We start from the raw sequence: 72089 nt of genomic DNA on the forward strand, positions 1-72089 counted from the left end.
TTGACCTTGCATAGAGAAGTAGTTCGCGTTGAGCAAAGTTGATTGACATAAGGTCAAGATTGGTGTTTTTCACTGGGCAAGTTTTGTGTAAGTTTGGCAAAATATCCAAAGTACTTAGTCATGCGCTTGCTGCCTATTTATGAAAAAATGGCAACGGCGTGCTCTTTTTGCATTCAAGTTTCGTGCCATCAGGGGCAGATAATTGTCTGTACCAATTTGTGGCCGAAGGTGCAACTCGTCGTGCGAAGTGGGAAGGAGTGCTCTGAAATAATCAGTTGGTGGGGTAGAGTGCGGGTGTTCGTGTCGGTGCTTTTATAAACGTAGCGTTCCACTTGCTTTTGTGAAACCAACATCACCGCGGGGCCAAGTCTCCTATTGGGTTGGGGTACAGCTAGCTTCCTCTAAGTCCCAGTACATTAATTTTAGTCCAATAACACATATTAAAAATAAAATAATATTGATAAAAAAAATGATTATTTGTTCCATCCATTATATTACATATCATATTGATATTTAACTAATTGAAATATTTTGGAAACTTGTAAAATTTAAGTCTAGAGAATTAATTTACAGTTTTAAATAAAATTTAAAATCTGCCTTGCAAAAGGAAAAAAATAGAACCCCGATCTTGCTGACTTTAGCGCGGGGATGATGCAGCATGTCAGTACCAATGCTAATATTTTAAAAAATGAGTAACTTAGTAATCGAATATAAATTTATTTTCTGAAAAAGAGGACAAATATATAATAATAATTAAAAAGAAACAAGAAGATAAAACATAAAAAAGACAAAAGAAAAAAAAAGAAAGGGACCTATCAACTATGTGGTCCACATATGTTCAGCTCTAAGACTCAAATAATTAGCAAAAGTAAATTTTTTTCGAATATAACTCCACAAATGAATCATGTAAAATAAAATAAAAAAAAGCACTTCATGTCAAAGTTTAAAAGATTTTTACACTCACAAAATAGATAATTGAAAATTATTAAGTCATAGTTGTCAATAAATGTTCGGTGAATAAAAAAATCAGTGCATCTATTCACTTTTTTAAATACATGGTCAAATATAATTATCCATTCACCCATGACAAAATTTTTAATTTTGTTTATAGTTGATGGAGGGTGATTATCAAAGAAATTGTATTGGACAAGAGACAGGGCGTTCATGAAGTTAAAGTAGACATTAACATTAATAAGTTTATTGTTCTAACATAATTTAATATATTCTAAAATATTTAAAAATTTAACAGTTATAACAGGATAATAGTCAAGATATTTGAAGAGTTCTTTTATTCAATTACCTTTGTCATCAATATCATCATAAGCAGCAACAACATTTAAAGCAAAAGTAAAGTTAACAGAGGTGAAGTTGCAAGAAATCGATCATGATATGCGCTATGACAATTGAACATGATTAAACATTATTTAGTTCAACTTGACTCAAATTAAGACCACTTGCTGCCCGTCAATTTTTTTTTTTTTTAAAAGACCATTTACCGCCTAGTACAGGAGGGTCAATTTAACTTTAGTATCATAAATAAAAATAAACAATCACGTGAAACATTATTATTTAAATTTTAAATATTAGAAAGTTGACGATGACATTGTCTGAAAAACTTTAGTATCATGAATAAAAATAAACAATCACGTGAAACATTACCATTTAAATTTTAAACATTAGAAAGTTGACCAATGACTTTGTCTGAAAGTAAGGGAAAAAATTGGGCATAACTTGTGCTTTATCAACGATATTGAAAAACCAAACTAATTATTGAATCGAGTAAAGTACTGATTCAAGAGTTATGGTTAAAACTATAATCCAATTGTTGTCAAACTGGTTATGAACAAAATATTTTATTAAATCAATTAATATACTAGTTTAATGATTTACTGATTCATCTGAGAGGATTGACTTAAATTTTTATACTATTTCTTAAATATTGGAAAGGGTCAAGTCTCAAGAGCTTTTGGGAGGTTCTTGGATGTGATTGTCCCTAAAAAGAAGGGAGAAGAAACAAATTTCTAAAAATTCATTTAATGATTAAGTTTTAAAAATGAGAAAACATAATTATCAATCCCTATAATTTTATCAAATTTTGCCTTGAATTAGTTCTATAGTTTTTTTTCAATATTTTGTTCCTATAGTTTTAACAAAATTAAATAATATTTGTTACTCAAGTCTTTAAAGTTTCAATATTTTTAGTATTTTCAATTCTTATGAGAATTAAAAATACTTAAAAAAATATAAGGATTGAAAACAAAATATAACAAAACTATAGTAAACAATGATTGCGTTTTACCTTTTAAAAATTCTTAAAACCTTAGTGTTATTTTTAGAATAGATGTGAAAAACCGTCATATATCAAGTCGTCTTACAAAGTCCTCCTTTTAATAAAAGATACATGACGGTCAAATGAAGATGGCCATATAAAACAACTCAAAATTTAGTCATCTGAATTGGGTACCCTCAAATGCGACGATATTGGCCAATAATCTTCATATTTGGTGGGCAAAATATCACGATTGATATGCATATTTTTTCTATTTAAAAATATAAATAATATTAATCGAATTTTGTTATCACTTTATTTTGTTATCAATAAAGTAATTGTTTTTTTCCAAACTAACACCATCCTTCTATAAAATAAAATATTTCACTTTAAAATAAATATAAAATAATTTATTTATTTCGAACACTCTTAAAAAAAAAGCACATTAATTATACACAGAACATACAAAATATTTTATATTTTAAAATATATAACTTTTCAAAAAATATTTTATATTTTTAAATGGATGGAGTATAATTATCATATTTGATATCAAACATGACTGATTGTTGTAGTTAATAACCATCATATTTAATTTGGTTTGTTTGTTTTTTTAAAAAATAAAGGGACTACTTGGGAAAATGACAATTAGGAACCCCATAAAGCCATCAATTACAATTAGGGATTCTGAATTATTGAAATTTCAATAATACATTATGGTACTTACTTGAAATTAATAACATTCATAAATTTACACAATTATCCTCCACTTGAAAATAAAGAAATGACACTATTAAAATTACTATTGTGAAATAGAAATATTATTAATTTCAGTTGGACAACCAAAGAATAATAGTTGAAAATAGATTATTTCTCAATATAAAACTAAAATTCACTTTTGAAAGTTTCTAAGAAAATTTATGAAATACAATAGTCATTTAAAAATTTACTCAAGTCACTTATAAATATGAATCTAATCATTTGAAAAAATTTTATGTTTATTAATATAAAGGTAAACTACTTGAAAAATAAAGAAATGACATGGCTGAAATTACTATCATTGGATGAAAATATTGTTAATCTCAATTGGGACAACAAGAAACAATAGTTGTGAATGGATTGTTTCCTAATATGAAACTAAAATTCACTTTTAAAACTTTTTAAGGGCACTTATGAATACATAATGTCACTTAAAAATTTACTAAAGTCATTTTTGAGGAGTATTTAAGACTATTTGCATTTTTTTTTAAAATTTCAAGTAATGACCATAGTTTATTATTAAAATTTTAATAATTTAGGGATTCCAATTATAATTACTGGCTTTAAAGGGTTCCTAATCGTTATTTTCCCAGACTGCTGTAGCAGCCTCTCCAATAACAACACACAAGGACAAGAAATTAAAGAAATATTTGACAAAATCCCACAAATATACCTCATTCCAAATTATTATTTTCTTCAACTTATAAACATATTATCCAGTATAATCCATATCAAAATCAAAGTAAGCAACTAATCAACATCAAACCAAAGTAACCAAACTAAAGTACAATATTACAAAACCCTTATAACTACACTTTAAGTCTTGCAACTTACACATTATAATTTATATATGTACTCTATTGATACTCTTTGGCTACTTCATTTATATGAGGATCCTCCCGTATTCGTAACAATATATGAGTTCTCATAATATTGCAATGCAAATGACCAAAACAAAACTATTTGAGTAAATTAAAGGGTTAAAGTCCATTTTACTCCATGTGCTTTCCTTTGAAGAACACTAGATACCATATACTAATAAGTGGATTATTTTACCAACCTCCTGAACAATTTTTTAGTGATCCACGGTAATGTACCTTGGCACCTTAAAGTTTTATTATAACAAAAATTTAGAATGTCCAGTGCTCTTAGAAAAAAAATATAAGGACAAATTAACACTAAAGGACGTGCCATATTAGCAAAAAAATGACAAAGTTAATAAATCACTAATGAAGGGAGATTTTTTTCTCCTCTAAAAAATAGTTTAAAGGAAAAAATGCCTCACTTATTAGTATGAGGTGCCCAATGTTCCTTGAAAAAAAGTACAAGAAAAAAATACACTTTAATTCTAAATTAAATTCATTAACATTTATAAACTAAATACATAACGTGTTAGGGATTGTAGCCTGGTAATGAGTGATGAGGTTCTCCATGTACTTCATTAAGCAGTGTCTCATGAAAGTAATTATAGTAACTTAGTTTGTCATTTGCCACTCTGTTGTAGTGACCGGTATAATTGAAATTAACATTTCCCAAACTAAAAAATATTCATCGAGCCTTTATGACACAATTGAAGTTGTTATTTCCCAAATTGAAATAGTAATTGTTCTTTTTATTACTTGCAAATATTTTCTTACTGAAAATAATCATATTCAAAGTATGATCAGGTACTAAATGTAGCCACTTCTACATGTGTATATTCAAACCTTAGTTTGCTATGTTGTAAGAAACTAATTCATTCTACTAAACTCATTTCTTGTTGGTAAAATAGTAATTGAATTTTAAAGATTAAACTTGGCTAATAAACTAATTCATGTCGCTAAGGTTACAATTCGATGATGAAAGATCAGTTCCGGTTTTCAAATTAAGCACACAAAGTTTCTGTTTCAGCTTATTGGTTGAATTTGAGTCCGGAGATTTTATTGCAGTTCTGGCACCACTCAGGGGAAGCCAAAGTTTGTAGCTTGGAATGATGAATTGTTTGATGCAACATTGCAAATTTATTAGACTTCCTTTGCCAGGGGAGGCGAGGGGTTTTGATCTTTTATTTAATTTAAGAGGGAAGAGAAAGATAGATAATAACTAATTTACTATTATATCCCTATACATTAGTTTAAAATTATTTAAATTGTTTCTTGTAGAAAATAATTTTACACTTCAAGTTAAATTGCATAATTTTTTTAAAAATTCACTCTCATCCTATCATATTTTCAATATGTGAATAAAAAAATTAAACTAATAATTATAATGATAATAATTTTTTTATAAAAAAAATACCTCCCTTAAATATATAATAAAATATAATGAAATGTAATTTTTTAAAAAAAATCCAATGAGGTCAATCAAGATCTGAGAGTAAAGCATAATTTGATGTGAAAGAGAGGTTTTTTTTTTTTTTTTAGCTATGGGTATAGTTAGAATATTAACAATAGATAAGGGCAAAATAGTTTAAAAAAATTAACTTTCCTCTAAAAAAAATTCCAACTTGGAGGGAAGCAACATGAGGAGGGGAGTTATTTTGACTCCCTTTTCCTCAAAAATTTCTTAACCAAATGAGAGGAGGGGAGCCAAAGCATCTTTACTTCCTTCCAAAATCTTCCAATCAAATATCCCCTAATCACCAGCACAATCAAAGTTATAATTTTTTAAACTGAAATAGTCATTAAAGTTTGAGGATCAAACATGACAAGGAAGCCCATTTTCCAAATGCCCCCCACCCGCGCGCGCGCACATATATGTATGATATTATGTGAAACTTTTCAAAAATAATAACACATTATTTAAAAATATTTTTTAAATGCAAATAGACATTAGTATAACTATAATTCCATAATAAACCAATGATTTCCAAAAATACCTAATATTTATGAATTTTAGAGTGAAAATTTAAATTACTTTTAAAGTTTACATTTTATGACTTTAATTGTTTTTTTTTAAGAATTCTATCTTATTTACAAATATTTTCTATTAATTGGTAATAGTGACTTTAGAATATCTTAATTATTTTAAAATTTAATAAAAATGATTTTTCTATTAAAAATAATTTTATGGTGTAATTTAAAAATTACAAGAAATTGTATTCCAAAAAATTATAAATTTTGGGTTCAAATGTGTAATCTTCGTCAATAATATCGTGTTTGTAGGGAATCATCAGGAAAGGAGGTGTTCAGATTTCCTAAGCCACCTGTTGTGTAAAGCGTTGCTTCATTTGCATTGACCATTGTTTAGAGCGTCAAAAAAGTCATTTTGCAAAAAGAGATAATGTTAGAGAAGTCCTGGAAACTTTAAAATAATTACTTTCTTTCATGCATTCTTCCGTCATTTACCTATTTGAGATGCATTTTTGTGCCATTCTCCCAACAATCAATCACAGGAAACATTATTGTTAAATTTTTTTGGACAACTTATTGTTTAAATTTTAAATAGAAAAAATTAATTTTTTAATCCTTTAACTTTTAATTCACTTATAACTCAATCCCTTAAATATAACTCACTGCGACTCCGTCCCTCAACTATAACTCACTGCAACTCAGTCCCTCAACTTTTGATTTACCTATAACTCGGTCTTTTTTTTAATTTTTTTTATCAAATAAGAGGGATAAAAAATGCTAATATATTATTTTAAAATACCCTTTTCTTATTCATTAATGTGAGATATAAGCTAACATGAAAAAAAAATTAACAAAGGTCAAGGGACTAATTTGTAAGTAATTTAAAAGTTGAGGGACTGAGTTATAAGCGAATTATAATTGAGGGACTGAGTCACAGTGAATCATAGTTAAGGGACTGAGTTACAAGTGATTTAAAAGTTGGAGGATTAAAAAATTAATTTTTTTTAAATATTAAAAAATTGACTTATGACTTCTCTAAAGATAATTTGGGCATATCTTGTGTTGACTTTTGACTGTTTTGTTGTTGATGGGAAAGGTTCAAATCTCGAGCTGCTGAACTGTTATTGTGGATCATTTCTCTACTCTAGCAGTGAAATTTAAAGCTACAGTTTAATTACAACAATAAAAAAACATTCATTATTATTTTCAGAATAAAATTTCAATCCATTATTTTTATTTTGAATATCAATCAAAATATTTAAGTAAACTTAAGGAATTGTTATTTTTTATCTAATAATGTCTGTATTTACTTATTATTTTTTTAATATAAGATTATAAAGCCATTTCCATTTATTCTTTTTATCTAATTCCATCTTGCAAGGTCCCACATACCCTAGACACTGTTAATATTTGGGAGAATCACATTACAGGTCTTAAAAAAGCAAACAAATTATACTTTGAGCCCATTAAATTCTGATAATGCACTATAGGTCTAAGGGTTTTTGTTGCAATTTTTTGAGAGCAAAAGTACAATGTTGTCCTTTTGTGATTGGAAAACTAAAAACTTATACAAAACCCTCATCCACAAAATATAATACGATATTTATAAATTCTCAATATAATGTTCATGTGTATTCAGTTGATCTATAAGTTAAATATGCAAGTCACACAGAACATGTATAACATAATATTTATGGGTATACAACACGATATGTTCATGAATTCTCAATACAATGTCCATGTATGTCCAGTTGATCTATGAGTTAATTAAAATATACAAGTCATGCAGAACATGTACAACATAATGTCCATGAGTGCACAATATAATATTTATGGATTCTCAACACAATGTTCATAAGTGTCCTCGCATGGAAATTCAATTGAAAATGCATAAACATTGTGTGGTACATCCATAGACATTATATTGTATATTGTCTGCATAACTTGTATATTATATTAAACCTACTAATTAATTAGACATGCATGAATATTATGTTAAAAATTCACGAACATCATGTTAAGCACCCATGGACATTGTGTTATACATGCTATGTGCAACATATATTTTAACTTACAGATCAATTGGACATGCATGGCTATTGTGTTGAGATTTCATGAATATTGTATTGAAAATTTATGAATATCGTGTTATGCTTTGTGGATGATGGTTTTGCGTAAGTTGAGTTTTCAAATCACACAAAAACAAAACTGTACTTTTGCTCTTAAGAAAAATTGTAACAAGGATTCTTGGACCTGCAATGTATTATATTGAGCCTGCAATGTAATTTTTTGCTTTTTTTAAGGCTTGCAATGCAATTCTCTTTTTATATTTCCCATCAAAAAAATTTAAACAAATTAAAAACTTACCATGAAAATTATAATATTTGAGACTTAGAAAGAGTATATAATTTTTATGGGACCCGCAATGGTTGTTGAATATCAAGTTTCAACCCTCCCACGCCACTATTTATTTATATTTTTATTCCCCCGACAATTATTTGCCATGTCATATTTCTAATTCATGTAATAGATTACGCCACTCATCTTACATCATCTCTTTTATTTTCATTTTCTTCCTGGCTTTTGACTTTTATAGCGTTAGCAGTTTCCAGCTGAGCTGCAGAAGTTAATTAATAAATGTTCTTACATGGAAAATCATTTTCAACATTGACGATTTCTCAAACTTGTTGATTACTAGTCGCCCGTTCCATCTTATTTGTAAGACAAAAAAATTTATTTTATTCTATTTATAAGTTATATTGTTAAATTTTTATCATAAATTTTTCTTTTTCTCTTATAGCAAATGTCGAGGAAAAGTACTCCCTCCTATCCCTAATATAAGATAAATTTTTGAAGCTTTTTTTTCTTTAATATAAGACAAAGTTAGAGTAATTAATTTTTTATTTTTAAATTTTGCCTTTGTTTATTTATTATAGTTTGAATTCCTATATAGCAATTTATTGTAATTATTAATTGCAAAGAACATTAAAATTAAAAAGTTATATATATATATATATATAGTTTTGAAAATATAACTAATATTTGTTAATAAGCACAAAATTGGTTAACTTTGCCTTGCATTAATTAAGGACCATAGGGAGTACATCATTAGAGTTTGTTTATTTAATAGGGATAAAGTTAAAAATTTATTAAATTTATAGATAGAGTTAATGAGCTTTAATGTTTATCTTACTTACAGTAAAATATGTTAGAAATAATTTATAAAAAGAATCAAGGATTTTATTCAAAAAAAAAATAGAGGAATGAGAAAGGTCTTTTGATGTCTGTGAAAGTTTTTGGAGGTGGGAAAGAAATATAATAAAAGAATATATTTGCAAATAATAATAATAATAACAAATCTAGTATGAGTTTGGCGTTTGCTGGAGGGCTACTACTTTCAACGATGGTGGCAACAGAGGAAGAGAAGGATGCCTTGGATTGGAGTCACAAGAAGGTGAGGAAGGGAGGTTTAAATTTTTTTGGAGTTGTATTACTGACTCCAAGAGCGGAGGACTGGATAGGGAACAATGGGGAGAAGAGGAATCTGATGCTTTATAAGGATTTAGTTATGAAGAAGGTTCCGCATTCATGGTGCGATTTTGATGTGGTTGAGGATGAGAAAGAGAATAGGAAGTCATTTTGCTCAAACACTGGTTTTGATTATGTGTTAAAGCCTTCTCAAATGATTAAAGTAGATTTTTCTAATCCATGTTGCCCTAACTTTGTGTTAGATGATTCTGAGAAAGATCATATGTTGAAGCCGTTCAAGAAGACATTAGTGGTTAAAATGATGGGAAAAAGTGTGTATCTAGATTCTTTTGTGAAGTATTTGAACAGGATTTGGGCTAAAGTTGGTCAAATTCGTGTTTATGATTTGGTAAACAACTTCTACTTGGTTAAATTTCAAAGCCAGGATGATTTTGGGGCTATGCTGTTGGAGATCATTGGATTTACTAGGATTGTGACTCATGGATTATGAGATGGAGAAAGGATTTTGATATGATAAAGCAGATGATTGTTAGGTTGAATGCATGGGTGAGACTGCGTAGTCTATTGGCTACACATTATGACAAGAAATTTATGTTCAATCTTGGTAATAACATTAGGAAAGCTATCAAAGTGGATCTACTTACAGCGCAACATGGTAAAGGTAAGTTGCTAGACTTTGTATTGAACTTGACTTAATTAAAGCTCTAGCTCCAAAGTATAGTATTGAAGGAGAGCTCAAAATCATTATGTATATGAGTGTATGAGTCTCTTGTGTCTATGTTGTGGTAAATATGACCATGTCCGTGAATCTTGTGATGAATTTATGAGGAAGAAGAAAGAGAAAGAGGTTGTAAGAGAAATGGAGAGTGACAAAGTCCCAAAAGGGCCAAGTGACTCTATCATATGTGATGGAAAGAATGAAGTGGAGATTGAGGAGGTGAGTCCTTGAAGGGTGGCTCAAAGGCCTTGGAGGTAGAGAAGGTTCAAAGGAGCGAGGGAGGATTTGAAGGGTGGCAATAGATTTATTGCTTCAAATGATATAATTAAGGCCAACAATAGAGGAAAACCTCTTGCTGATATTACTAATGTTAATTATGTCAATCAGGTGAGGAATAATGATGTGATTGGAGGTAGTAGAAGGTTGGGTGTTAATAATCCCAAGGAGATAAGGGAGAATGTACTTATAGGTGGTAAGGGAAGAAGTAAGAGCATTCAACAAAATGTTTAAAGATCTAGAAGATCTAGGTTTCATATTAAAGGGAAGGTAGCGATGAAGAATCATATTTCTAGGAACTTTGTCAAGAAGCTAAAGACAATTATAAAAGTTGATAGGAATGAAATGGCTGGTATAGTGGGTGGTGTTACAACTAATATGTTGATTGATATGGAGGATAAGGAGGAGACGGATACTATGTACAAGGTTGATGTTGGCAGTGAGGATATGATGTAGGAATGTGAGGATCTGGTAGGGGAGGAACCTTACTGATATGGTTTTTATGAAGATTATTACTTGGAATTGTAGAGGGGAAGCTAGTAAGGGCTTTACTACCTCTTTAAAGAGTATGTATAGAGAGACCAAAGCTGATGTAGTGGTTTTGCTTGAGCCTAATGTTAGTGGAGTATGGGCTAAGATTGTTATTAGAGGGTTGAGATTTAGATGTTTGGAGTTAGTGGAGGCACGTGGCTTTACTAATATAGCCTCTGGGTTCTTTAATCATGTAGATTTAGGTCTAGAAGTGATTAAGAAAAATGATCAGTTTATTCATTGTTACTTTAAGCAATATAATAGTTGTAAATGGTACTTTACTGCTATTAATGACAATCCTCATGAAGAGCACATATGAGAGGTGTAGGTTCAATTGAAGAGTATTTGTGATTGTATGACTGAGCCTTGGATGTTAATTTTAATGTGATTATGTAACATCCTAAAAAATTTAAACTCGATTAATTAGGTTAAATGAGAATAATTATGTGAATTAATGTAGTTTGGGGTTAAAGAGGATTATGAATGCCTCAGATTGTGGTTTCAACCTTAGATTTTGGTCTGAGATGAAATCGAGTAACTTGGACATCAAAAGAGGGAGGAAAAGAAGAAGAATGGCTTTATACCACATGTTACGGCTCATCTGGCTTGGAAGCATGAAAAACCTCTCTGTGCCATATACCATGGCACGTGTAGCATGCGCCGTGATGCATGGCCAAAATTTAGTAGTAATAAGTCATGAAATCAAATTGAAAATGGAGAGACAAATATGGAGATAGAGAGAGGAATATAAAGAACAACCTTAAGGCACTACTAGAGCTTAAATTTGTGAAGATTTGGAAGCATTTTAAAGCTTGCAATAACCTAGGTAAGTTTCCTAAGTTCTATCCTTCCTTTCTCTTCCATTTTGACAGATTTTTGAGTTAAGGTTTGGGTTGGATAAGTGATTTTTAGACCTTTGGGGCTATAGGTCCAGATCTATTGACCTAAATAGAGTTAATGAGAGTTATTTGAGTTTTTATATATATATATATATATATATATAAAGTAGGGTTAAAAGCTACAAGAGAATGCCAGATATTCATTTTTAGGTTTACTATAATTTTGTGCTTCGGGATACCTTTTCTACCATTCTATGCTTTAGCAAGTTTGGTGTTAGGTTCAAGATGATTTATTATGTTTTAATATATATCATTTAGATTGGAAATTAGATGCGAGATGAATTATTAATTTTTAAATTTATATACAAATTATTTTCTTACCTATTTGAAATTCCAATCTAATCATATTTAAATTCAAATTATAATCTATATACTTAGTTTCCATCTACCATAAGGATATGCCGAAAATCTAGATTCATATGATTGAGTGTACATACACATATATAAATTTTCTAAAAAATTTTGGATCTAGGTTCTTTTTATATCTATAATAAAAAATCCTCATTATTTCAGAAAATTTCAACCTATCCTAAAGATATTTTGAAAATTAAGCTTCATAAATGGATTAGTTGAAAAAAATTAGATTTAAAAAGGAGAATTATTTTTAATATTTATTAAAATTCTAAAATTATATAGTTAATTATGCAAAGTTTAGTGTTTATATATCAATCATATTGTAAATTCGAATAAAAAATTATTGATCCATCCTTGTGATTGCCAAAAATTTTGATCATATTATGAAACAATTAGGGGTAAAAATAGGCTGGGCCGAGTTCGGCTTTGGCCGAGTAGGCCTAAGCTTGGGTAGTAAATTAAAAGTCTAAGCCTGGCCTAAAGCCTATATAAGGCTTTTTTTAGAGCTCAGGCCTGAGTCTACTCAAAGTTTGGTTTGGCCTAAAAACCTATTTAAAAGTCTATTTAAAAGTAGGTCTTTTAAATAGGCTTACATAATAAGCTTTAAACGTCTCATATAAGTTATAAGATTATTAAAGATTATATATGTATAACGTGATTTGGCAACTAAACTACATAATAAGTAAGAAAACCTATCAACTACAACACTAACAAAATTGAAATCAATACATGCATAAATCCAATATGATTGAAAACACAACTAATAAACTGAAAATGAAAAAGAACATATTGATTAAAAAGAAAATGGTGAAATTGGTATATTATAAATTCATAATACAAAATATTATAAACAAGAAAATAGATAAGGAATAACCATCTAGTGCTTTTGAGTTCTAATCTAGATAAAGAATGAGAAGGAGCTGAAGAAAGGGGATGAAGTTGATTATATTCAAAATTTCAAATTAAATATTATATATTACATATTATATCTACATAATATATTATATAATAATATTCATATAAATAGATTGGCCTATAAGACTTATAGGCTATGCCTTGTAAAAAATAAGCCTGACCTATTTATCTAAATAAGTCTTATCAAAGGCCTAAACTTGGCCTGGCCTATTTAGTAAATAGGCTTGGCCTGGCCTGAAGTAGGCCAGCCTGTAAGCCCCTAATAGTGCCTAGCATCTCATGGTTAAGTGATTGATTCTAATATATCTAAATGAACCTCATGAAACAATTAAGTAGGTTTTGAATTAGTTTTACCATTTTATTTAGTTAATCAAATTTTTATAATTTTTTGGAAGTAATTTTTCAAACATTTGTGAGAGAGAGAGAGAGAGCACCATTCACAACAAGGAATAATTGACTTAATGTATAGATGATGACTTATTATAAAAAAAATATGTTCATTTCTCTTTTTCCACAACAGCCAACAAATAACAAAAAAAAAAAAAAACTCCTTCCATTGCTCCTCATTTCTCACAGCATTATTCTTCAGATTTCACTCATACCAAGCTATAAAGGAGATTAAAAAAATTGATTAGTCTTAGCCGTAAAAGGATATGAGACAGTACCTTTTTAATGTAACATTACCTTTGTGTAGTTAATTGCAAATAATCAAGAAAAATATTATAAATTAAAAAATATTTAGTTATTTTGAATTCATGATTAATAATTGCATAAATGTTAATTCCTTATTTTGTTCATTTTCTTCTTCTTTTACTTTTTCTTTTGCAAAAAACAAATAAAGGAGATATTTGCATGTTATCAAATAATTATAGTAGTTTGTATTTAATAATATTTTATATTTTTATCATTCCCATTATATTGTGTTTTATTTGGGATAATGAGAATAGAAAAACTGTTTTTGGGATGCAATTCTATGATTCCTATATATATAAAAAATTTCCAGTTAAATTTTGAATATATGCTAAATTATAACCAATTAATTATTTCAAATTATATTAAAAAATTGTTTAATAATTAAAAATAAATTTAAATCAAAATATTTTAATATTAACATAGAGATCAATGATAAATATTTCAGTAATTTCTAAATTAATTATAATATAAATATAAATTTTCTAATAATATTTTAAAGTATTATAATTTTCAAATAATATATAAAATAAAATATTATAGACAATAATATCAATATTATACGTGTTTAAATTGAACAATTTATTCTTTAGATACTAAATCTTCTTCCTCCATCATGTTACTAGAGAAAATGAATGATAAATTAGACTAAGTTAATAAGGGTATAATGTAAATTAAGAAATTAATGAAAAATTTAAAAATAAAAGAAAAGACTATAAGAAATTAGGATATATTTTATTCAAACATATTTAAAAAATATATATTTTTTGAACCATGCATCTCTTGATTCTGTGCTTTAGGATTTTTTTTTTTTGTGTAATTTTATGCTTCAAGAGTTAGGTTTAGTTGATAATTTGTGGGTATTAATTATTTATTTATATAAACTAAAAAAGTGATTAATGTATAATATAATTTGAATCTTTTAGATTCAAATCCACTTACTTAGATATTGTTATATGCTCCTAATGGAACATAATATGCTACACTTGTTTTATATAATTATGAAATATTGTGATTTGAATTGCAAATATTTAGATTTGGATAAATTTTTAATAGGGTCTAATATGTATAATTATTTATGTTAAATATAATCAAATTTCAATATTTATGCATGCTACTTTCAATTTAAAATTGGTAGCTTGTGAAATCCAAAACCACATAATCAAAATAAAATACTTAGAATAATTTTTTAATCAATCATATAATCACCAATCAAATTTAAAAATGATCACATGTTAAATTTTGATTTTATCATCTTTTAATCTATCCCAACAAACCTTGATTGGTTCAAATTAAAAATACAATTATTTAAACAGAAAATATAAATAACATCATTCAATTAAATAATACTAACAAATCCTTGATATTCAAATATCGAGACGGATTTCATAATATTGTTATAAACTCAAATACCAACCTGAATTTATTTTATATTTATAATTTATTTTATTTCAGTAACCTACAATATAAAAAATCATAATTTTAATAATTAAGAAATAACTATTAGTTTAAATATTCACTCAAAAGTAACAATGTTTAAAAAAGGTGTGAGATAAAAAAAGTGTGAGATTGGACAATTCTAATCTAGTGTAATATATCTAATATCTATATAATGTAGAGGTGTAAACTATATTGGATAGAAGTAAAAGAGCATATTTTTTTTTATATATCAATTTGATTTTATACTTTATCATTTTTTAATTTCACTTATATAATTGTCCAATATTCTTCAATTTTTTATATTTCCTTTTCTGCTTGACATATGTCAGTTTAACATTTTTAATAAAAATGTGTGAGCCTTGCCTAATTATTCACAAATTTTTCATCTGGCACATATATATTAAAATACTTCATTTGTTTCAAATTATAAAATAATTTAAGATAAGATTACACATATCAATAAGACACAATAATAACACTTTATAAACTTATTTTTTTAAAAAATAAAGCTAAAAAATTATAAAAATACCCTTGCATATTTAATCATTATGCTACAATGTCATTTTAATTCTTTCTTTGCCTAAAAGATGATATTAGAAAAATATAATTAATGAAACCCTATTTTTCTTAAATTGTCTTATATTTTAGAACAAAAAATTCCTCCAATTTTATTTTATAATTTGGAAGGGATGAAGCATATAATTTATTTAAAAAAAGTAGCAAGAAATTCAATTAGTCTAAAAAAATTGACATAAATTTTCATCCATCACTAATTATACTTTTCTCTTTTTAAAAAAGACATTTCTTTATTCACTATATAAAATTTGAAAAATAACTTAATAAGTTATCTATGACATTCATGGTATGGATTTTTATATATTTTCATTATATATATATATATATATATTTTATATTTTTTTAGTCATAAGTATTCTTCTATTGGAGGTCATCCTATTTGATACACAATCAATCAATCATATTTCAATATTTATTCATTTTATGCTATCAAGTTATTTTATTTAATTATAAAATATTGTTATTTGAAGTTCAACTATTTAAATTTAGATGGAGTTCTATGGGATCCAATATTTTATAATTAAAAAGAATGATATTGAACATGTGAAAAGAATAATGAAAGAGTTGAGAGAAAATGGTAGAGATGAAATGAGATAGGAGTTTAGAAATCAAAACTTACATGAAAATACTATAAATCAATATGATTTATCCAGCAATCAATATTGAGTTTGTACAAATATGACTTTAGATAAGAATTTAGTTTGAATATTTTCTATTGGGATTAAAAAAAATCTTGATTACTTGGTTATTTCTAAAATATTATTTCAAATGAGATAAAAAGTAATATAAGAATTTGATAAAAAAAATAATATTGATCATTTAAATATTTAAACTATGTAATTAATCAGTGAGTGTTGATTTTAAAATTTTATTCCAATGTTCAAGCAATAAAGCAAGAAAAAAAGGAATTATGTATTATTTAAGGAAAAAAGCATTCAGGTTTAAATTCCAAGCATGTTTGATAGTTAAATTAGATTGACAATTTAAATAAAAAAATTTTCTCCAACATAGATAATATACCAATTATAAATAAATCAAATTAATTTTGGCTATGATTTCATTCTATAGATTAACTTTATCATTCACAAGTTTATTGCATAGATATGTGTATTCTAATTAGCTTTCAGTCCCATCACGTATTTACGTCGCTAATTTTTCTTCCATTTGTCCATAGCAAGTGTACCTCAAGGTTTCTTCTTCTATTGATTTCTATTTTGCAAAGAAAAAAAAAAAAAACACACACACACAGATTCATTATCAAATAATCAAAGTTGTGTAATATTTAATAACATTTAACATCCTTATCATATCCATTATGCAATGGTTTGTTTGAGACATTAATAATCAAATGAAAAAAGTTGTTGGTGAGTATTTTATTATTCTTATCAAATAAAAATATCAATTTTCTAATTAAATGTTGAATATATATGAAATTATGACCCATTAATTTCAAATCATATTAAAAAGTTGTTTTCAGTAATTAGATGACGAAAAGTTTTTGGTAGAAATTCTATTATTTTTATCAAATAAAAAATTAATTACTTTTTTAATTAAATGTTGAATATATATGAAATTATGACCAATTTATTTTAGATCATATTAAAAAAATTATTTATTTAAAAATGAATTTCTATAAAAAAAATTAATATTAATACTCAAATCAGTAAAAGATTACCCCAATAACTTTAAAATTAAGATAAATATGAATAAAGGACATTTATGAATAATATAGATAATAAAGGACATTTACCATTAATTAGGGATGTAATATCAACCCAATAACTTGGCAAGTCTAATGAGAGATCATGTCGGGCCAGACATCAGGTTGAGCTCAAACCTGGTCCTACTTTGCTAGAGATATATTCATTTATTATTTTATATTTTTATTTATATTAAGTCACTGTGGATCCTTTAAAAAAAATTAAACAAAATATTATGAATGACACTAAATTATCACAAGCAAAAAATAACAATAACAAAGTTATTGGCAATTTTTTAGAATATGTCATAAGTGATGTTAAGTTACCGTGAATTTTAAAAAATCTCAAATGAAATATAGTGGATGACACCAAGTCATTGCAAGTATTAAATTTTGTATGAAAATTTCATAATTAAATTATTTTATAGAAAATTTCTTTTGGGTTTGCCATGAGTGATACTAAATCACTGTGTGTACTTAAAGTGTCAACCAGTAGACTGTGAATAATGCTAAATCACCGCAGGTTCGAATACTGGTTATTTTCCTTTTACCCAAAGGCTCTTCCTTATGACACTTTTTTATTTAAAAATAACTATAATTATGTAACACAAAATAACATTCTCTTCATAAAATAAATTAATAAAAAGTTGAAAGAAAACCTAAATAATAATATTTTGAATTATGTGGATTTTGATTCCCATCACAGGATATGTGGGCCCTAAACTTTAATCCTAGGTCAAGTCCTCTCATGTAAATAAATAATGTGTTTTCCTTTATTTTTTGTAATCTTTATTTTTGCATGTGATTAAAGAGTAATTAAATATTATTAAAAGGCTAATTAATTTACGCAATCAACTTAGGAAAATTGTTCTTACAAATGAGTGTCGTGGGGTGCCTAACACTTTCTTCATACACAACCAACTCCCAAACCTTTTTTATAAACCATTCTTTTTTATTATACAATTTTTCAAAGTTTTCCTAAAAATTTTGATGACAACTGCTATTTTTTTCTACTTTATTTACCTTCTCTTATTGGAGAAAGGCATGATTTAGGCGTGACAGGAGATTTTGGAGTATTTTGAAGGAAAAAGAGCAAAAATAACATATAAAAGGCCAAAAGTATGGAGTTGCTTATCAAAGCCTAATAGATAAGCCCAAAAGTGGTAAAGCTTGTAAACATTTACTTTGCCCGCCGACGTAATCTACTATGGTGATTCCAAAAATTCCTCAACAAGACCACTCATGGAGAACGATAGTACAATTCTTCACCACTCATGGACAACTAAAGGCTTTGCCCATCGACCACATGCAAAGGACCAAATGGACATGAAGCTTCAAGCTTCACTTGCCCGTAGGCAAGAAGATGCAATTCTATAAATTAATATAGTTTAAACTAGATATTAGCAAATCAGATAAGTTAGGCATGATCTATCTAGATTCTAAGCTCAAGGAAGATTAATTAATTATAAGTAAATCCCCCAAAAGCCTCTCACATAATCCAATTTGACATGTGAAAGCTAAGAGACATATTATACAGTATGAAGGAGTTCTTCCAAATTGAGAGCTTTTTCTATTGTCTTCTTTTTTAGATTTTGTTTATGTTTTATTTGAGAATCTTATTTTGCACTTTATGAGTTGTTTCTAAACTCCCAGTTAGGGTAGGCATGCAGTAACTTGGCTGGGATGAATTTTTCTCTTTTATTTGGTTGTTTTATTTTTTCTATTGAATATAAATTTTTGTCTATGAGAATTTTTGTTTTATTTATATTTATTTCTCTTATTCTTTCTTGCCCTAATATATATATTGCTAGTCTATAATATGTTTGTGGGCTATTTAAAGAATTGAGAAGTGAAGAGTTAGCCTTGAGCTAAAGAGATAAATGCAGATAACTGAACTAGAGATAAATTTAGAATTTGTGACAGCTTAGGTCATAGTTTTAGCATTTATCTAGGGTCTTAATAAGATTAGCAAGAGCTAATTCAACCTTAGATAAATATATCATAATATACTAAGAGATAATTAGGATACCTTAGTAATGGTTGTCACTATAAATAAAGAAAAGATAATTAACTAAAGTAAAGTAAACCATCCTGGTGGGTTAATCATGATCCATAGCGCCTGTCTAATAGATTTAGTTCATTGCTTTTATTATTGCTTTTATTTTGCGTTATCAAATCTCTTTTAAAAACTAGTATTTGTTTTTATAAATAACAAAGTTAGCCTCATTTCTTTGGGTTCAACTCTTGAAATACTTTAGGAATTATAACTATATCAATCTCATACATTTATAGGAGTGATAAGTGATCTTAGGTATTGTGGTAGGCTTTTGATGCTTGATAATGGTTTTGAACACCCTGGAAATGTTTAAGTGAGAAAAAGATGTTGTTTTGATTCTTGATATTCAAGCTTGTGATATGTTAATATTTGGAAATAAAACTAGAGCCACTAGCTATTTTACTAAATAGGCTTTTTATAAATACTTAAATCACCTTAATTGAATGTCAAACGGAGATTTAGGGCACACTAAAAATTCAACCTCTAGATCTAGTACGACAACAAATTGTTGTATTGTGTTCTATGTAGTGCGCCACAACAAATGGTGCCTTTGCCACGGCATACGACATAGAGAGGACACGTCGCATTGCATGAGTGCTTCATCAAGGTGGATTGCCTTTGTGTTATCGCATAGTGGATGCATTGTTAGCTACAACAAACATGACCAATCTTATGAAAAAATAATTTTTGGCTTGCTTTAACTTGCTTTCAAGATCTAAGGGTTTCACATACTTCCAAATGCTATAAAACTCTTTTATTTAATACTTGTAAACCCTTTGGTGTTTTAAAAATGGATTTATTAGTCTGGGGATCCAATTTTATTGTGTGAGACTCTTGAAGGTTTTATTTGCAAACTTTTTCAATATAGTTATTTCCAAATGGTTGTGATAGAGTTTATTATATTTGTTTGAAGTTATTCTACCATGGTAGAACCCTTTCTACCTTGGTAGGGGATTATATAATGATTTTAAGTATATGAGTTAAACTCTATTAATAACTATAATAGACTTTTAACTTGAGTCTTTTCCTTTTCTACTAATGTTAGCTATTTTTAATTGCAGCTAAGTCCTTTCTACTAAAGGTAACAATGACTAGTTCTCTCCTAATTATCATGGTAAAGTTTTATAATCTTAGGTAAGTTTATGGTATTAGTCGGCGATATTGTAGTAGGGAATGATTCTTATTCACATTATGAAGCTTACAATCAATTAATTGGTACATGCCCACTTTTTATAAGCTACAAATTCTTAAATTCTATTACAAGAGTTACAACAAAGAATAAATCTATATTATTTTAGAATATATAACATTTGGAGGTTATATGTATTAATCATGAAAAACTCTCAAAAGGCCATTCATGTCTATAATGTTAAATGTAAATGGACAACTCTTGAAAGGTTATAGTCATATTGCACACTTAATACTGTAATCTTTATAATTTATAACAATTATTATTTTATTCTGACTAAGCATCTTATGATTTGAATTAACTTTCTAATTAAAAAAATTGAACTTATTTTTTTTGAAAGTACATTATATAAGGGGATTGCAGGGCGTGCTTTTCAAAAGTTTCCATACAAAACAAAAACTGTTTTCCTATTTTTGAAAAACAAACAAAAAAAGATCATACTAGTTGACAAAAATTTAGCTTAGAACTCATAAGGTCGTGAGATCAAATTATATAGTCAATATGAATACTTTATTAATGGGTAATTTGTAAAAACCTTTGTAAGAATTCATTGAGTCTAGAGGCATGTCTTGATCCTAATTAGCTACTAGAACTTAACTCACCTAAACTGTTTTCTATATATATATATAAATATAATTGTTTAGGTAAGTGTTTTGGATTTAAATATTTTCAAAATTATTCTCAAGTTTTATTTTAAAAAAAGAAAATGGAAACATTTAGAGTTGTTTTCTTTTTCTTTTTATTATGTTTTCAAAAAACAATATATTTAATTATTATAAATTATTATTAGTTATAATCAATCACTATGACAAGTTACTATCGTTAATCATTAACGATCACTACTATTAACCAATTTTTTAACTCTAAATTTGTTTTCAAGTTGGCATAATCAAACAAATTCTCTTTTTGTTTTGTTCTAATGAACAATTCCAAAAGCTATATTATAAAATAATATTTAAAAATAAAAAGATGGGAATACAATCAAACAGGTCTTAGCACCTATTTGTTTATCCACCACCTTCAAGACACAAGGTAAGGGTTGATCAAAATTAAGATTAAGAAATGCCATGTAAACTATATATGAGCTTGATTAACTAAATGTATCAGTTTGGTTATAGGGATTAGTCCAAAGGCAAAGGGATGGGATAGCTGTAATTTTTTTTTTTTTTTAATAAAAAACAATTTTAATTTTTTAATCAAAATTAGATCCGAAAAACGGCCCAAAAATAATGGTGCCAGGCCCGAAATCCCTCTGAGGCCCATGTTCTGCGACCGAGTTCATTTGTTCACACTTCACAAGGGCGAGAGGATAAGCGGAATCGACGAAGGTTGGATCAGATGGACGGAGCCGTCGTTGGCGGTGGTGATCGGAATCACTGGTGGTGGGCTCTCGCAACTACGACTCAGTTGGGATGGGGTATACGTTCTTATGCCAAAGGATATGCCGGCGATTCACGCCTCATGCCCCTCAAGGCCTTTGCCGTAGCATCTCTCTTCGTCGGAGCTGCCGCCTCCGCCTCCGTCGGTGTCCTTCAAGCTCACCGTGTCCATGAGGTATCGTCTCTCTCCCACTCTAATATAATGTCTCATGGTTTGTTACGATAGAGGTGCTGGAATGCCAGTAATCTGGGCGGTCATGAGATTCTGTTTTTTAATTTTTGCTTTTCTGGCTGGTGATTTATTCGTTCTTGATACATAGTTGTGAACTGTGTTGATTGTTTTTTATGAGATGCCCTAATGCCTGTGCGATGTAGATAAAATACGTTCGTTAAGATGTTGTCCGAAATGTGATAAAGATCATAAATTGTGTTAGCTTACTCATATTTTCAGCTAAGGGGAATTTATCAACACCAATTCTCGCTTCTATCTCTGTTCTTCTTTTCTGTTTGGTTCCTTATTAGTGATCTCAATTTTCGGCACTTTTTTCGGCCATTTCTGATCACTCTCGCTACCAATGAAGATGCACACGAATGCTTATTTCCTGAGCATGAAGGACTAGGTTAATCGCTTCATTTCTTTAGAGGTGATGAATTTTCTGAACTCCAGAAGTGACGTGAATAATTGAAACAAGTATCCTGTTTTCACTAATCGATGGCAATGGACTATTACTTGCACTTTTCTTTCACGATGACCTTAGAATTTCAGTAGCCTGAGTTTATAATTCAAAATGACTCAAAGCTAAGGTTCTCAGAATTTAGCAATGAGATAAGCATAGTAGATAAGCCACTTACAAGCTCTCAAGAGAATAGTATAAGATGTAGGAATAAGAACTGTAAAGGTTCTTAAAGAATGATCAAGCTTTGGTTAAGATATGTGATTACGTGGAGGAACATCCAAGGCAATCAATCGTATATCTTGAACAAGACTGGATCATTCCTCTGTGAAACCTTTATGATTTTTGTTCCTTCTCCATTTTGTCCTTTAGGAATCTTTGTCATAGCTTGTAATCATGTTATCCACACTACAAGGGGATTGTGTCGTACAATGAGGCAGCCCTACTTTTCTTTGGATCATCCTTTTTGGTGATAATCTTTGGGCCATTTTTATTTCTTATATGATATGAACCATAAATCTAAGTTTTTATGAGAGAACTGACTAACTAAAGTTGGCGTGAGTGGGAAGGGCTTTCATCACTTAAGTAAGTGATTGGGGGTTCAAATCTCAACCCTTGTGTATCTAGTAACTTAGTTGAGAGGGGTTTGTCCCTTGCCTTCCATATCTTGAGGAGATAATCTCTGCTGTCAGTGGAGTGTACTCCTTATGCCATCAGAAGGGGAAAAAAAAAGTGAGAAACTGGAGGTACTTTGTTGGAACGGTGAGCAGATATGTCAGTACTATGCTTTGTAATCACTGGTTTGTGGGTGGGTGAAACAATCCTTGAGATCTCATATAACTTCTTGTTATAATGAAAAAGTCTTGGGAGCTGATGGGATTGAAATTAGGACAACTTTTTCATTGAACTAGTTTGAAATCAGTGTTTTAAAGCTATCCTCAGCCTATCCCTTTGCTCTTTTACATCTACGTTTTGTTCTTCAACTTCAATGATATCTAACCTAGCTTTACATATTTTTTCAAAGCTTCAAATGTGGTTCTGGTTTAAATTTATAATTTCTTTTCATAATATATTTTTACCTTGTGTATAAGAATTTAACAAACACTCCCTAACTCCCATCACTCTTGGATGGCTTACCCTTTGAGTTAAGGTGTGGCAAGGTGACACATAATACAGATATGTTCTCAAAAAAAAAAAGAAGCTACAACTGAGTATGAAACAAAAGGAGGTCAACTAGGATGGCTTAATTATATTTATTAAAAGAACTGCAATATATTGGTGTAATTTATCTAGAATTCTGCAAACTGATGTCAAGCAAGGGCTGGGTTGATTTGAGATGTTGAAGAGAAAGGTGACATCGGTATTCCTGTTGGGGTTCCTATATTAAGGATCTTAGAATCTGTGCACTAGGCAAAACAAAACTTCTGTTCCAGTTCATTGGTGACCATAGTCCTTAATTCATGGTTTCAGGTTTAATTTTTACTGCCTCTTATATCAAAGATGAAGTTGACAAATGGGCTGAAAACTGAAAAAATAATTAAGGTGCAAAGCAGTTGCTTTCTTACAATAGAAGCTAGGTTGAGCCTCCAGTTGACCGATCTTCATTCATCTAGAAGTTGTGTCTGATTATCTGTAATTCACTTTTATTCTTCTGTTTGTGAACCTGAAGTGTCTAGGTTGTTCATATTTCTGTGGTGAGGAAAAGTTGTCCAATGCTCTTTGTCTGGGCCTTTTGGCATGGATGATTCAAAGCTTGTGTGAAATGTTGTTTGGCAAGAAGTAAAAATGGAAATCAAATTGTGGGGCGTCCATTTGCTTTTTCTGACTTCTATTTTTGGTACTACTTTCTGGTATCCAGTGCTATGGACTGATCCTGATTCAAATGTTGCTGAATTTCCTTTTCTGACTATTATGACAGTCTTATTGTAGCTGGAAGATATTGGAAAATGACACTTGGAAGTAACTTTGTGGCCCCAGTGACCGTGTCTGCAAATGATTGTTTTCAGTTAAAGAAATCTTTTATTTTGAACCGTTCGTAAATTTTTCATATCCTCTACCATCTGATTAATTTAGTGCTCTTGTTTGTAGGTGAAAGATGTCATGGAAGTAGGTGCAAATATAAGAACAAGACTTGGATTACCACCACGGGCACAGGATAAGTAAGCATTCTATTTTCTTGTCGACGTAGAAGTTATGTCATGAACTTCTTTCCCATGTTTCGGCTAGCTGCTTATTAAAATAATTATTTGTACGTACTCAACAACCATTGCAAGAAGAAAGAAGAAAATATTGACATTTCAATAATCTCCCTCAGGGATAGAATGTAAAATACTCTTGAGTGTCTTATTTTTTAAATCATCTTTATCACCACTCATCTAGGGGATCTGAACTCTGAAGAGTTTGCCCAAAGAAATTGATACTGCACTGTGTTTGAAAATTTACGTTCCAATACATGCACATGAAATTGATACTGTAATGTGTAAAATAGAACTTTTTACAGCTTCATGACACAAATAAAGCGTCAATGATCTTGGCAATTTCAAATATATCTTTGACTATTCTTTTCCTTCATCTCTTCTGAGTGAGGAATGAGGAGGAATGGGGTACGAACCATGTACTGATCTGGGTGGTAAAAGAAAGCGCCAGTGAACAAACAGGGAAAAAGAAAAAGAAACTAAAAGGCTGATACGCATGCAGCTGAATGTGTAGCCAGTTTATTCATAATTTAGAAACAATGCAGCATCAGCATGTGTGTGTGTGTGTGAAAAGATGAACAAGCTATTGTACTTTTTAATTAGGAAATTTGTAAAAATAGCGTTTAATATTATTCAGTTGGGAAACTATTGTATAGTTGTGCCTATGCAACAAACTATTGAAGTTGGTAAGGTAGTGGGTAGGCATGTCAAATAACATCATGATATCATATAAACGCGTGAAGAATGATTAACTTGTTTGTTTCCTTTCATGAATGCCTCCTGGGCTTTTTAGTTCTCTTGCATGTTCGTATTAGCATAGTCTTGTATGTTTATGGTGTGTGTGTTTTATGTTCTGTAGGTCTTCCACGTAGGGATTATTACATATTTGTTTGGGTAGAGATTTGGATGATTCGTGACTAAAGATTCAGTCATGACCGCACTGGTAATTGGGTGGATTTCAACAATATGCCTCACAAGGAACCTTGAATTGCTGATGCGTCATGCACTGCACCACACTTAGCTCAACGACCCTATGCTTTATTGATGCATTGAGCTTAATTATGATTTTCCTCCTCAATTATTTCCCTTAGGTACAGTTTAATTTTGTCAGGTATGTCATCTATGGCGTAGACATTTGTTAGCTCAGTTTTGAGTGTTTGAAGTCACATGTAACTTGCAATCTGGAGAAGTAATATGCTATATACTAATAAATAAAATTCATCAATTAATTGAATTTTGATATGTACATATGGAAATATGGGTTGAGTTATATTGTTGGCCTAATAACTCATTATATGGGTTGGGTTGTAAAGGCCTTGGTCCAAATAAAAATGAGCTTTTTTAAATCACATCATTTAGGGCCTAAACAAAAAGTGGGTCGATTCTTATGGGTTAGAGTTGGCCCACTTAACCCATATAAAAATCATAAGAAGGAGGAATTGTCTAAAGTTCATGGTGCCACTTGTCCAAAAAACATTTTAAAAGTGAAAAAAAAAAATCTAGAGCCTTAGGTTGATGGCTTTGAAACTCTCTAATCTTTAAACTCTACCGATTTAAGTGTGATCAATTTTTTAATTTTTGTTAAGTCAGTTGAGCCATCAAAATATAATCAAAAAAACTAGAAAACTTGAACACAAAAGAGAAGAGAACTTAAATGAGAGAACTTAAAAGCTTTATTGATATGTTTGCTTTATTCTTTTTCTTCTTGTTTACAAATGAGGGGTTGTGGGGGTATTTATAGGTCTTTTTCTTTCTCTAGAAAATTTCGACCTCTTTAATGGACAATGGAGATAAGTCTAATCCTACTGTTTACATTCATCTTCTAGAGTGTGCTGTAAAAATATCTATAATAAATATTTAGATATTTATAAGGATATTTTTGGATTAATATTTAAGATATGTGTGGAATGTTCTATAACATTCTAGAATATCTTAAAATATTATAGACATCTCTATATTTATTCATAAATTTTTATAACCTTCTAAAAACTTATAGATTTTCTTAGATATTTTTTAGATTGTTCTAGATACTTTTAAAATATTCTAGGACATACTAAATTTTTTTCAAATGTCCTGGATTGTCTTAAAAATTTCTGCATGGTTTTGGACGTCTACAAAAGCATTGTAATCTCATGATTTTTTTTTCTTTTTGAATAGAGATTGTGACACTCAGCTCTAACTCCTGACTTAGCCCTCATCTTTGATTTGTAAATTTTTTCAGGCATGACGTAACTCGTCTTAACATGATGGTTTAGGAATTTTGACCGAAATCAAGGACTTCCTCTATAATTTTGGAAATTATAGGAATTACAAATATATTCTATGATTTTTTTTTGGACCAAAATATATTTCATGATTTACAGAAAAAGGAAAAAGAAATTATGGACCGCCCAGGAAAAAAGAGCCCGCAGGTGTAGGTTGGGCAAGACTAAAAAACAAAAACAAAAAATAAAAGAAAGGACGAGAGACGTGCGGAGTGGGAATGTGATTATCAATTATTTACAAATTGACTGTATATTTGATTTTTAATTTATTAAAAATTCATTTGATGAAAGTTCATTTAATAAAAATTAATTTAATAAAAATTAGTTATTATAATAAAATTTATATTTGGATATATTTATTCAAAAGTAAGTTTAATAAATTGAAAGTTATTTATATTAATGATAATTTGTACTTTTGAAATGTATTTTTGAATATATAATGACAAAAAATGATATTGATTTATGATAATTTATAATTTTTATTATATAAATATAATATATTAAAAATGTGAAAAAAAATTAAAATAACATAAAATTTAATATGTTAAATAATAGGAATAAAAAATGTAAAGTTTAATATTGAAAAAAATGTAATAAATAATTCAATGGTCATTAATATTGAATGGCATATCCTATAAATAGGATTAAAATATATTTTTTTCTTTTTCATATATAGAAGGTTTACAAAATTGCCTCCTTATATAACCTATTTGATCTTGTGGCTATTGCACTAAATTCAAATTTTAATAAAACAGAACACGTAATAAGTACTATAAGGGAATAAGGATAGTATAATAAATTCAAAAACTCAACACCAAAAAGTCAGTTTGAAAAACTTCAAAAAGTTAAATTTTCAAATTCACATTCAATAGCTTTTTTAATGTACATTCAAAAAGTCAGTTTACCTAATCATAAAATTCTCAAACAATATCATATATCCAAAAAGTACAAAAGTACATCCCAAAAGTTAAAAGTTTGTATCCCAAGAGGCCCTGAATAGAACCAGATCGTCGAATCATCAATAGGCTGTCAATAGCTTAGTTTAAATTAAAAAATTATTTTCATGATTAAGCTAGACTGAATCAAAGTTAAGCTATTATTGAGTCAAAAACTGAAGTTAAATCAAGAATTAGAATAGTTTTCAAAAAACTAGATGATTTTAAAACATAATATTAAAAAAAACTCAAAAAATTTAAGAAAATTAAAAAAAATTCAAACATTAGATTAAACTAAAACCAACTTTATTTTTAGACAATTCACATATATAAAATATGACTTAAAATTATTTTTTTATAAAAATGTTGACAATTACATATACAAATATATATATTTTTGAATTCACTCATATCTAATTTAATCAAAATTTACCTATATTTGACAATTATAAATTATAATATTATTAATTTACAGTAATGTTATGCCATTTATTCACATACTATAAATTTTTTCTTGTATTTATTATATCTATATATTTATTTATTTAATAATTTTTTATTTAATTATTATGTCATTAATTCGTTGATCAAACTTTATTGGATTGGACCAAACCAACCGTGAAATGCTGGCACTTTAACATTTAATTATTCTTTTTTTCCCCAACATATATCTTATTATTCCGACACGTGGAGAAATTCTTGCATGAAATCAATACAATATCTCATTAATATTCTATCCAATTAAATTACGTTAATTTAATTAAATAAAATTTCATATGTTATAATTTTTAATGATTCTTTTTTAACAGAATGTCTCTTTAATTTTTTGTCTTTCTCTTTATTTATGATTAAATTAATTTAAAATAACATGAACGAAAAACAACGTGTAAGATTAAATGAATTTGACAAAATACATTTTTATTAATTAATAGTATACAAATGACACAGCACACTGTCTCATGCAAATATTTTTTCTATACTCATACTATTATGTCGTCCTATTCCCCAAACTTATGCTTATACTCATGCTTCAAAAGCTGAAAATGACAGTTTTTTACTTTTTTATTTTCTTGGGTTAATGAACAAATAAGATTTTAAATTCTTACTCAAAAATCACTCTGAATTCTAAACTCTTAAAATATATAAAATAAATTTTAAAATTTTAAATTTATAAAAAAATAAATCCGGACCATTAATTTTTTAACACTGTTATTGTCCACATAGGTTTATTTTTTTATAAATTTAACTGACTGTTACAGCACCCATATGTATAATAATGATGTTAAAAAAATTAACGGTTAGAGTTTATTTTTTTATAAATTTAAAAGTTTAGGATTTATTACCTTATTTTATATATTTTAAGAGTTTAGGATTTAGTATAATTTTTAAGTAAAAGTTTAGGATTATAGCTCATTAACCCTATTTTCTTTTGGCATTAAAAAAACATTTAGATTTTTTTTATTAATCTTACATGCCTTCTTATTAAAAATAATTTTATTTAAAACATGATCAAATACTACATGCAGGCACCTAATCAGAATAAGAATTAGAATTTTGATTTGCCATGTCATATAAAACTAACATGTTCTACTAAATCTAACTCTCATTAGTATTTAGATTTTTTTTTTTTTTGGTTTAACCTGACATTGAGATCAAATTCTGAAAGACCCATATTTCCAGGGCTCTTTAAGTTTTTTAATAAAAATATCACTTATTTTTTAAAAAGATTTGCAGTGAGTTTGTTTGAAATTTTTTATTAAAAAAAGGAGAGGATGATATTAAAATCTCTTTAAAATATATAAATAATAATTTAATCTCTTAAAATACTATAATTTTACTGAAATTTTTAAAGAATTTTCTGTCATTAATAAATTTATCTAAATGACCAGATTGCTCATATTAAAAATAAAATGATTCAAGTGTTTTGTTAAAATAATCATAATTTTTTTTTATATTTGTAACAATGATACTTTAGTCATTTATATAAATTTTTTAATGAAAAAAATTCTTAAAGACTTCAGTAAAATTATTATTTATATAATTTAAAGAAATTTTATTATCATCTTTCTAAAAAAATTCACTTTTTACTGTATTTATTTAAAATTTTAAAATTTTTAAAGTAATTAAATAATAGTAAAATATTTTTGTAAAATAGAAATCCATGAAAATACTATAAAAGATAAAATTAATAATTAATAATTATTTATTATTATTATAAATAAATATAAAATAATACTTATTTTTAAATTTTACATAAAATAAAAATATTTTTATAAAATTTTTAAACTATTAGAAAATTACTTATTTTTAATTCTAAAGTAACCCTTTAAAGCTAAAATAAACATAATATGAAGAAAAACAAAATTCTAATTATTTTAAGAAGTTATTTGTTTGTAAAAATAAAATTTACTTTAAATAACATTTAAAAATAATTGATACAACAAATAAGAGATAATACCATAAAAATATGGAATAGATGAATAATTTTATAATAACAAAACAATAAATTCTTTTTTATAAAAATAATTAAATAATTAAATATCTTCTTGTCAATTGGCTATACATATACATATATAATTGCCTGAATTGTAAAATCTCTATAAAACGACATTAAAATTTGAATAACCCAAATTTCCTCTCCTTCCTCTTACGCTTACTCCAGCGGCTGCTTCCGGTCCGTTGCCATTTTGATTTTCTCGATCTTCAGTAGTTCGGTGTCTGCTGCATGGGTATCACACCGAAATATTCTTCTTCCTCCTCCGCCAACGACGGAGCAACCATCGCTGCCACCGCTTCCCACTCCTTCGTTCTCGGGCACGCTGCCTGGGCTTCCAGATCTGGATTCTAAACTTCGAATCTCCTGGTGCTCTGGTTCCCTTTCGTCTTCCATTGTCAAAAGTTCAATGTGAGTCACTAAAATTTTCTAGAAATTACTTTTGTTCAATATTCAATATGAATTATCTGCTTTTATATATTTTGAAAGCTTTATGTATATTTAGAATGACAACAATGCGATTGAGCACGTTCATTTGTTTATATCCTTCCCCTGGATGTAATAATACAAATATAACTCTTTACTCTCGTTCGTATTCTGAACTTAGAGGATTTGGATTGATTCTAATTCTGGGTTTAAATTTTGTTTCTCTATATTGTGTTTCCGAACTACTGGCGTTGTTTGAACTTTCTTAGTGGTGCTTCGAATATAACGCCTGCTATCTAGGGAAAAGAAGAAAGGAGTATGTGAAAGCAAGAAATTAATAAGTTTCATTAAAATAAAAAGGAAGCCAGAATTCACCGAATTACCCTTTTTTTTTATTATTATTATTGAAAATCTTCCTATTTTGAGATGATGCACCTTCTTGTTTGCACATTTTCTTTTAAGCGCGACTTTTGTATTTGGTGCTTCCTTGAAACTTGAGTTGTACAAGAGTTTGATCTCATAACTTCAATGTTAGAATCTTTTATTTGGCTGAGGTTTGTTAAGTTATGGATTGTGCTTTCCAAGTAAGTTTTCCTCTCGGCTTTTTAGCTGAGGAGCCTCTCTGCCTTATTATTATCATTATTTTTTCCATGGAAACCTGTATTTCGCCAAATTTAGATCATTTTATCTTAATTTATGCAGGCGTCAAATTTTTTTTCTGTTCTCATTGGACATGCCCTTGGACACCTAAGTTTCGTACATATAGTTTATGACCCAAATTTCCTAGCACCTATAGATTATCCAGGACATTTTGTCCATAAGGAATAGATTATCAAAAGCTGTGTGTGGTTGAAATGCGATGCAATCATGCAACCCTGCTTCTTGTTATAGTCAATCACAGAAATAAAAGACAGTAGAAGCAATAAATGAGGGAAATCCTTAGGATTTGATATTACTAGTTCAAAGTTCAAAATACTGAATCAAGTGTTACAATGGCCCTCACTGATTCTAGCCAAATTCCTATTACCATGTTACAACCAGCAATCACAAGAAACAGAAAACAACGCTGGAATCACAAAGAAACACTCAAGCATAGAACATAACTTCTGGCTTTCGAGAGGCCATTTTCTCCTCACCAAATTCTACACAAAATATGACTACCTCACTGAGAGACTCCAACGACTGCTATATGTCAAAAAGTAACTCTTACAGTCCCCAAATTAACTGTCTACTAGACCGGGTCTATAGAAACCCTACAAGCAGTTCTGGTTCTTCATTCTTTTCTCGAGAACCTTAGGATTACCAAGGTCAATGTTCTGACCATTAGAAAGTGGCTTACATTTCCTTTTATAGGTCTGCGCAGCAATAGTGATTCCATCAAAATGTTCTCCATTCGTGTGTAAAAGATGTCTTGCGTTGAACTGATTGGGTTTAATGGGTTGTTATTTACTTTTGGTTGCATGGAACTAGTAGGTTCCCACTTTTCATGATTCTGCTGTAACTTCTTGCCCCTAATCATATTCTTGTCTTCTAATTGCAGCGTTGTGTTTTGTATTGTGTATTTCGGAAATCTGATTAATGGCATTTGGATTGTCTTCCATGAGCATCTTCAATAGCCACTGCAATCACCTAATTGTATCACACACAAGTACCAAAACTAATTGTCGTCGCAATTCCATCTCTGTAGCCAACTATCCCTGTTTTCTCTCTTTGATTCGGATACAACAACCTGTTACATGTGCTAGAAAGACTGGACGGCAAGGGAGCTCTCAACCATCAAGAAAATTGATGCTTGAGCTAGCATCCATGGTTGCACTGAATCTCAATATCTTGCCACAGCCGTTAAATTCTCTTATTGGAGAATTTGCCCAAAGTGATGGAAATGGGATTTTCTTGGAACTTCAGAAAGTTCTTAGAGGGGGAGCTTTGAATGGATGGAGAAGGAAAAAGCAATCAAGTAGAAAACTATCTGGGTTTGTTTGTGTATTAATCTGTGGTATGGGACTAATGTGTTGGAAAATTTTGGGGTTAGACATGTTTCTGAAGGTCTCATGTTTTTTCTTTGTCGGACTTTCTATGATTCAGTTGTGGCAAAGGAAAGCATTCAAGGAATGGATTTTAGGTTTTCTCTTCGGAATTGTTTTGCTGAGTTGCTATATGGGGAAAGAGGAGATGAAATTTTGGGTTGCAAGGCTTAAGATTCCTTCCTCAGCGGCACAAATTGTAACAAAACATAGAAATAGAAGTAGAAGAAAGTGCGGAAAAGCATGGTAAAGCAATGAAGCTATGGTATTTTTTCCTTGGACATTCCATTTCACTTTTTAACATCTGCATTCTATTTGTTCAACCAGGCCATTATTGATTTTTCCATAGTGGAAATTATTTGATGTGTGGTTTATGTTTTCCTTTCCTTGATATGGTGTGTTTTATTATGTGATTGTGTTCCTGTCTTCTTGTGACTTGCAAATGTTCATAATTGAGCTTATAGTGTGTTTGTTTTCCCGTTTCAAAAGGACTGTTGCCAAAAATTTTAATTCATTGATTCTCAATTGTTGCCTGGAAATCATTATATATGTATATATATAAAAGTAGAGTTAAAGGTTAGGAGAAAATGCCACATGTTCATTTCTAGGTTTGCTGCAATTCTTTGTTCCAAGATGCCTTTTTTGCAATTCTATGCTTTAGAGTTAAATTTGGGGTTAGGTTCAGGATGGTTTATTATTTTTTAATGTATATAAAATATATTATTCAGGTTTGGAGTTAAGAATAAGATGAATTATTAATTTTTGGATGTATATAAAAATTATTTTATACCTATTTGAAATTCAAATATGATCATATTTGAATTCAAATTAATATTTATCTACTTAAAATTTTCATCCATTTTAAAGATATGCTAAAAATCTAAGATCATATAATCGATTATATATATACTAAAACTACCTTTTACTATCCCGTGCGGTGCACGAGGAGCAAAAATTATATCAAATTTAATACTGCACTTTATTTTTTTTATTGATATCATTCCTATATTAGTCGAGATGTTGTTATTTTATCATGTAATAGAATGCATTTCTAATATAAAGAAATTTCATTTCATCTATTTGCAACTTCCATTATATATATATATATATATATTAACCCATTAGTACAACATCATGAAATCAAGCATATAAGGGAAGACAATCAAAACAGATACATGAAATCTCATTAGCCCAAGTACCAAAAGATCTCTCTCTAAACAACATCTACAATTGCTCTTCTACCAGTATTTTGATGATCATGCAACAAAATTTGTAGCCCATTCATGATTCTCACCCTTGAAAATGCCACATACCATGCTTTTACTTCCTCATGTGATGCACAGGAAGATTATGCATAAATGTTGATTAAATATAGTGATTAATTCTTATAATAATCTATTGATTGCAAAATTTTCTTGTTTAGTCATCTTTTGTGCAAAGAAATTAAAACTATTAGACATTTATTTATGATATTACATTCTGCAAGTTTTTTATTTTATGTAAGTTTAGGGACCTCCTTAAGAACTAAGAAAAAATGGTAAAGATTTCTATATTAGTTTTCACCTTTTATTTTCATCCATTCTTTTTTTTTAAAAAAATTGTATTAATTTTCAGCCATTCATCTTTTTTTTTTTGGACCTAGAGAGGCACTAACAGCTTGTTTAAAAAAGAAATTAAAATTGTATGGATTTTCAGCCCCACTTTTAAAATTGACTTTATATGTGTGTATTTAATTTTTCTTATATTGAAACAATTATAATTAAAAGAAGCATAACACAAAAAGACAAATTCATATCAATGCTAATGAATACTTGATGAAAAATTCATTAAAAGTAAAAGAAAATTTTTTTAATAAAAAGAATATCATAGCAATCCAAGTGTTTCTCAAAAGGCTAAAGTTTACAATGCACCTTAAAAAGAACATTTTTTTTTATAATTTGGAACTAATCAAGTAGTTCAAGACTTGCAAGTTTCATCAACAAACTAAATAGTTATTAGCAATTTAAATAACCAGCAAAACAATTAAAGCAAGGAGAAATTCCAATCAAAGTACGAGCAGAAATATTTTATTAAAATAAATGATAACACTACAAAATCTAAAATTAAAATAAATACATACATTATCAATACACTGTTGTTCTCTCTGGTAATACTACAATGTGTGTTTTAAGGGAGCTTCTTTTACTGCATTGCTGCTCTCTATTTTAACTTCTTCATGCAACAATACATACAAAAGAAATAATAATACACGCAACCTCCTCCGCATCCTTTGAAGTGCTGAATCAGGGTCTAAGAAAAAGGACCTTTTGATATGCCTTAAGGAAAGGGAAAAAGGAGAAGCAAGAAAAGAAGGAAGCCACAAGAGAGACGATCATTTTCAGTCTGCTCTTGACTCTGCTGCCTTGCACCTATAGTGTTAAGCTTTGTATCTTCCTTCCTCTGCCATCTAAACATTGTCATAAAAATGGAAGTGCGTGTATAGTTCACATGCAAGTGAAAATGACCAACATGCACACTTGTTTGATTTCATCCTGCACTTATATAAAGAGACAATTGGCCTAACAATAAATGCCATGACCTAAAAAAAATTTAAAAATGACAACCATACTAAGATCTTTGAAGACACAACACATCATGGCTTCAAATGATCAATAAGGGTTTAATAGTCTTTCTAACAAAATTGACACATTAGGACACATCCCTCATTGGGTTGCGTCTGCTGAACATTTATTTTTTAACAATTGATGGTTGCATCACCAAAGAAAGGACCGATCCTCTATGCACAAGGTGGAGCTTGATGCCAAGCCACATATTCAAGCACGAAGCCATATTTGCCTACATCTACATGGCTCTATGAACTGTAATTTGTGAGCGGAGCCATTTTATGTACATAGATTTGGTGGAACTATCATCAAAACGAAATTTAAATGTGTTATATATTGTGAGCCATATTTACCCACGGGTTAAATATACTTCTGATGATACTCAAATAATATTATGCATAGAGAACATACATGACTCACACCAATTTTTTGCTTGTGGAAGAACCACCTGCAATTTTTATGCAATTATCTAGGTGCCAATCTCATTGTCACAAATTAAAGTTACTATACTAAAGAGTTACTCATAAAAGCACATGTATCAATATGCTAAAATTACACATAACCTGCATAAATAAGTTAACTGAAACTGAAGAACAAAAATAAACAAAGAGAGAAGATGAGAGATAAAGTAAAAAGGCAAGGGAGAAGTGGGGGAAAAAGAACACCAAACAAAGAACCATAAAACCAAAGTAGAACCAAAATGTGTTTTATGAGAGGCAGTAACTGTCACTGGCATTGCACCAAGCAGCATAAATATGACCTATCAAATGCATTATAATATTTGCAGATAGATACATACAGACTTTTTGGAATGATCAAGGCTATTAAGCACAAATTGGGAAATGACGTAGACTTGGGATAATAGTTTTGCTGAATTTGTAGCCTCAGTTTTCACCAAAAAGTTGTGGTTCTTGTCGCATATTATCTCTCTTTACTTATTGCATCCTTTTTCAGCTTAGTCTGAAAATTTTTAAAAAAGCCAGTGTTGACTTTCTGCAAAACTCAAATTGTGATGGAAAAGAATTGACAGATGACTACAGATTCAACAGGAGGTTATTATGTCACTTGTAACTTGAAATTTCTCTATTCTATCAAAAAGACAAGGCAATGCCAAAAATTTAACAATTCTCGAGTTTGAGTATATCAATTAACTGAAACGTGTTCCAATAAGAAATTTAAAAAGCAAGCAATTACATTTAGTACTCATAACTTGAACATGCTGGCAAAGGAAAGCTGTCTAGAGACATTATTAGAGATATGTTAGGATTGCAATCGACTTGCTGCCATTAGACTCCTAAAATTATGATAGTTAATTGACCGGTGGATGTTCATATGTGGCCATAGACTAACAGGAATAAGCCACATAGATAACCTTATATAAATGAAGATGCTTGTATAAATAAATGAAAATGTTTATATATGACCCTAGACTAATAGGAACATGCCTCCCCCTTAATTGATGGTCTAAAAGTAACATTGCCATAATCAAAATATTAACAATAAGAAACTTAAAAATAAGTTTAAGCCCCACTGAAAAGGAGCATTCATATCCCATAAAAGGAGTATTTGCAATTATAAAATTTTGTATAAGGTTATCAATGCAAGACTTTTGCTTTTATATAACGTGCCTAAGGTTGTCAATGAACAAATCAGACTTTTATACAATAAGCAATTGTATAAGGCTGTCAATGCAAGACTTTTGCTTTTATATAGTTTTTGTCAAACTTTGTAATTTCTCCAATGCCATGATCAATCACTTTGATACTCTCTCCATACCAATTCATTTGCTCATTAGTTTTATTGACTAATTATAAAAGGTCTAGCTAATGTTTAGACTTTATTGAATAAGAACTAAGCATAATAGTAACTAAGTGAATTACACAATACTGTTAATCCTCAATCAGTAACAGTAACTCAAATTAGATTATATTATTAAAGAAAAATGATTTAACTCAACCTCAAAAAGCATGTTTAATAAGAAAAATATACATTAAAAACATGATAGAAAACTAAACTAAATCAGTGGAAGGAACAACATAAGGCAAGAGAATTATCAATTTAACTTGTAATATATTATGTTTAGCTTGCACGTGTAAGTACATCTAAGAAGCAAGACTTGTAGGGTTCACATAACACGACAGATATGCTTGCCTCTCATAAAAACATGCATATTATGAACATGCACTATAACAGAATGATTTAGTTATTTATCCAATCCTCACAATGTACAAATTTTTTAGGAGGGCTTTTGAATCTTCTTTAAAATGAATCTTACTTTAGGGAGAGATGTTCAAAACATCATTTATCAATTACATGCCATCAAACAGAGTATGAAATTGCCTCAATTTTAACAAATAAAAAACAGGGCACAACAAATTACTGATGGTAAAAAAAAAATAAATTACTGATGAAGAAATTATTACTATTAATTAAATGAAAAATAAAGCATACCTCACCAATATGAAACAGAAAACACATACCACATAAGCTGAAGAAATTCACCGCCATCTTGTGACTGATAATCACAGAACTTCTTGAGTAGCCACAACATAGCCTATAAGGGTAACACATACTATGGAAGCTTTTTTATTATACTTATACAATTATTTTTATTTTGAACTTTTCATCTTTTTATTTTTATAATAATAAGCATGTAAGTTGAGTGGAAAAAGGTATAAGTTAAAAAAGACAGAAAAAACTGTCGATTAGATGCAAAATAACAACATATCAATTTCAAAGGCTTCTATGGGTAATTTAAAAATTAAAAAAAAAAACAGAGAGAGAGAAACATAACAAGGTGCCTACTTAATGTCATCCATAAACTTCTTCTTCCAACAGCCATTCCAACTAGACTTATTCCCTCCATAGACTTTGCATGAAGCATGCCATTAGACTGTCAGCTGCATTAACTGATATAGCCTTCAAGTATGGCATGACTGCATCATAGTCCTTTTGAAAGTGCTCCTAATTGCATGATGATTTTAATCAAGTTACGTTTTGCTGCAAGAAATTAAAACTCTTGAAAAAAATAGGTTATACAAAGTGTAATATCTCACTTAACTAAACACAATTAACCAATATAACTCATGATAAATCAAAGGATTAACTCAAAGAGTGATTGCTAAGGTTTCATTAAAAAGCAAGAGATCCCAAGTTTTTCATAATCATAAAGAATTTAAAACAATCAAGATCCCTTGTATTAGAGTAAAAATAAGTTACGGAAGCATGGGATACCTCAGAGAAGTAAAAAAATTCAAAAATGATTGAAAAAAAACATGTGTTGTGATACAAGACAATGCATCGCGACTCATGCACACTGCACTGCGGTATGTTGTTCTCTGTGCCATGCGCTGCGGCTTAGGTGCCATGCACTGTAGCGTGTTGCATGTAAAAATTAGTAATTTTTGCTGTCATTTGATTTGACAACAGAATTGGAAAACTTCCGACACATCCCAATTCTCCGTTTGATATTTGAATGACGTGATTTAGGTGTCTACAGAAAGTTTTTTACATGAACTAGCTAATGGCACAGACTTCAATTCCAAAACAAGTCACACTAAGAAGTTGGACACCGAAACACATTTTAACCACTTTTTACAACTTTCCTAATACCTGAATCATGTCCATTGGACCTAAGACTATCAGTACAACACGTTATACACACTTAAACAACAGTAGAACAAAATTTCACTCCTCAATCTCTTTTTACCAAAAATAGAAGGGGAGGCAAATTTTCCATTGCATTTCACTCAAATCAATCAAAACATGTTCAAATCTTCATTTCTACACTTGCACTAATATTTTAGACCTATAAACATATATATCTCAATATATACAATTATAAGGGCCCAAAATACCAATCGGACATTTGCAATAACAAAATAGTACAAGTGTGATGGCATGCAACCTAGAATGGACAATCATACACTATTACACAAAATAAATCTAAACTAAAGGCATACAGTAGGAATATGCTAATTCCTAACCTCTTAAGTCTTCTCCCTCTCAATACCAATGCTAGAGCCTGAAAAATGTTAAATGAAAAAGGTGAGTCTAGCCACTCAATAACTAAGGTAAAACCTACCCAATGCAATTATATATCAATCATGAAACAAGAACATGCATATGAAACCATGTACTTAAAACATACTCATACTTATCATAACTCATAATTTCTCATTTAATAACTTCTTTAGCTCACATATACTAGGTGCATTGTCACAATATTTTCAAATATGTGACATGATCCCTTATTCACATGACTTGCCTCAACTCAACACGTGTAACATATCATATATTTATATGGGCAATAATCAACTAACCTTATAATATCTTTATTTCTTCAAACTAAAACTGTGAGCTATAACATTGAATAGGGCTTTGTGCGTGTGACTGGTCTACCCAAGCTCACCAATCGTGAGGTGTGACCTGGCTAAAGATCACATGACTTACTCTCGAACCACGGCTTTCCCCTTTCTTGAATTTCTGGGGTGTCTCATACCCTAAGCTATTCTTCTCATTAAATTAATGGAGAAAGCTAAGTTCTAGTCCCTCGACAAACTGTGGGATAGTCCCTCAATAAACTGTGGGATAAGGCTACACCGCCGTGCACTAGAGGGCACCTAAATACAATATGAATTTTTTTCTACTTCCAATCCCTAAGCAAACTCTCGCCCATTGATCATGCCATAATTAATACTCACTCTTTTCACATTTTCATTTTTCATTTACTCATTATCACAACAATCACATTGGGCTCATGATAGGAATTTAGTCGCTTACCCTTAAAATTAAACTAAAGCTAATCCTAATGCAATATAGAGCTAACCCTAGGTCATCTTCTAATGAATGGTTTTAAGTCTAATTTAAAGCTATCTAGTGAAATAAATCACCTAAAGTTGTAGGAATTTAGTTACTTAATTATCTAAGCTAATTACCTAAGGTGAAATTAAATAAATGCTAAATAAAGTGAGTGAAATGCACTTCCCTTTCATAATAATAGAATCCTAGAGATTAGCTGATTTCAGACTCATTATCTTCTCATAATTAGGCTAAGTTTAGCTTCCCTTTCCTCTTGACTAAAGCTGCCATGACTTAAAAAAATTATCCTAAACCAATTAACCTAATTAGCTAACTACTCTAAGTCTTAGATTAAATTTTTTAGTTCAATTAACCAATTGGTATAAAAATTAGCTAAGTGAATCATTCAAAACTATCCCTCAAATGCCACAGCCAAGAAAAGGAATTAAGTAACCACAAGATTATATCAAGCTACTCAACAACTCAAGCATTAACATCATAAGATTATGCAACATTAACATATGTAATTCACTAATTGAAAAATACAATATTATGTGCCAAACAAAGAGTGGCCAACTTTAGTCATGGCTGTTCAAGGAAGAAATTAAATGAAACAATCCTCTCTCTTTACATTAACATCAAATTAAAATTAAAATTTACAAGCTAAGATGATTAAATCCTAGATTAAGGAATCTAACCATCTAGTAAAAAGAGAAGAGGATAGGAAATAAGAGAACCTAGCCAATTTGAAGCTCAAGACTCATCCTCCATCTTCATCTCTCTAGGATTCCACTAAAAAAATTAGCCAATCTTCATCATATTCAAGAATCCTAGTAATTGCTTGTGAAGGCCAAACTTCATAGCTCTTGAATGATGGAAATGAGCTTCAATCCTTATAAAAGTGGGAGGGTTAAGACAAAATTGAGGATAGGAGAAGAATGATTTGAGTTTTGTGAAGGTTTAGTGGCTGAAATGGAGGTTAGGGTGTTGGAAAATGAAAAATAAAAGAGAGAAAATGAAGAACACTATGAACAAGTAAGAGAAAATGAAGGAGATGAGTGAATGGGTGTTGGATCTCAAATTGGAGCTGAATTGACGTGCATATCTTGTTTCCCATTAGCTGAATACTAATTAAAAAATAGGAAAAGAAAATAAAAAGGAAATGGGAGCCTTGTCAAACTTGCAAGGTAGTATTCTCCTATTGGTTTGTAGATGATTTCAATGTGTGTCCAATTAATCCCATGCATCATCCACACTTTTAGTAGATCTAAACCACCAAATAGAAGCCCTTACATGTCCAAACAATTAGCCTTTGACCTCATAGAATTTTGACTTCATTTGCCTAATTGATGCACAAGTCACATGCCACCTATGTCATATAAATCATATAATTCAATTAAATATCATGTGATATAATAAAATTCAATTAAAGTATAGAATTAAATTCATAATAAGAAGGGAGAATTTATTAACATAACCAAGTTTTAGGCTGCACCAAATTATATAAAAATTTTCACACAAGGCGAACCAAAAAATAGGTCAAATTGGGACACTTAAGAAAGTGTTAACTTTTTATTTAATTACTCCCAAACTAAAATAAATTTAAAAAATATAACTTGACCACTCATCAACTGGATATAAAATAAACTTTGTCAATTTTTCTCGTACAATTTCTCAAAAGTTCATTTTTGAACTAAAATACTCCTAATGCACTAAACCTAGAAACTTGGGCAAAATTTCAAATCTAATGCAATGTGTGTATTTTGAGGTGATAAATTATTAATAAAAAGGTCCTATTTGATAAACAAAAGTGTGTAACAAATGTCTTCTATCAGCTCACGACTATGCGTTACTCAAGTGAGCATTATGTTTCATTTCTCTTATAGCATATGAACTCAGCATTTTCAATCCCAATTACTCATTTTTATCTAGACCATTATTCACTACTCATTCAAACACATCATAAACATGAAATTTACTCTTGAATATCACTTTCACAACTTGAAACACATTTGAGATCTCTTTAGCATGTTAAATGCATATAAAAGTGTGTAGATAATTCTATAAGATTTAATTGCATAATGTATTTGTTCATAATCAAAATTTACACATTTATCTCACAATTCACTTCACATTATAATTAATAAATAACTACCCAAGATAGGGTTTCCTCTATTACCTTAAATTTTTGAGATGTTAGAGATTTACCCCTCAATATAAGAGCTTTCAAGCTTGAATTCTCAAGCCAAATAAGTGACCAAGAGCCAAAACTACAACCAACCAAGTTGAATTTCATCAAGATTACTAACTCAAGCATTAAACCCTCAATCTTCACTTCTAAATTTTTCAATATTTACTCCACAAGAATTTGAGCCTATTCCTTAGGTTTATTAGTTACCTTTAGTCTCCAATAATATTAATGAATCATTAGATTCTCATTAATGGCATCACACTCTTCCAACCACCCATATAAATGCAAATTTTAGATATTAATGGAGTTCTCCCTTCAACAACCACCAAAATCATTTATACTAAGTTTAAATACTCTAAACAACTCTCATTAACTCCATTTGAGTCAATGGATTTGGACCCATAACCTATATGGATTGAAATCACAATTCTTATCAAAATCCTAACTCAAATCCTTGAGAAAATGGAAGAGGAAAGGAGAAAAAGGGTTTAAGAATCTTACTTTGGATGATTTAAAGCTTCAAGCCTTCTTAAATCCTCTCCTAGGTTGTGCCCTAGCAGAGCAAATATGAGCTTCTCTATTTTCCTTTCCTTTCCTTTCTATTTTTTTGCATCAATTCACATTTAAATTTTGCAGAATTCACACCGTGTACCGCGGTGCCTATCCCCATGAGCCGCGGCATGTGGTATAGAGAAGGCAGCTCTTGCTTGATGGCCCTATGTGCCGTGGCACACCGTGCACGTGTTGCAGCATGTGGCATAAAGGCTTTTCAACTTGTTTTTCTCTACTTTTTGGTCCCCAAGTGACCAATTTCACGTTAGACCTAATTATACTTAAAATTTCAACTAAAAACACTTATTATTCTCCTCTAACCACACATCACATCAACTTACTTTATTATTCTTATTAATCTTAGTAAATCAGGGAAATAATAATCAGGATGTTACACAAAGATGCCAGGATAAATATGCAACTGATGCTAAAGCAGTCAAGGCACCCTCTTACACCATTTGCTTCCTATTCTACCAAACACAGAAGGAGATTCAAATAAGAGGGGAATTCAAATCTTTTAGAACCAAATATTGTATTTGAGAGAATTAAAAGAGGTGCACACAGGTGGAATATAAAGAGGGAGAGATCTTCAGAACAAACCATGGGACAGGGTTCTATTAATCTAGCCATAAATGAAGAGTACCTATCAAAAAATGAGCACAGTTGGAAGTTAATGAACATACAAACTATGAAAGGTGTTGATATCTAAACCACACAGCTTGGAATGAAAAGCAGGTGGAAGAAGCAAGTAAAGAAATACCAAAAATGCAGAACTAAAAATGTAAAGTAATCTCATAAAATTGAACAACCCAAAGGCCAAAACATTGTTAGATTTAGAGTCACTAGAAGTTGGTTGAAAGACATAAAGAATGGAGGACGCGACAACTTCTCCATCTCACTTGAATGGAGGAAGCGATGAGCGGTGAGGAAAGACATGAAGAACAACACAATGCAAATTTGATGACACTCTAAGCTTGAATTTGACAACCAGATCTGAGAGGTAGATGTTGTGGAAGGATTTGAGAACCATTGTTCTTAGCTCTGCTATGAAGCTCAAGACATTGAAGAAGGAGTTGTAAGAGAGAGAAAAGGGTTAGGTGAAAAAAAAGGAGAAAGAGGAATAGAGGAGGGGAAACGGACAAAAAATAAAAAGCATATAGTAGTAAAAATCATCAACTTTTCATCAAAAAAATTATCAGCTTTTTTTAAAAAAAATTAGAGAAGGGAGGAGTTTTGAAATTTAAAAAGTGAAAAAAGGAGGAATTTTTTTTTTGGATAGACAGAATGAGGTAAATAGACTTGATACATCAAGTAGTGCTAGAAACTGAAGGATAGAAGCTTGCAGCCTTACTTTATGTCAAGATAAGGTGCTATCTACTGTTATGAAAATCAGATCAGACCAACCAATCAAACTGGTTTAATCAAGAACCGATGCCTAGTTTGGTCCGAAATACAACAAAATCTAACCCAAACAAAAACTGATATCAAACCAATGAACTGGTTAAAAATCAATGAACTAGACCACAATTTCAACCAAACCAGCTAAAAAATTATTTAAAAACTTAAACAAAAAGTGTCAAATTAAAATTATAATTATAATTTACTAAAAAATAAAAATATTAAAAAAAACTTGACTAGGGCCCATAACTTTTGCAAGGTGTCACCCAAATGAAGCAGCTAACATTCACCAACATCCTTTCCATCTCCACAACATTTAGGCAATGTGGGGCTTATTTCCGTCAAAGACAAATGTAGTCCCAATATACTATCCCACATGTCCACATGTCTATTTGTTCTTTTAAAAAATTACCCTCTCATCTTTGTTAATTTTTTATGAGGTCCTCGTACTTATTTTTTTTTACACATGAACAGTTTTTTATCTTTGTTATTTTGACTATCTATTTATATTTTTTTCATATGATATTATTTTAATTCAATTATAATTTGCCTCTCAATATTACTCAATGATCAACTAAAAAAATAAGCATGCATCCCTTCTATCTCTTCTTAAATTGATTCTTTTAACTTATTTCATAATATGTAAACATCTTTTTCATCTATGTTCATCCACCTACTTATTTACATATCTTTTTAAATAGATTTAGTTCTTATTTCCTTTCAAAAAATGTGATAATCATCTCCAAAAAATCAACAATGATTTTGAAGCCCCAAAAATATATGAAATTTAATTCTCTATAATATTTAAATATATTAATTTAATTACAACCGGTTCAACCACAGTCTAACCCCGGTTAGATCATTGAACTGTGAACCAATGCCTCAACTAATTCAGTGACCGATTTGATTTTAATAACATTGGTGCCATCAGCCATTTGAAGTGAAAGATCAAAAATGCCCCATAACTCCTTTGTTATTTTAAAGAGGTGTGGAGGAATCTCATTTTTATATCTCTTGAAATGCCAAGAATACCACCATTTTATTGTTCATAAGCTCTACTTTTTGGAATAGTTATCTATTATATATTGATGATTCAAATTTAAATTAATATGCATGTGTGCGTGTGTTTTTTTAATATTTTTTAAAAAAGAATTTGTTTTTGAGTATTTAGATATATCCTCATGATTTTGGAGAACATTAATATCTTGAAGAGGCCCTCGTGAAGTTTGTTAAAATTTAAATACTTTAAATATTTGTACTCACAAAAATAAATATTTAATATCTATCACCTTGATTTTAAAAAAATCATCCCTTAATTTTCCCTCCTAATTCATCTTTGTTCAATTATAAATTGCTAGGTTACGCTAATAGCACATTACACATCTCCACATTTGACTCACCCCTCTAATCACATTAGGTTTATTTTCTCCTCTCGACTATTATTCATACTATCCATATCTTCTACATCTGAGGTTCATGTAACTCACACCATCAACACAGTGAAAAAGGATTCATGCATTGTTGTTATGATGATTCATATTTAGAGACTGCCAAGTAGAAATACATCTGAAGAATTCAATGGTGTTGAATTAGTCTTTTAGAATGCTAAAGTAATTGTTTATGTCTTTTGTATAATTTAGATCCTATCAATTACATCAAATAGATAAAACTCATCCTATCTATAGGACAACAATGCTATAGGGTGATTGGATCTTAGCAGTCATTAGGAAGTCTTTTGTGAAATGTTTTGAAAATAGGTTGCATCCCTTTAAAATATATAAAATTTCAAAATTTGAGGCCTTTTCAATGCTCCAAATCATATAGGACAATAGATAATCCTTATAAGATTAGCTTTATGTTCTCTATTATTGTGAAGTTGCATCTTGAGATAAATTCCATCCATTGTTTTGGGTTCAATAATCCAGAACTTGCAGATAAGAAGGCAACACATGATAATTACATAGTTGGTATATATTTAAATATTCTAAATTTGTTCTTTAAAAACTCTATTTAGCATGTTTAAGATTATACCCTATTTTAATTCTTTCTTATCTATTTGAAAACTTTAATTATGGAGTATCTAATATTGTTTAATATATATATATATATATATAAATTGTGTGCATATATTAAATAATCTTATTTTATATAACAAGTTCTTGAGTATCTTATTTAATATATGGAATTAGTTTAAGACAATTAGAAAGTAAAAGTAAAATTTTATTTAATATGACAAGTTTTTGAAAATAATAAAATGTTTATTTAATATGTACGACTTGCCTATCAAATAAACTAAATAGGTTCGAAAGAATTATTTATTCTTTCAAACCTATTTATTTGGTAGATTTAGAGTGTAAAATTAGGTTTTGGATGATTTATTGTAACACTTGCCCTGAGTGTTATCCAAAAATCACATAATTTAAATAAATTAAGTGTGGTTAAGGAGTTAATCCTCTAACTAACTTAAGAAATAAATCATTTAAAACCTTAAAAAAAATTTATAGGTTCTACTTATAGCACACGGAAGCAAGTTAGACGAAAGTAAAATAAAAAGATGCTGTCATGACAGCAACAGCCCTCCTGGACCAACTTTCAGGATGTGCCATTCCGTCATTCGACCTCTAATCGAAGTGATTTTAAAGCTCACACGTCACATTCAAAGGGCACTATAAGTGTACTAAATTTCAAAAAAATCCAATGATTAGATTAAAAATTAGACATGTTAAAAGATTGGTTATTTTTGCTGTCATAGCACCTCCGGACTAATTTTCGGGGTGCACTATTTCATCATCCAACCTCCAATCAGAGTGATTCTAAATCTCACATGTCACTTTTAAATAGTACTATTAGCATACTAAATTTTGGAAAGATCTAATAGATAGATTAAATTTCATGTATATTGCAACATTATCAATTATTGCTGTCATAACAGCACTTTTGCTGTCATGACAGCTCCTCCGGACCAACTTCTGGAGTGCGCCATTTTTCCGTCCGATATCTGATCGATGTGATTCCAAAGCCCACACGAAGCTTATAAAAGGTTTTACTTGTGACCCAAATTTTAGAAAAATCCAATGGTCGAATTAAGATTTGGATACCTGGATGCAAAAGTATAGGTTTTTGGTAAAAACCGTTTTCAAAATTGTCCAAATCTCATCCTAATGGTCACAAACTTGTAGAAATACTTTGGACACATCAAATAGGACTAAAAACACCAGATACAATATTTAAATGATAGAAAACCCCTTTATACCAAAATTTGACTACCCGGATGCCATTTCTCAAAATGGACCTTAAACTCTCAAAATGCACAAATCATACAAGAGTGGTCAAAAACTATTCCAAATATCATATACACATATGAATACACACGCTAAAAATTTTCACTTGGCTCAGAGATCTCTGTGGGGCCCACGCACCCACTCTCTCTATCCAAGGTATATGTTTGGCCATAACACACCATTTACAATGCAACCACTTTGCATTTGCTTGTGGAATCACATATATATCAAAATAAATATTTGCTTGTACTAGAAACTTGGTCTACTAAATAAATCCATCAAAACCACATACCATAGCCAAGTTTTCTAGTCATAAGTCTATAAATAAATAAAAATTCATACACAAGCCATACAATCTACACATACTCACGCACATATACATAATCATATCCTACTGGTACCCTAATCCTAAATACATTACAATAGATTTGCTCAAAAGAAAGGGGTTGCAGTTCTTTACAATTCACAAACAACCCCTAGCTCTGCTCCTTTTCCCGTCCTCCACTGGTTCCTTCGCCTGGACCTAGAAATATTGAAAAGAAAAGGGTGAGCTAACCACAGTCTCAGTAACAGAGAAATCTACATTGATTATTACAAAGTAAGCCATAATTGAATAAACGAATAATAAATTCAACATAGTATATAATTTAGTCATTTAAAATGCATGAATGCATGACGTAGGCCGATATAGCCTTTCATGACCAACAGAATGCCCCATGGTACTCTTTAACTCGCAGGTAAACCTTATACCTACTTGTACCTCCACAGGCACAAAACATAATCTAAGGCATGATCTAATCCACCGAACCACTTATGCCCTTTCGACGTGAATCCTGAGCAGTCAAAGCTAACTCCCTCCCAGAGCCAGCCCGACTTACTCTTTATGTGAGGGCTACCTTGGCCTAGGAACTCAACCTCACACTTCATATGTCGGATTCCCTCCCCTACTGAGAGGTGTCAAACACTCAATACACTAACAACTTTAGTACATTGAGCCCACAATACGTAAGGCAACACTGAGTACTGGCAATGTGCCATAGAATATCAAAAGTCCACACCTTCTCATTGGTGAACTCCCACCAAGATCATGCCTTCTATTCGCGTCTACCTTTCTCAAGTATTGACCATTTCAACACTCTAAGGTAGTATAACATTTATAAATCTCCCTTAAACAATTCCTTAGCCTATTTAAGGTACCTTACTTAGTTACACTTCCTTAAATATAACTTCTATTCTTTATGATTATAATACATGCAAACAAATTTCATTTCCATAAAAACATTGTTGTTAAACAATTAAAAAACATATTTACACTATAATCATAGTAGTACCCTATAACCCCTTATAAAGCACATTTAATTTTTTAAAACATGTAATGCATGATAATTAGTAATATTTATTCAAAAATAGATAAAACAAAGTAATAAGAAATATAAATTCCCCTATTACCTCAACCCTTTAGTACCAAAAGGGTTCCTCTTGTACAAAATAGAGCTCGGCTTGTTCCTTAACTTCCGAACAAATTTCACCAACAATTCCTAAAACATATAAGTGATCCACATCACTTATCATGTCAAATAGCATTAATGAAAACTATAACTCATACAACACAACTTGGGTCAATGAGTCATAATCCATCCTAATGGTCCATATATTAAACCAACCATTCACATAATATCGCTTAACCACCAAAACCATTTATTAGCCATCACTAGGCTAATTTTTAATTTATATAATTTTTAATCAATTAAAAACCTTCACTTAGTGTCACCAACTTTCACCATTAGCCCTTATAATGAAAACCAAACCTTAATTTAAATTTTATTGGGTTCAAATAGCAAAATTATAACTAAATCAATAGGCTTAAACCATTGAGGAGCAAAACCCAATCTCTCAGGATTTAATTTATGCCTAAAACAACTCTTTTCATCTAATTATCCACTCAAATATTAGATCACTATATAGAAACTCAAAACATCCTTCCAAGGATCCAAAGAAACGAAAGCTTACAAGAATAAAGCCTTTAGGATCAAAATTTAGAAATTTTCTCTTCCAAAAATTGAAGAAAATTAAGAGGAAGGGAAGAGGATTGAAGTAGGAAGTTTACCTATCACGTAGCAGAACTCGCAATGACCGCAAAGCCTCCTAAATTCGAGCCTAACTCCCTCTCTTTTTCCTTTCTTCTTCCTCTCTCTCTCTCTCTCTCTCACGCGTTCGTTTCCTTCTTTCTTTTCAGTTTCTGCGTTCTTTTGCTCTTTAAATTGCTGATCTAATGCCTTGAAGAAAATTACAAGAAATGGCTCAACATTTTTTTATTATAGCACAAAAGCTCGGGTCAACTTTAGTAATTTTTTCTATAATTAAAAATCAAATAAAACCAAACTTTTACTGAGAAAAATTCAAACTCTAGACCTCTATCAAATTATTCTAAATTTTAATTTAATTATAGATATTTTATTTTATTTTCTTAAAATAAATTTGAGTCTTAAAATTTTTAGGATGTTACATTTATCATTTTTTATATATTTTTATTTTATTTTAACTAGGTTTATCCATTTTAAATTGAAATTGAACACTTTAAAATGGAGTAATTAGATTATTTTATATTTTTATAAAATAATAAAATAAAATTTTGGTTATATTTTGACTGGTCCTATTTGGAAGATAAACTAATAAAATATACAGGTCTATCTACTTAAAATTCAAATTATTATTTAGTTGTGAGACAATTATATAATATCTTCATATTTATAGCATTGTCTCTCATTTAGCTAGTCATTTACTAGATACAATCTATAAATTAGGATTTTTAATAAAATACCAAAAGATATTATATAATTCTAATACATATAAATATAAATACTAAAATTAGTATTTAAATCTAAATATTAATTCTAATCAATTAAGATTTTTTAGCAACTTTAAATTTTTTATTTATATTATTTAATTATGTTCTTTTAGATATTATAATATAGTATCTTTAATTTTTATTTTTTATGATAAATTTTTTAAATATAATTAAATTATTTTTTCAATCTTTCTTTTCAAATGTATTTTCAATTTTATTTGTAGACATGATTTTTTGTTTTTAAAATTACAGTTTTATTTTTAAAAAATTATTTTATTATGATATATTTTTTAATAACGAAATTTATTTATTTTTATTATATATATCAATATCTTTTTTATCTATATACCTTTTCTTTCATGTGATGCAATATTATACATATCACTAGCCTATGATTCATATCAAAATAAAAAAAATTTCAGTTAAATTTTGAATATATGTTAAATTACAACTAATTAATTTCAAATCATATTAAAATTTTTAGTTAAAATACATTTCTATCAAAATATTTTTATATTATATTTACATTTAAGATTATAGAAAATTAGGACTTGTATAGCTTATATTATATTCTAGGGTTTGTATTATTTTTATTAAACTTAAAAATTTATTATTGTCTTTTAGGTATTTAATTAAGGTATTTTACAATATATATATATATATATATATCTTAGTATAATTAAAAATTTTTTCTTTTTTTAAAAATAAAGGTTGGGTCTAAAAAAAATACTTGTTTTAGGAAAAATAAATTTATGACTTGAGTATTTAAAGGTCAGGTTTATAAAAGTTAGGCCAAGTCTTATGAATAGCTTTATATGCATCTTATACATGATTTTGTGCTTAGGGAGTTAAGTTTTATTATTAGTTTGTAAATAGGTTCAAATAAAATTTTTTAATCTTTATAGATAAAATTATACATATAACATATATATTTATATATGCTAAATTTACTTTAAAATATGATTTTAAATATTTATATTGATAGATTAGCATCCAATTTTAAGTAATTAAATTTTATATGTATTGACTTAAATTCTAGATTCTATTTCAAATTTTGAAATTTAAAATTACTCATAAGAATTATTTATACTAAATATAATTTAAATTTTTAAAGTTATTTCAATTATTTAAATGATCTCGTGTATAAAATATTTTAGTGAGAAGTTGCAAGAAAGTTAGCAAATTGATTAAATAATAATTATTTCAATATGTATCCTTTTAAATGTCATATGTCATTTTGTGTACACTCTAAATTGTAACACGTGTCACTTTTTGAATACTCTAAATTGTGCCACATCCTTTTTTCAAATCAAATAATAAATATTCTATTTGAAAAAAATTATGATCTATAATAAATCATAAATGGGTTGGTTAGAAATAAGATTATGAGTTTAAAAAGGAGTATTCTTTTTTATATTTGTTTGAGTTCAAAAATTATATGGTTGGAAATATTTAATATAATTTCATGAATCTCAAAAAGTTATTTGAATTTCAAAATTTTAACCGATATAGTTTTAATGATCTATAGTTTAGATAAGATTGTCAAATTCAAATCAAATTTTCTTTCCATTTAGATATTATACCAATTATAAATAAGTAGTATTGCATATTATTTTCTCTTCATACTTATAAATTTAATTAAAGGTTAAAAGGCAATGCTGCTCCAAATGTTAATAAAAGTTAACTTTAAACATTAGTTAAATAGAAAATTATAAAAAAAGACTCAAAAATAGAGACAAAGACCAAAAAAATACACATAATGTAATTTTTAAAGCCTTTTTCAGTATTTTTTTTTAGTCAACTAATGATCAAAGTTATCATTTGTTAACTGTAGGAGTGATATTAATTGTTTTCAAAAATTAAAGGAGAGCATTGTATCAAAAATGAATTTATGAGGCAAATTTACTATTTAAACCTTTAATTAATTTTGTAACATCCTCAAGTATATTTTGCATAATTGATTTATATAAAAGTAAGATTTTTTTTGGTATTCTTTCATTGGTTCTGTGCTTTAAATATTTATGTATACAAAATAAAAAGAATAGTTGCAATATATCTTCTAAAAATATAAATTATTTTTATCCATCTTCATCTATATTTAATTCCTTAAAACTAAAATAATTTTGAAATATTAGAAATTGATAAACTTCCATAAAATTCAATATTCTTAGAAGGGTAAAATATTGATTGTTTATGGTCTGAAGTTTGAAATTTAAAAATACTCATATTTTTTAATTAAAAAATTTTATTTATATTTGCTTATTAAAAAATAGTATTAATTAATTTACAATATTTTTTATTAACCAATAATTTTATTTAATTAGTAAATATTGAGATTTGAAATTCAAAAAAATAATCAAAATAAGTTAAAAGTGTAAAAGTATTGACCAATTAAATGTATAAAAAATTATGTCTAAAACATATCTTTGGTAAAATGATTTTACCAAATTAATCTTAACTTCTAGAAGTATTCATATTTTAAACTTTTTTTGTTTTGCAAACTTATTTATTGAATATTTTTTTAAAATATAAATACACAAGTTATCTAAAATAATATTTTAAACATGTATATACAAAAAGCTTAATGAAATAGGGAAGTAATATATAATGACAATAAATTAGTCAATATAATTTGTGGTTATTTTTATTTTCACTATTTTATTAATTTGATCACAAAATTTCTAAATTACTTATTTTAAAATTGTCACATTTAATTATTTAATGTTCCTTAAATTGAAGGGGGAGAGAATAGACAAATACATTATAAGGCTAAATTAATACTTAGGCTTTTTAATATAATTAAAATTAAAAAAAATTAAAAACATCTAACCGAACTATAGATTATGCAATCCAACCCATCATCATTTGGTGGGGTTAGACTCATGAGCTCGACTCATATTACCAACTCTAATTAAATTTAGAAAATACTACAATTGATAAAAAAAGTTTTAGAGATTATGAGCCTATACTTTTACCTGACATGTCAATTTTGGATGCAAGTAAAAAAAATTAATAAAAAATAACCTAAATTATGACAGAGCTGCATTATATGATGAATTGATAAGGTTGCTTCAAAGCCTAACTTTCGAGAAAAAGAAAATTTATGATAAAATTATTGCCATTGAATTTGATAAATGAATTTTTTTTTTCTTGTATGGATATGGTAGTATTGGGGAGACATATTTTTGGAGAAAACTTTCTAGTTTAGGATCTAGAGGTAAAATAGTTCTTAATACAACATCAAAATAGATAGCTTCTCTAATTCTCCTAGGAGTACAACTCACTAAAATTATGTATCACTCTTTCTATGACTAAAAACACTATATGTGGCATGAAATAGGGAAGCAACTTGGCTAAATTATTAGTTCATAAGTCATTGATTACATGGGATGAGGCTCCAATGGCGCATAGGTTTTGTCTTGAAGCTCTTAATGAATTCTTAAAGGATATTCTAAAGTTAAGCAACCTATTAGCTGGTGATTTTCCTTTTGAAGAAAAAGTTGCTATGTTTGATAGGTCTATTATTCTAGGTGGGTCAATAGAAGACATTATTTTTGCAACCATTAACTATTTGTTTCAAGATAACTGTCAACTTCTTACACTAATAATAAACATGAGACTTCTAGCAACAAATAATGAAGCATCTATTAGTGCTTTTCAAGATTTTGCTCATTGAATTATCTCAATTGGTGATGGGACTGCTTTTAGGGCTAATGAAGGATTTATGGGTATTAAGATCATAGCTGATTTATTACTGAATGGTTCAGATAATCCAGTAAATTTCATTATTGATTTGACTTCCTAAGATTTCCTTACCAATATATAATTCTTCATATTTTAGAGATAGGGCTATATTAGTTCTTATATTGAGTCATTGACTATGGTTGAAGAAGTAAAAAAGTACATGTTGTCCATGCTTCTTGGAGAGAAAATTGTATTTTTGAGCTTTGATAGTGTTATTGAAGATGATAGGAATAAGAATTACTTAATGACTTGCACTCTATAGATTTTCTAGATGAAATTACAATGCCAAGCCTCTTGAATTATGAAATAAGGCTTAAAGTGAGTCCCTTAATTATTTTAATGTGAATTGGAACATTGATAAGCTTATGAGGTTGTGCAATAGTACATGTCTTATAGTTACATAAGTTTGGAAAAAGTTATTGACCCAATAAATGTCTAGATCAATTACAAGGACAAAAGTATAAATACCATGTATTGTTATATGTTCATTGGATTTGAGGTTGTTATTTCCTATGAAAAGGAGATTGTTTTCTATTGTATTAGCATTTGCAATGCCCATTAATAAGAGCCAGGATTAGATCCTGTGTCATGTTGATTTGTACATACATCATCCTGTTTTCGTCAATGATTGATTGTATTTTGTTGTTTCTTGTGTAAAAAGCATGGAGTGTCTAAAAATATTAGTTCTTAATGAGGATGGTCACTTTAGATATATAACTTTTAATGTTGTTTATAGGAATGTCTATGATAATTTGATCTAAATAATTATGAATTTTTGTTAATGTAGTTCCCATCGCATCCATTTACACAATATGCATTTAGTATTTACCATTTGCTTTACTCTAATATGTGTATTTAATATTAAATAATTATAATTATACAACTCCATTACATATAGAATAATATATATGGATAAAGTGTCTACTATAAATTACTCATTTGGACCTATTTATAAAAACTATAAGATAAAACCCATGCATTGCACTGGTGCTTTACTAGTTCCTTTAAAAGCACATTTAAGATTTAAGAAATTTGGATTCGGTAACTATAATTAGTATAGGCATTGAGTGCCTATATTATCTAAATTGTTAAAATTCAAATCAATGATTCTGAATTCATATTCTACTTGAAATTAATGAATGAGTAAGTTTATCAAAACTATTGATCTATATTTCAATGACTCACATAATATAGGCACTTAATGCTTGTAATAAGTACAACCACCAAATCCAAATTCAGATTTGAGAAGTTCTATCTAAACGGATTTGTAGTTATTATAATCATAATCAACATTTTCTCTTGTAATTCCTCAGCCAATCAAGATTAATTTAGCACATGATATGGAAAGTGACAACTTGTGTCATCAATGATCTTGCAATAATGTTTGATACAATTGAATCACCATTTATGCTTCTTCAAAAAAATTAGCAGCTCCTTCGAAGCATCTTAAGGTTGTGAGGATACAAATTGAATTTTGTATGATAACATTATACATTCATGTTGATATGTCTTCATCATTTAAATTCCAAAACACCAAAAATATTATATGAAGAATAAAAATACATGAAAAAGTTGATTAAGTAATAGAAAACACCTTCAATAATTTTTTCAGGACAAAAAATTTTAGGTGAGTTAGGTCCTAGGAGCTCACCTAGGTCAGGACATGCCTCCAGGCTCGATCAAATAGTACTTATAGATTGTCTATCAATAAAGTTTTTGTAAAATCTGTCCAACAAGGAGATGAATTGGACTAATTAAAATTTAAAGCAATTTAAGTAGCTAGAAAGATAAGTAAGAAATGGTATCACCAAACACAACTGAGTGAAGGAAAAAGAAGATTTGCACAGAGAATTTATCTTAGTTCAACTCTATCCACTTGAGCTTACATCTAGTTCCTAAGGCACCCTTAAGATTTTTGACTAAATCTACCAAGATTAAATTGGACTCTTAGTTTCTTAAGTACAATACAAACTTCTTACTAAGTATGAAGATCTACCCCTTACAAGGGATTATAAATCTCCTAAAGCTCTCCAATTTTAAGTTCCTCGGTTTCAAGTAGTTAAAAGAGGGATGGACAAAATAAGTTTAAGAATGAACTACTCCTATTAAATATCTCTCTCTAAGAATGAATTTACAATCAATGAAGCTCACAAATAATAAATTTAATTGTAGAATTGAATGTGTTTAGTTGGCTCAATAACTTCTCTATCTTTCACTTCATAAATGAGTCATATTTATAAATGATCATTGAAATAAATCCATTAAAATCATAAATCTGTCATTGAAGGCTTCATCTTTATTTTTTTTTTTAGTTTCTCATTGTTTGAGGTAATAAAACAGTGTTTTTTGGTAGGTTTGCATGTTGTTAGTGCCTTAAAGAAAGTAATGGCTATATGTATTAAATGCTTTAACCAAAAGTAAAAGAGAATAATACCTGTAGACCAAAGACATACGGGTAGGAAAAATAATTTAAAGAATGAATAACAGATTAATTTTACCCATAGTTGTATTTAAAAGTATTCTAGAATGATAACAAAGTAAGCGCAACACTTGAAATTTGAAAAGGATTAATTCTAGAATGATAACAAAGTAAGAGCAACACTTGAAAGTTGAAAAGGATGAAGGTTAGATGAGTTTCAAAATGCTTTGTTTTGGAAACAAAAAACAAAAAAACAAAGAAAAAATCTTCAAGGATATATTGGTAGAAAGTATGATCTATCGGTAGGAGTATGAGTGTTTTATGAATGACAGTGAAGAGCTTCATACAAGTAGATGAAAGATATATCAAAATGATTTATCCAAAAGACATTGATTGAATAAAACTTCTACCAAAATGACAAAAGATATTTGGGTAGGACTTATATATTTGGATAGATTCTATTATACTAGTAGAAAATTCATGAATCATAATTTTTATATATTTTTATCCCACATTTTCTATATGTTTTAATGATAATTGGACTAATTTGGGTTTATTAGACATTATTTGAATTATTAGCCAATTTTAAAAAATAATATATTTTTGGATTAATTATGGAAATTTTGAGCTGAATTGTTATTATTTTATTTTTCCTATGTTTAACGTGAGTTAATTTTGTCAATTATTAATTGAGCTTAATTTGAATTATTATACATTATTTGAGTTAGTAACCATTTTGTGAGAAAATTATAATTGCTAAAAAAAAATAATTTAAAAATATTTTATGAGACATGGGATTTAGTTTGGATATAATCTATGCTAATGAGCGCATTTGATTTTTTTTCAAGTTATGAAAGTACAATTAATAAAATTTAATGATAAAAATTAATTTTTAAATTTTAAAATACATCCAATGATTAAGACTTTGAAAGACAAATTGCCTAAATGTTGCAGAGGAAGAGGAGCTGATGCTTTTATAATGTAAAGGATATTGGTGAATGTTCACTGCTTCATTTGGGTGACACCTTGCAAAAGTTGTGGGCCCTAGTCACTTTTTTTTAATATTTTTATTTTTTAATAAATTTTAGTTTGACGCTTTTTGTTTAATTTTTAAATAATTTTTTAGCCGGTCCAATAGAAATTGTAGCCCTGTTCACTAGTTTGATTCCAGTTCTTGTTTGGGTCTTATTTTGTGTATGTTCTGGATCTAACTAGGCACCGGTTTTTGGTTAAATTGGTTTGACCGATCGGTTCAATCTAATTTTTATAATAGTGATTAAGGGTTATGATAAAAAATTAAATAACTTTTACACTTTTTATTTTATCTTTTTTTATTGACTCTGTTTGAATTTAATGGCTGTAACCTTTCTTAAACTTTCTACCCACTTTTTTGACTATTGAATCATTCATTTCAAACTCTCTCTTCCTCTTACCAAAATACACTCAACCGTCGAAATGAATTAAGCTCTCTCCCTCGGTTTTTCTCATCCAGCGTGCATCATCTCCAACATCTTCCTTTCTCCACTTTCAATCGTCCACTCTTCCTTTCTCCATTTTATTATTTTCTTACGCCACCTCACCTCGCCAATCTCTCACCCAGTAATTTAACCATTTCCCATTCCTCTCACGCATAGCGCACACCTCCCATTCTTCCACTCCAAAATCATTCCATTGCTATCTACACGTTGCCTCTCCTCTCATTAATCATTCGATATTCTTTCATCAAATCTTCACATGCCCGAGGTGACTTGCTTGGAGGTTGGAGGAAAAGGAAAAATCATGAGAGCTTGATCTAGCTTGAGAGACAACATGAGACAAGCATGGAGGAAGCTAAAACCTAAGATTTACACTTGAAACAATAAAGGAGTAATTTTTCATTTATCTTTTTAATTCAAGAGTTTAAAATTATTTAATTTTAAATGATTTTAAGTTATAATGTTGGAGGACAATCTAATTTTAAATTGTAAATATTTTACATCTTGAATTGGATTGATTTTGTGTTGAATAAATTTCTGAAATTTATGTTTATATCCCTTTGCTTTGCCAATTAAATTAGTGATTGAATTTTCATTATTGATTTAATTATTATCTTTGTGTTTGTTGCAAATTTGGGTTGTTCCTTTTACCTTGTAATTGTTCAATTGAGTTGATAACTTGTCTAATTGTTTAATTAGATCATTTAAATATATTTTTCAGATTTATTTTATATTAATTATAATTGATTTTAATGGATTTAATTTGCCAAATTTATAGTTATAGCATTCGGTTCACTATAAGTTCTCTAGTGGATTAAATATTAGACCTTGTGATTATAGGTTCCTTTTGCTTTAAGTAGGTAATTGAATTTATTAATTTCACGCTCCTATCATTTTTCTTTGGTCTAACTAATTGAATTGGGATAAAAAAGTTAACTTCATGTGATGTCCTAAGTTATCCTCTTTACCATATTTGAATCAAACTTTTCTTAATTTTTGTTCAATTATTCCTTTTTGTCACTTAATTAATTTCCTTAGCTTTCATTTCATTTTTTTTCTTGAAACAAAACCCCCCAAATCATAATTTAGAATTCATGCATTGCATAATAAAATTTAGTTGTTAGACTTTAGCATTAGTATCCATTTAGGTAAGTTTAGTGACATAAATTGTATTTCTCATTTGCATTTTAGCGTAGAAATATAGCATTCAATTCTAAATTTTTTTATTAGTTTTTAAATACCTAAAATCAAGTTAAGATTAACCCACCTAAATTTCTCCTTAGAAAGAATGACATATGGTTGGCCTATATTATATTAAGTCTATCTTAATTTAATTGAGTGTCGACACGACTTAGGCAGATCCATCAAAAAGCCAAGTACAAAGGAGGCTAAGAATGAAGTAAGACATTTGGGTAGAACTCGTACATTTGGGTAGGAAATAAATCTTTGGGTGGACCTCTAACATACTGATAGGAAAGTTATGACCACGGGAGGCCAAGTACAAAGGAAGACATTTAGGTAGGAAGTAAAACTTTTGGATAGGAATTGGTCATACCGGTAGGAATGAGTTCTACCGGTATATCCAAGAATGATTTTAGCATATAGTTATAATTTTAATTTAAGCTGTAATCAATTTAAAGACAAGAAATAATTTAAATAATTATCTCTAAATAGAGAGACAACAAATTATGGATAAGGAAAGTCAAAGATTTTAATCATATAAATCTTATTTCGTTAAATTTGTCAATAACAATTATCTGCAAAATAAAAACTTCTCAATTTTGCAATTATTACAACCAGATTCAATAATTTTCATATGATTTTGTGGGTCATGGGCCAACCTTTCTTGGCACCTCCGAAACTTAAAGCAAGAAATAAAATATCATCCCTGCCCAGTAAGACCCAACAAGAAACACCAGACAAAAGAGAAGACGAAGCACCATCACTAGACAAGAAAAGGAACAAAGACCAGCACTAGCAAAATAATAGAGCACAAGACCAGCAACGAGGGAAAATAACATGAACTAGAACACACCACTATAACTAGAAACGAAGCTGCTGTCATGTGTTGTTGTGTTTCGTCCTTTTTCTTCCCCTTCCCCTGGCTTGGATGTAATTTTTGTATAGAACATTAGTACTTCTTTTTATCCCTTTGTTATAAAAGAAACAAAAACAAGACAAAAGCATGGTTTGGTAAGTTTCAAATATTTGAAAAAGAAAAAGCTGGAAGAGCAAGTGCACAAGGCCAAAGACAATACCAGTTTAAACATGGTTTTGAATTTGCATTTGCATGCTTATCATGCTAGGAGGCATCTGGCCCTCCATTTCAGTCCAAATTAATCTCTGCCATTCATTTAAATTAATTTTTAAATTTTTTTAATATTATATTTATTGATATAAAAGAAAAAAAATTAAAATTTTAATAAATTTATTTATTACTAATCTGGTCAGTAGTCCAATTTAATATTAAAAAATTTATAATTTTATAATTTGATTATTCAGATAGACTCTAGACAGTTCAAATATAATCTGGATGATATAATTTAATCTTAAAAAATTTATAAATTTTATAAATATAACCATTTAAATATATTCTAAATAGTCCAGATTTAATATTAAAATTTTTTATATTTTTTTATTTTAATAAATATAATATTAAAAATATTTAAAAATTAATTTAAATGAATGACATAGATTATTTTAAATTAAAATGAAGGACTAAGATTGCTCCTGGCTTGATGAGCATGGGATGTGGATGCCATGGTTTTCTAGACTTTGTATCTTAAGTTGACAGCGATATGTGTAGGATTTATTTAGTTTTGCAGCTACTATATTTTTTAAAAATTTTAAATACTGACAATTGTGAACACGAAAGATTTGAAGTGATAGCTAATGACAATTGTGTTCAAATAAGGGAGATCATGCTCAGTTTTCCTTTTTCGAGGGAGAGTGTGTGTTGATCTGTGTCGTTTTTCTTCAATGCATAATGGCAAGAAAGAAGGCTCCAGTGACAACTGAGAAGGAAGGAAACATGTACGTTGATCGGAGCTGATTGATGGTGGTTTTTTTTTTTTATTCCATCACTTGATGTAATGAGAATTCTGAGGTGATGTTTACTTACTAGAATATAATAAAATGAAATTGATTAAAAAAATAAAAGTAAAAATAAGATGATTAAAAGGATAGATAAGCATATTCATAAGGGAAATGAGTAATTTAGTTCATAGAGTTGGGAATTATAATTTAAAAAATTTTTAGAGGATATGATGATTCTTACATTTATAGTTATATATTAATAAATTTTATCATACTTACCATTAGGGAAAAGGTGATTTAATTTATTTTTATCTTGATTTTTTTAATTCATTTTATTTCATTTTATTTTAATAAACAAACGTAACCTAAAAGTATTATTATCTCCCACCCAAACTAATTCAAACCTCCACTATATAGGACCATTATTACCCCCTATTAACTCCTGCCCAAACTAATTAGAAGCCTATTATGTAGAATCATTATTATCAATAGCGGTTTCATAAATATTTTAAGGATGCCTTTAATATGTTTTATTTAATATGATTACATATAGAGGATTCAAATTCAAAATTTAAGATAAGCTACTTCAACTCTCTTAATTACTTTAATCAAGTGCCCCTCAATTATTGGTATCTTTTATCTTGCATAAATTTAGCGCTGTTGTGTTGGGCTTACACTTTCTTGTTTTTGTTTTTTTGGTTGGCATACACTTTAGTATGCTTTTGTAGAGGCTTGGTTTATATAATATGGCTTTTTTCCTTGGCCCAAACAATAAACAACATATTTTTTACTGACATTCAAACATTACTGGCATTTACATTTTTTTTTTTGCTCAGGCATTTGCCAATATTTATTAACAAATTATGTATATTTTATTGTCTTTTATTCCAGTGAAATGTCCGTTGCATAGTTTGTCCTGTAGTGATATACAATTATACATGGATAATGCTTTCCAAGTACAAAGTATCATATATGAGGCACCTAAAAACTATTTTTTCCGCAAAGGTTAAAATGAATTATCAAATACTAGTATATGCATCTTAAAAAGCATGAGTAACGTTACTCTGGAATGTTGCTGGGATTAAAAGTCAATTAACAAATTCACTTGAAAAACAAAACTCTGCCACTACATTATATCTCATTATCATATTCATACATGTCTGCGAGGTAAGTTGTTACAGTTTTCATTAGCTTTGTATGATTATTCCACATATTATCAACCTCTAGAGCCGTATTTTATATTATTAAACTTATTTCCTTGCATTTAAAAAAATTACCATTTGTTTCCCTTGGTGTACCCCTAGGGGCTGAATATTGGCACAAATCAGAGAAAAGTCGGAGTACCATATGGGCATCAATTTTTATATTTGTATTATTTATTATTTGTACTGGAACAAATCCTAAACAACACTCGTTAAAGAATTCTGGATCATAGACAAGATGAACCAATTTTGTAAATTCATTTCAAGCTTAGCTTAGAAATTTGAGTTCGATCAAACCATCAACCAACCCAACTTGTTTAATTTTTGTGAGCTAAATGTGAATGAGGCAAGTTAACCCATATAAGTTATAACCCATCTTTTTCTAATATAAATATAGTATCATAAGATACCTCCCAACTTTAAATTAAGATATCAACCATGAACAATGAGTTTTGCTATTTGGAACCGCTTGCAATACATGGGATTAACATCTACTTTTTAAAATTCTTATTAAAATTATAAAATAATTTCCTCATTTATTTTAACTCTAATTTCTTGTATTATATGAAATTTTAATACTTATAATTACATAAATATGAATTTAATTAGCACCACTATAATCTAATTACAATATAACAACTAGACCACGAATTAATACCTCGGTCTACTTTTAGAAACCTGCATATAGCTTTTTTGTTTTTTTGGGTGCAAAATGTGAAGCAGTCAATGTTTTTCATTTTCTTACACACACATTTCAGAAGCAAATTAAAAGAGATTGCTGGGTTTACCTTCACATTTAAGGGCCTAAGGGAACTACTCAAAACACTACCCTGCGCAACCACTTGAACTAAGTTTGGTGGATATTTAGCTCCACACTCTAACGCACTAAAATGAAAATGAAAGAGGGAAAACAAAAAGATGCTTGAAATCCATGGTCAAACAAACAGTGAAGTTGGAGTTCACCTGAAGATGCACTATCACTAACAATTGTAGTTGGCTGCATCGTAGTCAAGCCAACGCAGAGAAGTAGCATAAGAATTTTGGAGCTTTTGTCTGATTTCACCAACAAGCTTATTAAGACAAAAGCCATGATCAACACTGAAAATATGTGATCTTATTGATCAACTTTAAGTTCCCTGCGCTTGTATCGAACCATCACTTGTCCTTTCACACCAACAACCATGGCATTCCAGTCAATCTCAGGAAAAGGTGACAATAACTCCAGCTCAAAATTCCTCAGCAAATGACTCCAAATTGCCTTTATCTGCAAATAAGCAAAGGGCTCTCCGAGGCATCCATGCCTGCCGCCTCCAAATGAGATGTAAGAGAACACCCCAGCCACCTTGTCCTCTTCCCTTCCTGGGGCAAATCTATCAGGGTCATAACTATCAGGATCCTTGAAAACATGAGGTAAGCGGTTTGCAAAAGCCGGGGATGTAGCGACAATATGACCCTTTGGAATATCATATTCCTTCCCTTCTCGCGTTTTGACGCTAAACTCGCTGTGTGAGCTTCGCATCAGCATGATCAGAGGAGGGTGGAGCCTCAAAGCTTCTTTAATACACCGATATAGGACATCCATTTCAGCCAAGATATCATGATCAACTCTGTCACCATGCTTACCCATCAATTCCTTCTGCTCCTCCAATACAGCTGAAAGATACTGTTTATGACACAAGAGATATGCCCCTGTCCAAGTGGAGGTAATTGAGCTGGTGTGCTGTCCAGCAAAAAGTGCTGCAATAAGCAATCCAGTCACTTCAGATTCTGTTGTTGGTCGACCATCTTTGTACTTTGAGTCAATGAAGCACTGCAGCATGTCATTCTCTGATACTTCCTTTGATTTGCGGGATGCTATGATGCTGGCAAAGATTGCAGCAATCTTCTTGCGAGCTCGATCGCGGCGCTTATGAGCTGGGATAGGCAGGTATGGAAAGAGAACACTGATAGGTTGCATCCCATTATCTAGGTCATGGAACAAAGCAGAAACATCATCAAAGAGCTTATCACGAACTTCACGGCCCAGAAGACATCTGCTAGCTGTCAAGATGATCAGATGTTCTAGCTCATACTTTAAGTCTACCTCACCACTAGATCCCCACTTTGAAAAGTAGTCCTGCAAATTAAATTCACATTTGAGAAAGGAAAGTCCCGAATGTCAAATTAGCACATAAATGAAGAAATAAAAAGGGCTGAAGGAAGGAAACAACTGTTAACAAAACTTCAAAAAGTCAGTTTATTCATATTTCTGCCCGTTAGACCACTGGACAATAATTGATAACAATAAAGTCCCCAGTTTTCTGTCATATGAAACATTGGTGAAAGTTGAAACATTAAAATAAAAATGTCAAATCCTAAAGAAAGCCAACTGCCCTTCAAAGACTCAAGTGTGGGAACAAAAGAAAGATGCAGCAATCTGCGCCATGAACAGATATCTTATGTTATATGAACTGAACGTAATATGGGATTCGAACTTGTAACTTTCAACAAACTATCCAATTCTTTCATCAAACCTAGCATCTTCATGATCTCAGGTGATGATCATCTACTGTATTAAATTGTATGAGGTCTCACCTTATGAGCTTCTCAAAGACTCAGAATTAAGTATACTATGGGAACCAAGAAAAAAAGAAAAAGGATGCACTAAATCCACACGATAAGAAGATCATCATATTTATTGTGCACTGGTACGAGGTTTGAACTTATAAGGTTCAAAAAGTAATCCAACCCTCTCCATCAAGCCAAGCGGCTTCATAATCTCAGGTCTTGATAGTCAGTTAACACAATCCATGAGCTCACACCATGTGGCTCTGAATTTTGGTGTGAAAAATGTCTGTATCCTAAAATAACATGACGCAGCAAGAAACATAAGAGTGTCAAGTTTTATGTCATTTCAAGCATAATTTGAAAAATTAAGTATGCCAAGTCCCGAAGAACACCAATGACTTCTAAAAACAGAATAGCAGGAACATAGGGAAGATGCAATAATATGCACTATAAACAGCTCACAGTAGGTATAGCTTGTAAATAAATACAAGGGCACCAAATGACCGGACACATGAAATGACAGACATGTTGACACATGAAACTTTAAATATGCAGAGCATGACATAACAGAGCATTCATACGTTCAAATTTTTCCAAAGGTGATATATTTCTGGCAAAAAACACAACCAGCATCATTCTATATCTCAATTATCCTCACTATTATTCTCTAAATCAAATTTACTAAATCTTAAGCTCTTAAGATCAAAGTCAATCTATTCAAGTTAGAAAATCGCTATAATCATTACATAAAGATGGACTCTCCAGTCTTTCATTCTTTTTGTTTTTTGCTTTTTGGTGAGAGGGTGGGTCATTTCTCCCTTTTTAGAGGTCAGCCATGTTCAGATTCGAACCAATCCAAAAAGAAGCTGACTCTGTCACATCTCAGATGTGTATTGTGACGATGTCCGAGTCGGACATGTGACATTGCCAGAGCTTTCTGGTTACTAATTTAGTGCATCAACTATGATTGAAGTTAAACAATCTGCAATTTGCCGAACCGCCAAACCGCACCATTTGGCCTAATATTCTTGGGTTTTGATGGCTTGATAATGGAAAATACACAAATATGCATATACAAAACAAGCAGAGTAACGAAGACAATTTCAACAGTTCCAAAAGAAATACACATTTACCTCAGCTTCCACGACCATCTGATCTACATAACTCTTGAGTTTATTCACTCTCAGAGCCTCAGTGAAGAAGCGGAACTGCTCTTGCCTAATGGAGTAATCAACATCAAACACCACACCAGGCCCAAACGTAGGAACATTGAACTGGTACACCTCTTGCTGGCTAAGATCAGACTCAGGAGCTTTAAAGAAGTGTGCAGACACCTCAGGCCCAATCAAGAACGTTATATTCTTATGAAACAGCCTCAACGTGAACACACCCCCAAGCTTGGGATACTCCTCGCGCAGCATCACGATCGGACCTTTCAAGAATCGGAACAAGCCACCGACTAACGGCCATGATTTCACCACTGGAGGGAGACGCTTCCTCGATTTAGGAATTATGAAAGTAGAGATCAGCTTGGCCACAACGATGGTGGCCACTATAAGAAGACCAGTGTTGAGAAACTTGCTCTCTAACTCCATGAGAAACAGATTCCTGTAGAATTCCCTGTCGACATGAAGTGATGGAAGAATCAGAAGTTGAAATCAGATAGAAAAAAGAAAATCACATTGATGAATCTACCACACATACAGATCTGAGAGGGTATGTGAGTGTGAGCGCATTAAGCAAATTAATGATTAAGCAAATGTTATATAACCTTGGAGATTAGAGCGTGACAGAAACAACTTGTGATTGAAAGATTCCCAGAAATGTTGAGTAGGATTGCTTAGCTGTTAGTCACCATAATCCAGATTCCAGATCTAGGTTTCGAATTCTGGGTTCTGAGAGCAAAACTGTGGGTTCTTATTTAGCTTCTTTCACAGTCGCTTTGTGGCCAATACCGTCGTTTTATCACACACTTCACGGGACGGGAGAACATTCCAACGAGTGTAGGGCAGATGCGTGTGGAGAAATGAGTCAAACGACAAAAACAATGAATAAACAATAAATAAAAAATAAATGATCTTGGCCTGACCCCTTCACTATCACGTGAGCTAGCCATTGCCAAATGTCACACCAGACCAGTCCTTATCCACTCCTTCGGACCAAAAATTCCAATCCACATGTTTTCAATTTCTTCGTTTAAAAACATTTTTTTAGACAACATATTAAAAAATATAAAATTTTTAAAATTTTTTAAGGAACAATTAACAAGATTTTTTTAAAACATCTTAAAATAGGGATGTAATTAATAAAAATTTTTAACTAAAAAATATTAAATAAAAATAAACATAGAAAGAATATGTAATTTTAAAAATAATTAATTAACTTAATGAGGTGTAATTTAATTAAAAATATATTATAATATAATATTAAATGGAGGGAGTGTTGTTTTTGAAGAAAATTTTTTATTTCATATTATTTTTTACAAAAAATTAAAATAAAATTATGATATTCAACAATTATAAAAGAGGGATAAATTTATTAATGATTTAATGTAGTTCATGTTTTTATGTACTCTTCTCATTTTATTTAGGAAAAATTGATCTTTTAGTCCTCCAACTTTTAATTTACTTGTAACTTACTCCCTTAATTATGACTCGCTTATGACTTAGTCCCTCAACTTTTGAATCACTTACAAATTAATCCTTGAATTTTTGTTATTTTTTTTCATGTTAGCTTATATCTCATATCAATGAGTAAAAGAAGGGTATTTTAGAATAATATATTAGCATTTTTTTATCCCTCTTATTTGATAAGAATTTTTTTAAAAAAAATAAAAAATAAGGATTGGATTATAAGTGAATCAAAAGTTGAGGGATTGAGTCGCAGCGAGTTATAATTGAGGAAATGAGTCGCAGCGAGTTATAGTTGAGAGACTAAGTTACAAGTGAGTTAAAAGTTAAAGGATTAAGAGATTAATTTTTCTTTTTATTTATAAAAAAGATAAAATATTAATTTTGATTGTATTTATAAGTTATTTTATTATTTTCTATATTCATCTTTATTTTTTTGCCTTGCTTAATACTGAGAAAAATTATTAAAAAAAAATTCATTTTGCTCTTATTAAGGTAGAGAAACAAATTTATTATATTTTAAAATAGAGTTAATTGGTTTAATATTTGCCTTCATTTCAGTGAAATATTTTAAAAATAACTTATAAATAATATTTATTACAATTCTTAATTCTTGATCATTATGCAATAACTTTAAAAGGCATATATTATACAAACGGATGCATGACATAAATTAAATTTAAATAACTAGAATCTACGTATATTTTAAAAGTTTTTATAAGCCATACAAAGGAATAAATGTCTTTAATTAGCAACAATTACTATGCCATCTTGTCTTGGTGGGATCATTTACTGTTTATATATGGGATTCCATTTTGATACATTTTAGGTGGTGAGTGGTTACATCCAAAATTATTACATATTTAACAGTAATATATTTAATTTCAAATAATAATTTCTATTTGAGAAATCTTATGGGAATAGTTTTATATATTTAAGATGTTTATTTACAATTAAATTAATTTTTATATGTTATTTATTTTATAAAAAAAATTTGTTACCAAATATTAGGGTTAAAGGATATTTTTGCCTTTCGACTATTCACTCAAGAATGTTTGGTATCATAGGCTTATAAGTGATACTCCCTTCGTTTAAAAATGTAAAACATTTTTAACCGAATCTCACTTTCAATAAAGTAGTTACATACTTTTCAATTAACCTTATCTTTTTCATATTTACCTCTATTAAACACTCTACAATAAATATAAATTCATTATCAATAAGGATATTTTTTAAAAAAGACAATGATTATACCTCAAAAGGCTAAAAATGCTTTATATTTTTGAATATCTAACTCCTAAAAAATTGTCTTATATCTTTAAATGAAGAGAGTATAATTTTTCCTTTGAACATTTAAAAATGATGCGCTAGGTACCCTGTCATTAAAATAATTAAATTTAATAATTAATTAATTAAAAAATTACAAAAAAAAGACCTAAGATTATAGAAAATGACATATAAAATTATACATAAATACCCTATATGAAAATTAATATATATTAAGTCTTCTAAATTACGTATAAACAACAGGATACAAATATTATTTCTTAACAACATAAAAAGCCAAAATATGTAATTGATATTAATTTTTTATGGGGTAATTATTTGAAATTTTATGAGCCCTTTTTTGTAATTTTTCATGTCATTTTTTTGTTAAGTAATTATCAAAATTAACTTTCTAACGGCATAGTACTCAATGCACCATTTTTAAATATTGAAGAATAAAATTATACCGTATATAAATTTCGAATACCAACACTTTTAAGTGAGAATAGTTAAGGAACAGAGATATCTTTTAAGCCTAAATATTACTAACACATTAAAATTTGTATATTTTTATTTGATTGAATAAAAAAATGCATTGAGTATAAGTCTTGACCTTTCCATCCCTGTCCATTTTGATTGAATGTTAGCTTTACATTATTACCCATTCATATTTATTGTAAAATGTATCATACTGCCTTATAACAAATAAAAAAATAATTAATATTTTATAAATATTTTAGTATATTTTAAAATTTGATCAACTAAATAAAAAAACATATACTACTATTTTTACACGATAAATACTCTTTATATAATAAATTTTAAGAATATTTTTGATATTTTCTTATTTGATACTCCATTGGTTCAAAAAAGTAAGGTATTTTTTTAGAAACTGAATATTTAAAAATGTAAGGCATTTTTAGTCTTTGGAGTTATAATCATTGCATTTTTTTTTCAAAAATACTCATATTAATAATGACTTTATATTTATTATAGGGTATTTAATAGGGGTAAATATAAAAAGATAAAGTTAATTTAAAAGTAGGTAACTACTTTATTAAGGAATGAGATTCGATTAAAAATATTTTATATTTTTTAATTGAGGGAGTAACATATATATATATATATATTGCACAGGTACTCCTTTATTAGAATCAATCATATTTAAAATATAGTCAGACATTTAAAATAAACATATTTTCTTACAGAAATTGAAACTTTAATTCATCACATTTTAAAATATTAGCTCTTTCACTGGACCGATCCCATTAATATAATGCGCATATTAAAACTATTACTGACCAATCAGACCCACCATAAGAAATTGACATTTTAAGACCAAGTACGAAAGACAATAATTATCTCCTAACATTTAAAGAAGCTGCGGTTCTAAAATGTTAATTATATATATTTAGAGATTTTATAGTATAATTGTATTATTGATCGATGAATGATTCCCATATTCAACCTTTAAAGACAATCCAACTAGAAAGCAATATTTTATTTTATGAAAGGTGAAACACTGCAGCAAGCAACATTGTTTTTAAATTACTAAATTACTGAAGGTAATAAGCTCAAAAAAGAAATAAAGTGTTTATATTTTTAGTATGCACAAAAATAAAAAAATTTGCGAAAAATATGAGAAGTTTTTCTAATTGCTTACATGTATCTTCTAATAGGAAAATATCTCATTCTAGGCACAAGTGGAGACTAAATGTTAACATCTCTTCTAAAAAGAATTCAAACTTTAGTTGAAGGGCTATTTTTTTACCCATAATTTTATGGTCAATGTTATTAAAAGTGTTTTTTAATACATCCACACCAAATTACTATTTTAATAGTGCTGCCTTTTTTTTTATGATCTCTAGAGCAAAAAATAAAGTTTTTTTTTAAATCTTTTGCAATGGCAATATGTAAAATTATTGTTAACAATAAAAGACTCAAATTAATTATCGAGTATTGTTGAATTAGTTAAAATGTATATTAAAAATGACCTAAATTTATGAGGGTGCATAAAAACCGCATTACTTTCTTATAATTTTCTCCAAATTGAGGGGTATATGTGCATCTCTCAAATACATCGTTTCACCATTGCACCTAAATAATATCTAGAGACAAACAAAAAATAATAAAAAAAGAAATATGTGAATTTTACTCTGATCTCATATATCGCTCGAGGTATTTTCTAGTTTATTTTAAAAAACGTGAAATACTACAACAAGCAGCATTGTTTTGAAATTACTTAACTGTTTACACTTTTGGTAAGTCATAAAAAGTGTAGTTCATTTTAAATTTAAAACATTAGCATCACATTTACGATATTTAATTATTGAAAAAATAAGGTTAAAATATACAAATCTTATTGAACTTTGGGTGAGTTGTATATCACCACTTTGACCTTTTAAATTTTTAAAATTAAGGGGACAACAATAATAAAGTTCCACAATTCAAAATTTATTACAGTCAAGGCCGACAAAATTTTCTCAGTAATTAGTTATAAATATTGATTTAAAAAATTACAAAAAGAATACCAAACTAAAAGTTATATTTAAAATTTAAGAGTTTTAAAAACTATAAGTTATATTTAAAATTTAAATGTCTTATTTTCAATTAGAACTTCTAAATTTATAACTAAATCAATATTTATAACTGATTTTTTAAATAATTTTTTGGGAATTTAATTATCATAAATTCATTGCTTTGGCATTATATTTGTTTAAGGTTAAAACAATAAGTGATTTTTATCTAGTTTAGAGATTAAAAAAATTATTTTGTATAGATTTTATAAAAAAAAGATATTATTTTATGTTTGGTTAGAACGATAAAAAAATGATTATAAGTTAGTTATTTTTAAAATTTTATGATTTTTTTCTTGATTTTTTATAAAAATAATTTATTATTATATTATTTTAAAATTTTATACTATTTTTGCATATCGTGCCTCTTCAAAACTCTTTATCATCTATTACATTAGATTATTTTCAAAAGTTATGCAACGTAATTTCTTAAAATAAT

The 72089-nt window shown here is 29.1% G+C and overlaps 2 protein-coding genes across 4 annotated transcripts; one reads left to right on the plus strand and one right to left on the minus strand.

Moving 5' to 3' along the window:
- The first annotated feature begins 30763 nt into the window (after positions 1-30763).
- On the plus strand, positions 30764-33445 carry LOC129288972 (uncharacterized). Of its 2 annotated transcripts, XM_054925802.1 has the most exons (3): positions 30764-31043; positions 32599-33054; positions 33144-33445. In XM_054925802.1, the coding sequence occupies exons 2-3, from the start codon at positions 32637-32639 to the stop codon at positions 33254-33256; spliced, it is 531 nt and encodes a 176-aa protein (XP_054781777.1). In that variant the 5' UTR covers positions 30764-31043; positions 32599-32636; the 3' UTR covers positions 33257-33445. The 2 variants fall into 2 exon arrangements, with proteins under 2 accessions (XP_054781777.1, XP_054781776.1); XM_054925801.1 differs by having other exon boundaries at positions 32599-33445.
- Positions 33446-63346: 29901 nt separating this feature from the next.
- Positions 63347-67115, minus strand: LOC129288567 (sterol 14-demethylase). 2 transcript variants are annotated; one of them, XM_054925200.1, is made up of 3 exons: positions 66950-67115; positions 66312-66798; positions 63347-64747 (listed from the first exon to the last, which is right to left on the minus strand). In XM_054925200.1, the coding sequence occupies exons 2-3, from the start codon at positions 66771-66773 to the stop codon at positions 63746-63748; spliced, it is 1464 nt and encodes a 487-aa protein (XP_054781175.1). In that variant the 5' UTR covers positions 66774-66798; positions 66950-67115; the 3' UTR covers positions 63347-63745. The 2 variants fall into 2 exon arrangements, with proteins under 2 accessions (XP_054781175.1, XP_054781173.1); XM_054925198.1 differs by having other exon boundaries at positions 66883-67115.
- Positions 67116-72089: the final 4974 nt, after the last annotated feature.

The sequence above is a fragment of the Prosopis cineraria genome, unplaced genomic scaffold (genome assembly GCF_029017545.1).
Source record: "Prosopis cineraria cultivar Desert tree isolate PC_DT_omini unplaced genomic scaffold, ASM2901754v1 PC12, whole genome shotgun sequence".
Taxonomy (NCBI): Eukaryota; Viridiplantae; Streptophyta; class Magnoliopsida; order Fabales; family Fabaceae; genus Prosopis; species Prosopis cineraria.

What these genes read in the sequence shown, in the direction of transcription:
- LOC129288972 (XM_054925801.1), top strand. Translation starts at nt 32,637, where the DNA reads ATGGCATTTGGATTGTCTTCCATGAGCATCTTCAATAGCCACTGCAAT.
- LOC129288567 (XM_054925198.1), bottom strand. Translation starts at nt 66,914, where the DNA reads ATGCGCTCACACTCACATACCCTCTCAGATCT. An exon ending in TCACATACCCTCTCAGATCT is followed by an intron (nt 66,799 to 66,882) that starts GTATGTGTGGTA and finishes TCATGTCGACAG; the next exon opens with GGAATTCTACAGGAATCTGT. An exon ending in AGATGGTCGTGGAAGCTGAG is followed by an intron (nt 64,748 to 66,311) that starts GTAAATGTGTAT and finishes TTTAATTTGCAG; the next exon opens with GACTACTTTTCAAAGTGGGG.